The sequence below is a fragment of the Balaenoptera ricei genome, chromosome 17 (assembly GCF_028023285.1).
Source record: "Balaenoptera ricei isolate mBalRic1 chromosome 17, mBalRic1.hap2, whole genome shotgun sequence".
In the NCBI taxonomy this organism is placed as follows: domain Eukaryota; kingdom Metazoa; phylum Chordata; class Mammalia; order Artiodactyla; family Balaenopteridae; genus Balaenoptera; species Balaenoptera ricei.
The window spans coordinates 21,379,519-21,451,607 of NC_082655.1; the positions used below are offsets into that span (position 1 = coordinate 21,379,519).

The window sequence follows — 72,089 nt, forward strand, 5'->3', positions numbered from 1 at the left end:
TGTCCTCTGGTTTGGATTTATTTTCAAGCAGGTTCTCCCTTCATGGCAAGAAAATGGCCACCAGTAGCTCAATACTTATATTCCAGTTGAGCAACCCCAATGGAAGGGGAGTGCTTCTTTCTTCCTCAGTCCCAAGATTCATTTAACATTCCTCAAATAAGTGGTAGGAGACACAGCAGTGGGCAAGACGGGTGAAGCCTCTGACCTTGCTGGTTGGCACCTCACTGGAGGAACTTAGATGGAGTGTGTATCCCTGAGTCCGTTGCTTTGTTCAGGGCATTGGGATAGGCTATCTAGCCAGGTTAATCTTGAATGACTCCTGCTGCCATCCAGCAAAGCTGATATTTTGGAGGACAGCTCTCCCTTGTCCCCAGTGTCTCACTATCTAAATGATACTTTCTATCTTCATCATAAGGCTAGAACTGCATGGGGCAACCTCGTTATCTACTCCAGTTTAGGAAGTAATGATAATGATAGTAAATGTTTACTGAATGGCTTTGCATACATTAACACAGGTAATCCTCGCCACAAACCAGAATTTACATACTCTTTATGATGTCCATTTAAGGTGGAATAAATGGAGGTACAGAGAGGTAGAGAATGTAGCTGTGGTGCCCAGGCTATAGGGAACTGTGAGGCTGGTACTTACTGAGGATAACCTGGCAGTTATTACTCCTTTCCTCCCATCTGATTCCTTTCCCATAGCAAGAGGAGAAGGTGACCTAGAGAGAGTTCAAGGGAAAAAGAGGGTCATCCTTTCTAGGCAGCAACTGCATGAGGTGTATTTCACCTCATGTAATGGGTATGTTTCTAAAATGTCTTTGAAAATCTCCCTTCTACAAATCAATTCCTCTTTTCCCTTTATAGTTTTTGATAAAACACCCGATGAGTATCATAGACTCTTTCCCTTTAATGGAATTTTCTTGAATGGATGATGACTTGAAATAATTGGACACTGTTTGGAGCTTGGGAGTCTTTTTATGAGATGGTGGTTTCTGTTACAATGGGTGCTGGTTAAAAATGGGTTCTCACCTATAAGCCATCTAGCTCACCCTAACTGATAAGTTGACTCTGTCTTTTATGACTACTGTGCTTGTGTTCTTGTAGAATTGGCCACCCTCTAATTTACTCAAAAGGAATAGTATTGATTTGCACCAGTTTTGTGGATTTTTAGTATCTTTTTCCTCAGCTAGGAAACATACCAGTTTCTTCCTAGCCTATCTGTAAAGGTCACTTGTATTCCTGGGATGCTTTTACTAGAATGAACTTGAACTAAAGATCAATCAATGTGATGCTATTCCTGACTAGGTTTTGTGAACCCAGGTGACAGCATCATCTTGAAGTGGCCAATTACTGAGCCTCTCAACTAGTTAACGATAGAAAAATGGGGGCAGTGGATTGTTAGATGCCCACTGGCTTTGACTTACTCTTTGAAATATTGATTCTAACAACTTATTTTTGTATGTTATTGATACAGCAGACCATTTGGATGTGCAGTAAGCCAGCCATCAGATGTGAGGTACTAACCCAGATGAGTAATCATTTTGTGATAGATACATTAAAATAATTTTGTCCTTCCTAAGACTTTTAGAAAAGGCAGACAGAGGTTTTCAAGAAGAACTTATGTTTGTCAGTGGATTAGGAAAATGAAAGATATATCCACTCTTCCTTTAAAAGAGTTGATGTTTCTTGGAGCTTTGGAAACAGAAGACAAAATGCCTTTGACCATCAGGTCATCCATTTCAGAGGCTGCTGTTTTCTGGGTAGAGTTCAAGATTTGTTATGTTTGACAGTCATTTGTAGCTTCCTTCTGAGTAGAATAGATTTCCAAATTACAAACCATCAGGCAAGCATCAAACTGAACGTGAAAATCAATGACCCATCACAGTTACAAGCATGTAGATGGCCATGGCATGGTGAGTAGACCATTGCAGAGAGGGACATGCTTGAGGAAGAACAGACAAGGGCGGCTTTATTTACCCACTTCTTACCTTTGCCTTCTGCTTCTACCACCCTGACCTGCCATTGAAATGTGTCGGTGAATTTAAGTCAAGTAATAACCTGTGACTAATCTGTACGCAGCTTCTAAGCCATTTCCTCTATTTCAGTTAGCAGAGGCGTCTGCCTTCAACAACTGCCCTCCCTTCACAGAATCCCTCCTGCCATTCTCATTTACATATGGGCTCATCCTTCCATCAGCTTCTTGTAACCCTGAAGCTCTGTTGGCAAGAAAACTGAGTGCTATTTTTTAAGATCTTCAACTGGAAGCTTGTGGCTGCACAATAGGAAAATCCAACCTTCTTTTATTATTATTTGTAACAACGGCTACTGTTTCTGTTATGGAACCAAACTTGGGTCCGCTTGCCCATGAAGTACAGCCAATCTACTGACACAGGGACGTGGTGAAGGAAAGTGCAGGGCGCCAAGCAAGGAGTCCAGGATGGCTAGTGCTCAAAAAGCCCCCAATCTCTGATGGGTTTCAGCAAAGCATTTATAAAGGCCAAGTGAGGGAACGGGGTCACAGGGTACGTGATCAGCTCGTGCGCAATTCTCTGGCTGGTTGATGGTGAGGTAACAGGGCCGTGTCATGGGGTTAACATTATCTATCCTTAGGCGCCAGTAGGTCTGGGGGCTATTGCTCATGATCATCAAGTAGTTAATTTCTTCCACCGGTGGTGGTTTTAGCATCCGTAAACCAACCCAGGATATGTGCATCAGATGCTGTTACCTGGGTACTTCAGACAGGAGCTACAGCAGAGGATATAGGGGAGGGGTCTGTCCCGGGAAGGCCCCATAGGGTCCTGTGACATTTTTGTGAACACTTTCTATTTGCAGGCACTGTGGTAGCATTTTTAAACCTTGTCTCATAGATTCTCTGGAGGTGTCTGTGAGGTAGACATCGTTCCTCCCATTCTACAGATAAGGAGGAAGAGCTTCAGGGCAATTAACTTCTTCAAAGTGATTTAAGGCCAGGTGTGTACTCTCAACAACAGCACAAAAATTAAATTAGAGAGTTACAGTTTTCACCTAGAGATGAGTGTCTCTCTCAGAAGGAATTGGGAAATCCCTCTTTATGAGATCTCTTTAAAAATTTGTTTTTAAATAAGTGTTTATTTTAGAATACTTTTAAAGAAAAGTTGCAAGGATAAGACCGGAGAGTTCCTTTATACCCTGACCCCAGTTTCCCCTGCTGTTAACATCTTACATTGGTTTGATACATTTACATAGTATGATACACTTTTCATAGCTAATGAACCAATATGGCCGTATTATTATTCACTAAATCTCCATAATTTATTTGTATTTCTTGAGTTTTTGCCTGATACCCTTTTTCTTTCTCAGCATCCCATCCAGAATAACACATTTTATTTAGTTATCATGTCTCCTTAGGCTCTTCCAGACTTTGACAGCTTCTCAGACTTTGTTTTTGATGACCTTGACAGTTTTGAGGAGTAGTGAGCAGATATTTTGCAGAATTATCTATTTTTTAAAAAAATTTTATTTATTTATTTATTTATTTTTGGCTGTGTTGGGTCTTCCTTTCTGTGCGAGGGCTTTCTCCAGTTGCGGCAAGCGGGGGCCACTCTTCATCGCGGTGCGCGGGCCTCTCACTATCGTGGCCTCTCTTGTTGCGGAGCACAGGCTCTAGACGCGCAGGCTCAGTAGTTGTGGCTCACGGGCCTACTTGCTCCGTGGCATGTGGGATCTTCCCAGACCAGGGCTTGAACCCGTGTCCCCTGCATTAGCAGGCAGATTCTCAACCACTGCGCCACCAGGGAAGCCCCAGAATTATCTGTTAATATGGTTTATCTGATGATCTTCTCTGGTATCTCAAGACTGTTACACAAACACATGATAGCTTCACCAGGAGAACTTCTTGAATTAGCTTTAAATTGTCAGAGCCTAGGCACGCAGATGAGGACAGGAATTTAGGCAAAGTATACATACGTACAGCAAGGACAACTACATTCTTTTGGGTGAACGAATGGGACACATTTCATCAGAAATCCTTCCCCCCAGAAATCTCTCTCTCTCTCTCTGTCTCTCTCTCTCACTCACATACACACACTGTGTGCCAGATATTTATGAGAAAGTTAGAAATTTACAGAATAATAAGGTAGGTGAAGCCATGATTTCAGTTAATGATAAAATTGTCATTGTAAATGGCATGTTTGTGGCCAAGAAAAACAGATGTCCGTATAACAATTTGGAGCCATCCAGTGCATAAAGCAATTTGTAGATAATCTGCTAAGCAGATATAGTATCAAAATGTAGTCATTGTCAATCGGACGTACATCCAGGCTGTATGTCTAATTGACCAGTTAATTTCCAGTCTGTCTCAGGAGCTACTAAACATGGTTTGAAATGGAGCCCTTGGTGCTTCACCTAATGTCGATAAACAAAGGAGCAGGTTCCTCAGCATGTTCAAAGCACAGAGAGTTCAGGGTGCTGTGGTCTGTATGTAAACTCAGGTGCCTCATCAAGCTGTTGTTGACCCAGTCTGAATTGGTAATGCAGTGGTGAAATAATGTATCATCCCATTTAAATGGCTGGCAACTAAAACTATTGTAAAAAAAAAAAAAAAAAAAAAGACCTCTGTCACCAAGACTGGAGACAGAGAAAAACACCTCATCAGTAAAGCATTTTATGATGGTTTTCTATAAAACACACCTGATTTTGGCCATTTGAGCGGATGACAAGGTCCCTCCCTGTCTTTCTTCCCCAGCTCCTGGCTTCCAGGAGATTCTGTCTCAACTCTTGGTGTCCAGTTGAAAGTTCTTCTCAATTTCAACACTGGACCATGTCCATCCATTGTCTCCCACTTTGATAACTACAAATAAAAAGAATGATCCCAATTCCTTTCTGAAAGACGGAAGAATATGCATTAGAATAAATAGGCAAGATTCATTGCAAGAGGAATATGATCCTCTGAAGCAGCAGTCAAGGTGACTTTTCTGAGCACCCCACTGACAGCCATAGGCTCCTGTTTGCAGTTCTCTGCCACCGCTCCCCAGCTGCCCTTGGCTCCAGGTGTATCCATGGTCCTGGAATGCAGCCAGAGAAAGAGCTGGAAGGGGTGGGAGTGCTCTGATGGTAGAGCGGTGTGAGGGCTTTATCCTCCCCTAGGGGCTCTAAATATTCTTCGTGGCACTTGGTTTTTGAAGCGCCCCATCGTCTGGAAGCCTGCACCGCATCAGAAGTTGGAAGCAGCCTGTTATTGATTGCAGCTGCATCCTGATTTGGCCGAGGAAGAAGGGTGTAGAAAGCAAATGTGGTCCCATTTGGCAAGGACACCTTCCAGGTGAACAACAATCAGGAAAGATGTCTAGAGGCAAGGTTATGAGCCACAGAGACAGAACTGACAGGCCCAGGGTAGATAATAAGTGCCTTGCCTTTTTTTTTTCTTTTTTTAAATACATTATTTAATTTTTATTTATTTATTTGTTTATTTATGGCTGTGTTGGGTCTTCGTTTTTGTGCGAGGGCTTTCTCTAGTTGCGGCGAGCGGGGGCCACTCTTCATCGCGTTGCACGGGCCTCTCACTATCGCGGCCTCTCTTGTTGCGGAGCACAGGCTCCAGACGCGCAGGCTCAGTAGTTGTGGCTCACGGGCCTAGTTGCTCCGCGGCATGTGGGATCTTCTCAGGCCAGGGCTCGAACCCGTGTCCCCTGCATTGGCAGGCAGACTCGCAAGCACTGCGCCACCAGGGAAGCCCAAGTGCCTTGTCTTTTAAAGGGAACCTCCCTCTCAGAAGTTTTGGGAACCAAAACCAGATTTCTGTGTACCTTTTACTTATTAGGTCCTAGGACAAATGTGTTTGTTTGTGTGTGTGTGTGTATGTGTGTGTGTGTGTGTGTATGTATGTATTATAAGCCCTTAACAAGCTTGCCTCGCCTCCACACACACTGGTGTGTCAGAGGCTCAGTGTATTTCACACACGTCATCAAATGCTGTCTCGCTTGTTAGAGAAAACAAGTATTATAGTGTTTGTGCTCCTCCACATCTGAATTGGGCCTGTAGACTTGTATCTGGGGCTTCACCATGGAGGTGTTCACCACTCACAAAACCCCGAAAGATTCCTGAGATGATGATCTGCCCTTTTGCTGAAGCACACAATTAAATGTTTTCCTGCAAAGTTTGAATTACCTGCTGAGTGAACTTAACTGCCAGAGCAGCAAGCACATCACGGTAAAGTTTTGTTATAGAAGAACAGCAGCTCTTAAGATAGAATCATGACTTGATTTCTTTGTTGGAAACAAGAAGTCCTGAAATGTATCCATTTGCTGGATTGAAAATGGCAACGTAGAGAAAGTCAAGAGGACTTAAAGTTAAATGTGGAAGATTACATATAAGTGTGTATCTTCTTTCCTGTTTTAAATGTCACTGAAATCGAGGAGGGAATTTACAAAGTGGAAACTAATAAGAACCAAGTGACCAAAAGAAGAGACAATAGGAGGCAAAAGATGGTAACAGATTTTTGAAAAATGGGAGTGGCTTAAGGAGGAGTGACTGACTGAGCAAAGCAGAGGAAGTTATGTGGTGTGCGCCCGCAGATGTCTAACTGCATGAGTTAGACACCCAGTATCCTGGGAAGCAGGAGAGAGGCATAGGACTGAAAGCAGGTGGGTTGATAGAAAATGTTTTACTATGCATCTGGATTCCTAGGTTTCTTTCCCAGTCCTTAAAACCAGGTGTTTTCTCCTCCACCTGCCCCAGCATACGCGTGCACACACACACACACACACACACACACACACACCCACAAACAGAAGTTTATTCCTTGGAAAAACTTAACCATAGGAACAGAACGAAGCAAAACAGAACTGAACCACAAAGTGGAACCAAGCATAGCAGAAAAAGTGAATGTAGGTGAGGCTGAAATTGGGGCAGGGGAGCTAAGTGAAAGCCTGCAGAACTGAGAGACCCAGTCCTAGATCTCCACAGACAAGCATACAGCCAAGTAAGAGATGCAAGGATTTGCCAGTAAAGAAACTGAACAGCTACAGAGAAAAGACTTACAGATATTGGTACACAAAGACCCTGAAATGTTTTCACTCAATTCACTGCTCAATCACCCTGTGGTAAAGACTGCCAGTCAACAAGCCCCACCTACTTACACAAAATTGAAATTTTAGTGCCTCCTCCAAATATTGCCTAACATTTGAGGAAAATCTTCAACATGAAAGACTGAGGCCAAAATAACAAACAGAAGAAAGGAACTGGGATGAGAGTGATGCCACATCATGAGTGGAAAAAGAAATGCTGAAGAAAATACACACAAATACACACACACATTTACCTCAGGGAGATACAAGGATATATTGCCTCCCTGCCCTGGGAACAGGAACAATCAATTAAAAAAAAAATGATTTCTAAAATTAAAAATTCAATTCAAAGTTTTGAAAATAAAGTTGAGAAAATAGCCTAGAAGACAGAATAAAAGGACAATGAGAAGAAAATTCAAGAAAAAAATATAAGAAAATTAGAAATCCAATATTACATTTAAAAAATTCAACACATAGAAATTCCAGAAGAAAAGCGAGTAAATGAAGAAGTAATACAAAAAAATTGCCCAGAACTGAGTAACATCAGTTTCCAGATTGAAATGGCTCATGGGCAATGCCCAACGCAGTGAATAAAAGAAAACCCACACCAAATACAGTATGATAAAATTTCAGATACCAGATATACAGAGAAGATCCTAAAATCAGAATGAAGTGGGCTCAGAAGACAACAAAGGGACATTCCAAACATTCCAAGGAAGCTTGTCTTCACCTTCAAATTCCAAATCCTCCCAGGTCTTTTTTTTTAAAAGATGTCTTTTTTTTTTTTTTTTTTTTTTGATGTGGACCATTTTTAAAGTCTATTGAATTTGTTACAGTATTGCTTCTGTTTTATGTTTTGATTTTTTGGCCGCGAGGCATGTGGGATCTTAGCTCCCCAACCAGGGATTGAACCCACACCCCCTGCATTGGAAGGTGAAGTCTTAACCCCTGGACCGCCAGGGAAGTCCCATCCTCCCAGGTCTTGATCAAGTGAGAGAGTAGCATTAAAAATGTTTTCAGATATGCAAGGACTCAAAAATCTTACCTCCTAGGCCCTATTACTTAGAAAAGTACTGGAAGATGTGCTCTTGCTAAACAAGGTAGTAAACCAAGAAAGCTCAAGACATGAAACCAAGAAACAGGCCATTGAGTATAAAATGAGATGAAGAGAAGTCCCAGAACAGTGAGAGACCTGGCCTAGAAGGCAACTGCTCAGATTTGGGCAGGAAGATGAGGGCTCCAGGAAAGAGTTGGAGCTGATAGATTATCAGATGCATTTGACAACGTGGAGAATTGTGTGTGTGTGTGTATGTGTGTGTGTGTGTGTGTGTGTGTGTTGGGGAAGGGGTGGTAGAGTAATCTGTCAGAGCTGTAGGGAAGAGGTACTGATTGGCACATAAGAAAATTAATCAAGTAAAAAAAAAAAAAGACAACATAAACTCCAGGAAAAATAAAAAGAAAGGAAAATTTGCTGAGCAGAGAACAATATTCACATAGTCATAAAATATAAACACACAGTCTGACTTAACCAAAATATGTGGATAGAAATATTTTTAAAGGACAGGCGTATGAGTGAGACTTTGTGTGTTAGTGTCTGTGAGGAAGGGTGCTAACCTTTATCTGCTGGAATATAAGTAGTCAGTGCCTCAAATTGATAACATGAAAAAATAAAATCTGTGCGTTATGAAATTAAGGAGGTATATTCTAGAAAAAACAGCTAATCGAGTCAAAAGTAGTTGCTCTTGGGAAACAGAATAGATACTTTCTCTTATAAGCCCTTTTTTACTATTTGGCTTTTAACGGTGTTTATGTATTGCTTTGATAAAAATCAAAGTTCATTAAAAATAAAGAGCATGGATAAAAGTTTTTAAAAAGGTATTGAATAGATCTATGCAACTGATGACTGGTTCTTATCCACAGCAAAGAAGTCCAGGATAAATTAAAAAGTGGAATATGCTGTATTTTTAAAAAACAAGCATCTGAAGATGTCACTGTTCAGTCATACTTTGCTGAATTTTATTGGGGCAGGAAGCAAAGAATATGTTATAATGACCTTTTTGCATTTGGAAATTCTTGAAGATCTCTGATTATATCCCTATGAATGTCAAAGATTCATTGAACTAAATCCAAACTAACAAAGCAGATAAATTATGAAGAGATTTTTTGGCATTAGGGAGAATTCCTTTGTTTTTTTGAAGTGTTTGTGAGAATTCCTTTAAATAGCAGCCTCCTCTGGTACACTGAAGTTTAGTAGATATCATCCTCTAGCAAGAATCTAGGGAAGATCAAAAGAAGAGGTACTTAGATCTAAAGAGCTAGGAGTTGCTGCTGTTCCTTGATTTCTCAGGAGATATAAGATAAAGCAGCTCTGGCACCGCAGTGTGAGTTAGCAGGAAAAGACTTTCTTCGCCCAAGTTTGACATCTGTGCCACTTGTGAGGAGCAAGCCCACGGCTTTATTAAGCAGGGTGCATATTTACAATCGTTGAGTGCAGTGACCAAACATGTGAACTCTTCTCAGCTTGACTTGGAAACTGCTGAGATTAAGAAACTTCCAAACCACTGAAAACATTTGTTAAAGAAAGAAAAATCAATCCCCTTGAACAGAGCTAAAGGTGAAATTTACATCACTGTCGAAAAATTTCTGGCCCTTCTTTTTGCAAAAATAATGTAACTGTGAGAGTTGCCTTCACTGGCAGGAAAGTAGCAACCTGTACTGTCCTGAGGAAGTAAGCATAAAGGGTAGGTTGTCTTGAAGCCTCATTAGGCAAAGCTCGCTTAAGGCTAGGTCCCCAGGGCTCTGTGAATGGATGGCGACAGCCAGCCCCTTTTCTGTCACCTGAGCCTGAAAATTCATCCGCAAGTGATAAGCTGACAGAGCTGGTTAAAGAGCAAGGCTGAGAACAGCTCCCTCTCGGTGCATCTTCTCACCTTTGTTGACTTCTTGAAAGCTACCGCCTCTGCCATCAGTATCTCCAGCACGTCCTAATGTCTACTCGAGGCATCCCCGTCCCCACCCCCAGGTGGGCCGATGCATCCAGTTTCCCCAGAGTGTTTGGGGAAAAGGAGAACAAGAAAATCGAAGCAACAGCCTCTTTTGTTGCCATTCCAGAACAGAAGGACATTTCAGAGTCTTTAAGGCATCTCACCAGGGAGAGAAGATTCCAGTGTAGCAGAAAGGAGGCCGGCAGTGTTCTGCGGCAGATTTATATTTACACAGGGCCAGGGAGAAACAGCCGCTGGCTCTGTCAGTGCCGACAGGATGTATGAGCCCTGAGCAGCAGCTGGGCAGCCTCTTTTTGCAGGGAACCTAGGAAGAGGCCTTCCCGCATATTTTCCCTGTGAACCTGGGCAGCCCCTCCTCCCCCCACCCCTTCCCTTGCTCATTTCAAAGGCCCTCACAGATGCCGAGGCCAGCAGCCAAAGCTTGCTGAGAAACTTCAGCAAGAGAAGAGCTCGAATGATTCGGGATGACGATTCCTTCTCCTTCGTCTGCTGGGTATTAATAATAGTCACTGCTTCATGGGGTTGTTGTGAGGATTAAAGGAGTTATTAATTAAGTGGAAGATGATTAGAAGGATGTGTGACCCAAAGAGTGTTAGCCGTCTTTAGTCATAGTAGTTGTGGTAGTATTCAAAAGATCAGCAAGAACGTGAGAGATGAAATTACACTTTATCTAAGGAGGCAGTTGGGTGACCAGATGACTGGATATTATCTGATTGAAGTGAAGTGTCACAGCTTTGAATGAGGACTTCTGTGTTGGAGGAAATGGGTCAACAGAGCCCTGCAAACGAAGCCTAGAGAGGTTACAGAAACTGAACCCATGGCAAGTTGGCTGTTGATTACAGAACCATTGAATGTAGGAGAATAAGTGTTACTAATTTATTCATTTATGAATATTTTGGCGACTTTGGTCCAAAGCCTTCTTGAACAGTTGAGAACATTGAGGGGTCAGGTTAGATCAACTTTTCCTAAGGACATGCCCCCCAAGAAGGTAGGAGACCCTCAGAAAGCCTTTGTCCTTCATTCCACAGTGTCCTCCTATGAAAAAAAGGTTGCAGGATGGAAGGCCCACTCTTCCTCAGTTTGTAGCCAGTTTTGAGGCTTGACAATGATACAAGGGGGACATGGTCTGGCTCCTTTAAACAAAGGTAGAGCAGGTGATTTCGTTACACATGTAAAACTTGGTCAAGTATGCTACCTACCTCTTAGAATTGTGAGGAGTCAAAGGTGCTTGACCCAGAACCAGGTAACTGATCAATAAATGTTGATTTATCCCCTTCCTGGGAGGGGTTCATAGTAGTTTCTGTGGAATGCAAATAGTATTGTCAGAATTGAAATTTGCACACAGTACTGTCAGACTCCAAAGCCTGCTCCCAAACTCGACTATAACGTAGGCAACTGTGGTGCAAAGCAGAATTAAAGCAGAGAGAGAGATGTAAAAAAGTTGTAGCTCTGTGTCCCAAGTACTGCTCAAATGCTCACATTAGATTCCAAACTTAAGAGAGTAAATTAAATTCTTAAGTTGGCACTGTGGTTGCAATGAGACGCTAAATATATTGCTTTTGTATCCATTCTGGACTAGTCTGAATTGCCAGTATCCTGTTCAATGCACAGGGAGCCCAAGGGAGAAGCCCCAAGTGAGGGAGATTGGCCCAGGCATGTTGGGAGGTAGAAAGTGGGAACTGGTTCCTGATCTTCAGGGGCGATGCCCCAGGCAGTCACTTAGCTTGTGAGAACCACAGTGCATTCAGCAAAAGTCTTCTTTTGTCAAGGATAAATGGGAACAGTCCCTCTGGAAAAAGATGGCAGCTGAAGAATAGAAGGGGAAATCAGGACTCTTAATATCAGTAGCTGCAGAACTGGTGTGCTGAAGAGGTGAAAAAAACCTCTTATGTGCAATTAAACAGTTTGCATCCTTGGAAAAGGGCTGGATCCAGAAACTTCTAATATATATTTCTGGAGATTTGGTGTCTTTCCCACAAATGCATGTGCCCCTCCCCTACCATAGCTCAGCATTCATTCATGCAACAAATACTGCTACATGCCAAGTGGAGTTCTAGGTGCTAAGGAAATGATAGTGTTTCGTTGTTGTTTTCTTTTGTTTCAATGTGGACAAAGCTCATGGGTCTTATATTCTAGAGAAGACAGACAACAAACAAGTAAAGAAATACATAATAAAATACCAGGCTATGGTGTAGAGAAAAAGTAAGCAGGGTAAGACATAGGAAATGTTTGGAGATAGCTGTCATAAATTGGGCTGGCAGGGAAGGGCTTTCTGATGGATGATCTTTGATCAGAGAATGATGGGAATGAGCAAGCAGGTATCTGGGGAAAGAGAATTCCAGGAGATGGAAAGGCAAGTGCAAAAGCCCTGAGGCAGACACGTGAGGGATGTGGACAGGGGCTGGGGTAGTCAGAGCAGAGAGAGCAAGAAGGAAAATGCAGGAGATAAGATCAGACAGATGCAGGAAGCAGAGCAGGCAGGACTTTGATGGAGGGGAAGCTTGACTTGTTTTCTGAGAGAAAAAGTCTCACTTCTCATTTATGTTTTAATAGTATCATTTCATCCAAGGTGAAGGCCAGAATGTTTGGTTCCTAAACATTCCAAAAGGAACAGTTCATTAGTGCAGAAAAGGAGACAATAAAGAGGAGGGTACCTTGTAGGAGAGGTGTGTTTACATTCCTTCAAATTTTAAGTGAACATAATTCCTACACAATAGAGGTCTGCTTTCAAGCACGATAGGATAGCTGTCCATCAACCCCTCTCTGCTGTGGGGATAGAAAAGGAGGAGAAATTGTACATAAAAAATGCAAAATAAGCAGGGGTTTGTTTGACTAATGTCTGAAAAAGTCATATAAAAATTAACTAGTGTCGATGGCAGGGCAATAGATAAAGGAGGCAGGAGCCCAGTGGTTGGCCTGGGAAAGTCACACCAGTATTAAAAACTTCCCAGAAATGGCCCACAAAGTGGATAATCCACAGGCGAGTAACAAGTGACTGAAATACAACAGTTAAGACAGCAGTTTTGATGAAACAACCTCCAAAGCTTATTAAGTGATTTTCAAAAGAAAACAAATTGGCTTGAGCCTCCTCCTAAAATAGGCAGGTATGTAGCAAACTATTGATATAATGATCTTGGGAGGTTAACACAAGCTTTGCTCTGGCCTTTTCCTTCTTGTTGCTCTACTTGTAAAACCGTGGTCTCTGGATTGTTGATTAGGAATAGCTTTGCTTTTAACGGTTCAGAATCCTCCCAATACTGTGGCCTTGATGTGGAGAAACACTTCGTATTATGACACCTTTGGACCTTTGAATCTCCGAGCCACCAACGTGTACAGTCCTGATACCTGGACTCTTATACTATCATCATTCTCAGTCCTGAAACACAGGCACTGGGTCTACAGAGCCCAGACTCTGGAATCGAACTGCCCATATTTAGACCTTGGCACTGAACCCTGGCTCTGTATTTACTGGTTGGGCTTGCATGTACCTAGATTTCCCCATGCATAAAATAAGGGAAAATAATAGAGTACTTGTAAGAGCTCAGTGTAAATACACACACACACACACACACACACAGAGTAGTGTGTGATAAAAAGAGTTCCTTAATGCCAGTTATTCATATTATTAGTGATATCAGCTTATAGTTTGGTTATTTTTCTTTCTTTAATTCCTTCCTTCCCTTTTTTCTTTTCTTCTTCTTTTAAGATTTCTCTCTTGTTGTTTGTTTCTTCTTTTCCCTTATTACCATCATTAATCTTCATCCTGTCATTATTGTTATTGTATCCCAAGAATAGGCTGTAGACACACTTGATTTTGGCAAATAATATGGCGGCATGATGGTGAGTGGAATGTAGGCGGAGTCAATGCTAGTACTTTACAGATGATACAAAGGCTAATAAACACACCTTCTTACAACCCCTGGCCCAGAAGGAAAGTGGGTGGAGGAAGGGGTAAGGGGAGGGGAGGCGTGAAAGGGGAGGAAGGTGGGGGAGGATGGAAAGAGAATAGAGTGAAGAAGAGCCACAGAAAATCCTGAGGGGGACAATACCCACAATGTACAGAACATAAACATGAACTATGTCCTGAAGTGCTTTACCATCTTATCATGGGGATAACTTATCCTTGATCATAAGCACTACTGCAGTTAACACTTCAATATAAATACGTGCATCAGGAAAACCTGCTTTTGTACGAATGAGGCCCTTATGGGCCACCATAAAGGTTGGGAAGATGTAAAGATGGAGTGGGAGGTGGAGACCAAGAGAACAATGGAAGGTTTAGGGAAATGGATGAACAGGTTGATACAATATCAGCTAATGGGGTGCATCTGAGGCAGATAAAAAGAGCACTGACTCACAGGAGGAAAGTCAGAAAACGCTCCATCTTTGGGGAGCCGTCGTGTCGTCTTGGCCATGACAAGCTGCAGTATGTCTTGCTGGCAGTACGTTTTACAGTGCTGGATGGCATCGGTGAGAGTGAAGAATCCTTATTTTGGTTTTCAGGTGACACCAGGGACTGCAGAGAGAGACGTTTTCTTCTGGAACTGGGGAGATGGACCTGAAACCCAGAAAAAACTGAGCCATTACCTAGAGATAAAGGGATGAACTCCCTGGCTGGGAGAGGGGTAGGGAGATGGACAACCAGGCCGGGACTCAGCCTCACATCATCCCACTGAGCGCCAGTGTGCTTCACCCATCTCCTGACCGGAGTGTGCAGCTTCTCGCTTGCTTACGTCCTGGTCCTGGAACCTGACCTGCGGCCGAAGGAGAGGTAAGGTTCTGCCCCATCTCACCCTGTGAACTTGGGCAAATTGCTTACCCCTTCAACAACTCAGCCTCCTAATCTGCAAAACGGGCGATGGAAGAGTGCCTTCAGATCAGGTTAGTGTTATTAAACTGTGTCCTTTGGAAGCCCTTCAAGGACAAAGGTCTCAGGGGACAGGGAGAATGGGAAAAGGTTGTGTTTCAGTTGTCCTTACATCCACATTCATCTCCTGCCCCGCCGCCACCGTGGAGAACAGCTTTTTCTTGCATGAACTATGCGTTTGCACTGCAGGGCAATATTAGGTCTGCAAAGGGCTTTTCAAGGCTAAGATTGAAAACCCACTGGCGTCGGCCATCTCTAGGATTGCTTCTGCCTCTTATCTTCTGTTTCTGTTTTTCATGAGGTGACATGAGAGTACCTTGTGCTGAACACACGGTGGGAAAAAGGCCCAGAGAGAAGTAAATCGGAAAAATGGGTGTGTGGAGGGTACCAGGGCTTTGGCTGAGGGAACCCCCAGGGCTTGCTTAGGAGGAGGCAGAGGAAGGGTCTGCGTCTCGCTGGAAGGGGTTGTTCTCCCCTACCCCCCTCACAGTGGTCTCTCTCAAGTGCAGAATTAATTCCTTATACTTTAGATTACAGGAAGAATCCACTTTGGAGCACTGATTTCTTACTAAGAGTGTGCTATGTAGTCTGTAATTTGAGATATATTACCAAAGACAGTATGATGAAAATAGGTGCTGCTAATTGCCCTAATTGGGATACCCATTGCAGGGCTGGTTCCCTGCAGTGATGGTTGCTGTAAATGCTCAGCTTTTTTTATCTCCAATTGGCTGCAGAGCTTCAGATATTAGCATATTGTTATAATAGGTTAACGTTGAGATTACTGGTGTTCAAAATATGTGGATTCTAGAAATCTCATATTATAAAAACCCCTCTTGTATTTGCATAGAGCACTGCAATCCAGGGAACTCAGCAGTCTGTACTCTTCACAGTGGTGCCTGAAGCTTGATTCTGAAACTGCCCTTTATCTGGCAGTTGATTCTGCGATTGCCTGATTCATCCTCTAAAATTAACAGAAACTCTGCTTCCAGAACACTGTCACTTTGGTTTATGCAAGGGCATGGTCAGAACAATTAAGAGGGCAAAGTTTTGGGAGTTCATCCAGTTTATAGAGCAGGTTGTACGCCTCTTTTGTTCCTTTGCAGACTTTTGTTTGAGGCCTGTTTCTGATAGAACCTGGGAGCAAAGTTTTGGGGGCAGAAACTTACATGTTTGCCACTCAAAATAGTGAATGCAGCCAGCAGCATGGTTATCACCTAGGAGTTAGAAATACAGAATCGGGCCCACCCCAGACCTACTGAATCAAAATCACTATTTTAATGGGATCCCAGGCGATTCATGCACATTCTGTTACAGACTTCACCTACCTCTGACTTTAGTTGTTGATACCAAAAAGAATCCAATAATTGTGAAGCATGAGATTGGTTTAGGCCAGTTTGCAACAGAAAGAAGGAGAATTTCCAAGGATTTTATGCCGAGAGGAGCTGGGAAGGAAGAGGGAAAGAGAAGCAGGGACAGAAGTAAAGCTTAGTAGAGGTTGCAGACTCGCATGCTTCCATGGACAAGGCCAGTATGGGAAACAAGGAAAGCGGGCGTGATAGGAACTATACTGCGACCTGGAGAATTTGTGCCGCTTTCAAACACAGCCATCACTGCTCCGCTCTGGACGGTGGCCGCACAGAAATGTGGGCCCAGCATTGTCAGACCTTCTGACTTTTTCAAGAGCCTGGAATATACATTTTAATGGGAAATTCTCTGATTTTTATTCAGTGAGGCCCAGTAGACTAAACCTAATTCTATCAGCTAATAACAGCTGAGCTTACACAGTCACTAACTGCTTAAAAGGGCCGTGGCAAGTCACTTCTCTCTATATCTATTTGTGCATTCCTTTCATGGGTTATTATTAGAGAACATGTAATTTCCCAAATCCATTAGGATAATAATGACATGCTTGGGAGACCTGAGTCAAAGGCTCTGAGAATACATCGCTGGTTTCAGTTGGAGATGATATCCCTTGGAAAGCCGGAAACCTGCAGTTTTCTTACGGGGTCTCAATTTTCTGATGGTGAATCCAAGGGTTTGGAAAACACGCTACTTAACCATGCGTTGCTATGTGAACAGGTGGCTACTATAAGCTTTGCAATTTGGTGTTACGTAACTGAGTTCAGAGTTGAGGTGTTTGATTGATAGAGTTTTCTTTCTCTAGGGAGACACCAGGCATTGGGAGTGAGCAGTGGTAGAGGGTGGGAGAGCTCGGAACCCCCAGGTGAATGCAGTGAGCTGCTTCCCTGGGGATGTGCCTCAGAATTGATCATTTTCAAGGCTTTGTCTAAAGATCCCCTCCATTAAAATCGCTTGGAGTGTATTTTGAAATTCAGAATCCCAGGTGTGATTACAAATCTGCTAAATAAAAATCCAGGGAATGAAGCCATGAAAAAATTTTAACAGATACTCCAGATCATTTTTATAAAAATTAAAATTGTAGGGCAATAGCATTTCAATGAGAGAATGCTAGGTGGTAACTGATTATTCTCCATATCTACTGAAGATAGAGTAAAAAGAAATGCACTTAATCTGCTGCAAAAAGAATGAGACCGTATTGGAAAGGACAATAGGATTGAGACGCTTGAATGTGACAGTATCATGCCAGTGAGAGAGCATCCCTGATTTAGACCAGGTCCATATGTTGTCCTGTAAGCCAGTTCTCTGGGAGGAAAAAAACTATGACTTGTAGTGTCTCCCTATTTCTGTGGTGCAAATACTCCCATCATGGCCAATTTCTTGCTACCAACATGTCATCACTGAATGGGAAGTTGGGAAGGGACATGAAGAATTGGCTCTCATGAGCCTGTGCCAGCTGGCTCTAGCTGACCACAGGCAGCCCTTCACAAAGCAGTCCCAGAGGAAAATGTAAGTGCACGGAACAGTTAATGCTATCAATACATACAGGAATTAGATATAAATGTAACTATATATCTAAATATATAATTATATATATAAATGTAAAATATATATATATATATATATATATATAATTAATATAGTTTAACCACATAGAAATTTATATGAACTCCCACTGTAGTGTTCCAGATAGCTAGGTTGGACTAGGTGCAAGGTTTCTTTACCTTAATGAAGCCAGTTTACACACCTGGGGCTGTGCTTCCCAAAATGTCCATGTGAATCACCTTTGGATCTTGTTAAAATGCAGATTCTGGTTCCACAGGCTGTGGGGCGAGGCCGGAGAGTCTGTGTTTCTAACAAGCTTCCAGGTGAGGCAGTCATGCTGGTCTATGGACCACTTTGAGGATGTCAGCCGAGAGTCAAAGCAAGTTGACTCCTTTTGCCCCTTTCCCTTGAACACAAATCAAAGCCTCAAAACTTACATTCCAAGGGGTTGAAAAGTCATACCCTAGTTAGCACCAGCGCAAATGGAGATGGACAGTTCCAAACATGAGAAAAATTGTCCTGGTGTTTGGTTAACCAGTTCCACAGTGTTCTTCCTCAGGAAGGGAGTAATTGGAATGGGTAGAGAGAGTTCTTTTGCCTAGGGACCAAACCCAAAGGGCAGTTCCCTGCCAGTCTGTGTGCCTGAAAATAGGGATCATAAACAAAAGCTGACTCTGAAATCTGCTTTACTAAAGATGACTGCAGACATGATAAATCGATTGCCTATAGAGGCCACATTGGACTTGGGAGGACCAGGGACATCCACTGTAATGAGGGGTTCTGCCTGATGTCCCTCTTTTATATGTACCACTTCAGGGTTCCTAAACAGTCTTTTAAGGATTGGGACTGGCTCTTGGGGCCAAGAAAACCAAGCTTGATAGTGAGACAATAAATCTCTCTTCCGGTTGAACAAGAATAGAGCGCTTTGAGTGTTTATGGGTGTTAAGCACTGTGCTAGTGTTTCACCTGCTTTTTTTTTTTTTTTTTCCAAATCCCCCACCAATTATACACGGAAGGTATTACTGTCCTAATTCTCAAGTGAGAAATTGAGGCACAGTGAGATGATTCAATGTGCCTGATGTCAAAGGGCAAGTAAGTGGTAGAGCCAGAATTTAAACCCAAATCTGTTTCTGCATTTGCTGTGTATATTTGTCCTTTTTGCTTCTTATCTGTAAACTTTTGTGAATAAGGATTATGCCTTCTCTCTTTATTTCATCATTGAGTACCCAGGTAGGATTGTGTCTGTGTGTGTCTGTTGTTTATATACACAAAAAGTCTATACACAATGCTTTGTTTCTTGGAGCTCTTGGGGACTGATAACTGTGCAAATGAAAATGAAAATGTTAAATCCACATTATTTATATGCTTATATGTTCACACAGTCAGTGTGTTACAAATAACTCCAAACTATTCAATAATTATTGTATATAATTTTCAATATGCAACTGATAGAATTCGCTAATAATGTACAAGAAAATGTGTATGTGGTATGGTATGAGCACACATAAGGACCACTCAGGGAGAAGTCAACAAACCCAATAGCAGAACGGAGCTGGAGAAGCTCTGTACATCGCAATGGGCACACGAGAGAAAGACATTTAAAAGCCTGGCAAGGTCAGATCAAGATGATGGAGTAGGAAAATCCTGAGCTCACCTCCTCCTGCAGACACACCAAAACTACAACTACATATAGAACAACTGTCTCTGAGAACAACCTGAAGACTAGCAGAACAGATTTTCTATACCTAAGGATATAAAGAAAAGGCCCCATTGAGATGGGTAGGAGGGGCAGAGATGTGGTCTAATCAGAACCCACACCCCCGGTTTGGCAACCCACAAGCAGGAAGGGATATCACAACCACAGAGGTCCCCACTGAGGGGCAAGGGGTCTGAGCTCCATGCCAGGCTCCCCAGCTTGGGAAACCTGCACTGGGAAGATGAACACTCATAATATCTGGGTTTGAAAACCAGTGGGGCTTATGTCTGGGAGAGCTGGAGGGGTGTGGGAAACTGAGACTCTGTTTTTAAGGGGGTTGCACACAAACTTACTCTCCCTGAGTTCCAGTGCAGAGGCAGCAGCTTGAAAAGCACTTGGCTCATACAAGAAGGAGAGTCATTGACTAATTTTAGGACATGTGCTAGAGGGACCAGGATCTACTGGAACTTTCTCTGGGTATGGAGACACTGGCAGGTCACATTTCTTTTTGCTCTCCTTCTACCTAGCTGGCCCAGTGCTGGTGGATATCATTTCTGACTCTCCCCATCTACCTTGCTAGCACTGCTTGCCCTGTCCTGTCACTCACCTGGGGACTTGCCCCAGCTGGCATTCCTCCAAAGTGTCCCCCTGCCACATCACACCTGGTGGGCAGCCTTAGACAGCACTGGCACCCCTCCAAAGCAGCTCCCACTCTAGGGGGTTCAGCGCTGCTCACCAGTGCCGCCCACAGCAGCCATAGCCAGACCTCATAGACAGCTGGGCCAGGGACCAGCCCTGCCCACCAGAGTGTCTGCAGCAGTTGTGGCCCAACCACAATGAAAGCATTCATGCAGCCCACACAGGGGATACCCCTAGAGCCCCTGGCTCTGTTGACCAGGGGAGATTGCACTACTGGACCCCACAGGACACCTTCTACATGAGGCCATTCTTTCAAGACTGGGAGACTTAGCTGAAATAACTAATGCATAGAAACAAACACAGAGAGTTAGGCAAAATGAGGAGACAGGAATACCCTCTAAAGAAAAAGCAAGTCAAAACCTCAGAAAAAGAACTAAACTAAGTGGAGATAAGCAATACCAGATAAAGAATTCAAAGTAATAAACATGTTCACCAAATTTGGGAGAAGAATGAATGAACTTAGTGAAAACTTCAGCAAAGAGATAGAAAATATTAAAAAAAAAAATTGAAGAATACAGTAACAAATGAAAAATGCACTAGAGGGAATCAGCAGCAGATTAGGGGATGCAGAAGAATGGATTAGTGATCTGGAAGACAGAGTAGTAGAAATTACCCAATTGGGATAGCAAAAAAAAAAATTTAAAAAGAATAATTGAAGGGACCTCTAACGACAACATCAAGCATACTAACACTCACATTATAAGGGTTCCAGAATGAGGAGAAAGAGAGAAAAGGACAGAAAGCCTATTTGAAGAAATAATGGCTGAAAACTTCCCTAACCTGGCAAAGAAAACATATCCAAGTCCAGGAAGCATAGATTCCCAAACAAGATGAACCCAAAGAGACCCAAACCAAGGCATATTGTAATTAAAATGGAAAAAATTAAAGATAAAGAGAGAATCTTAAAAGCACCAAGAGGAAAACAAATAGGTACATGAAAGGAAACTCCCATAAGACTATCAGCTAATTTTTCTGCAAAGTTTGCAGGCTAGAAGGTAGTGGTATGATATATTGAAGGTAATGAATGGAAAAAAACTTACAGCCAAGAATATTCTACCCAGCAAGGATATCATTCAGAATTGAAGGAGATATAAAGTATTTCCCAGAGAAGCAAAAGCTAAATGAGTTCATCAACACTAAGTTGGCCTCACAGGAAATCTTAAAGGGCCTTTTTTAAACAGAAAAGGCCATTACTGGAAACAAGATAATTATGAATGAAAAAAATCTCACTGGTAGAGGCAAACATATAGTAAAGGTAGTGGATCAACCAGCTATAAAGCTAGTATGAAATTTAAAAGACAAAAGTAATGATCTATATCTAAAATAATTGATACAAAAAATAAAAATACATAAAATATGACACCAAAACCACAACACATTGGAGAGGGATTAAAATGTAATGCTTTTAGAATGTGCTTGAGTTGAAGTGACCATCAACTTAAAATAGACTGCTATATATAGGTTGTTATATACGAATCATGGTAACACAAACCAATACCTGTAACAGATGCACAAAAAATAAGAGAGAAAGGAATACAAACATAACACTTAAGAAAGTCATCAAATCACAAGGGAAGAGAACAAGAGAAGAAGAAAAGAACAGAGAAGAACCACAAAAACAACCAGAAAACAGTTAACATAATGGCAATAAGTACATACCTATCAATTACTTTAAATGTAAATGGATTAAATGTTTCAATGAAGAGATATAGGGTGACCGAGTGGATGCAAGACCCATCTATATACTGTCCACAGGTTACTTCAGATCTAAAGACGCACACAGACTGAAAGTGAAGGAATGGAGAAAGGTAGTCCATGCAAATGGAATCAGAAAGAAAGTTGAGGTGGCAATAACATATCAAATAAATAAATAAAATTTTAAAAATAATAGTAAAAATAAAAGCCTGGCAGGTGCCTTGACCTAGTGAAAAGTCTGAATCAAGCCAGCTATGAGATGCCCTTCTCAGATCCCCACCCATTCTCAGACCCCAGGAGTGTGGGTTCAACTCTGGCAAGGCCTTCTCAAGCGGAGGTCTGCTTGGCACCCTACAGACTTCAAACTCAAGTGACACTTGGGACAGGGAGTCGGATCACCCATGCTCTGGAGAAGGAATCTCAGTTCCACAGCACCATCAGTCTTCTTGGTAGCCTTTCATTTTTTCCTTTAAGAACAGAGCACTGGTATTAAAAGTTGTGGGCTGCTCCCATCTGAGGAAGGGTTTTCCTTCCTTATGCTTCTGCATACTGTGGGGTAAACGGTACATGCTTCTTGAAGTGAGAGTCAGCTCTATCAACCTCTAATCTTTGTAAGTGTGCAGACACTGTGTATGTTGGCCCAATTCTTCTTCTTCTCTGCTTCCTTCCTGGCAAAGCCAGCATCCAATGCCAATGACTAAAATGCTATATACCCACTTGCCCAGTATCCCTTATGGCTACAGGTGGTCATGCCATTCATTCCTGCCAAATTAGATTTAAGGAGAAGTGTGTTAGGGAGTTCAGGGTAAAATTTTCTTCCCTGATGAAAAAGGGTGCTGTAGCCAAAGAAGTCCCAGCTCCCCTCTATCTTGCTTGTGGTCTGGTGGTGTAAACATGTGGTGCCTGGAACTACAACAGCCATCACAGGCCTAAAGACTGTAAGCCAACAGGTCAAAGATGGAGGAGAGGAAGGATGGATAGAGCCAGGGTCCTTGATATCATTGTTAATTTAATGACCCGACCCTGGGACCCAGACTTCCAGACTCCTTGTTCTCGGGGATAACTTGAAGTGTTTTTGTTTAAGCCGTTGTTAGGTATTCTGTTGCTTGCGGTTCAAAGCATCCTAAGTGATACACAAGTTATGTGATCTCTCTGAACCTAAACTTTCTCATCTAAAAAGTGTGGTCAGCACCACCTAGGAGAATTGGGGGTAACTAAATAATTTGATCTACATAAGTCACCTGACAAAATGCCATCTCAGAATAGATACTCAGCACATTTTAGTTAAGTGTAAAGAAAAATTGGAAGTGTGGTGCACTGCTTTTGGCTGAATATGAATATTGCTACAGCTATTTTATGAACCTTCTAAGGTATAGAGTGAACAGTACAATGATTTTTTTTGCTTTACATTCCTTTATATTATTACTTTGTAAATATCATGTATGTGTAAATATGCATACCCACACTTACATGATTTTTTTTCTCCTAACATCTTTTTTACTGCTTAGTTGGGAAGCAGACTATTTCTCCTTTCTCTGGGAAGGAAGGGAGATTATCACAGTAGAGTTCAAAGGCTCAGAAAACAGTCTGGGTACTTAACGATAGCTCTCCATTTAAGAACTCTTTCTACAGCTGGCTAGACTGGTTTAAGCCTCATCATATCAGATTTTCCTGGTAACATTTTCCAAGTTTATATAAGCTTCAGCAGGCTACAGACTTTACCAGAACCTTGGACAGGATGCTCATTGATCTACTATGAAAACACTGTGAAACCCGTCTTCCTCCCAGATGGAGGAAATGCGTTCGCTGGTAAAGCTTCCTCTCTTTTGTTTCTCGTCTCTTTGTCATTTCAGAAGTGGCTGCTCTCACAGACTCTTTGGTGGTTGCTGAAATTGGCTTTATTTGTCTGCTTCTTAGAAAGCAATCAACTTGTCTATGAAAATCATCTTCCATTGTCAGGCCAACAATGGCTCTTGCAGCCTCCTCTGTATCTTCAAGTGGAATTCAAAAGGCATTGGTCTCTTCCAATTCCAAAGGGCCAGAAAGCGCCCAAGGCTCGGCTCTTGAACTGCCTGACTAAAGTACCCCTGTGTCTTCCTTCCTTCTCAAGGAAGTGTGCAAAATGGCCCTTCCTCCCTGGAAATTTTCAAGAGTGCTGGAGTGGACAACTTCTTTTATGCTCCTCTTACCTACTTTTTTGCAGTACACTGTACTGCAAGATGCAGAGACCCATGTCTTTGGTAAAAGTGTTTGCAGGCTGATCTGGCATAGGCTGGTGCTGAATTGGACCATCTGCCAAGGAAGGCAGCCCTGGTCCCCATACCCACATTTGCCTTGCAGACTGAGGTCATATGGTTGTGACATCTCACCAGATTCAGAACCAAAACATTGGTCAGGATGCAGCTTTCATGAGTAGTGTGAACTGGAGGCAGATGCTCAGTACAGACGGTCCCTGACTTACAACTTTTCGACTTTATGATGGAACGTGATAGGCATTCAGGAGAAACTGTACTTTGAATTTTGATCTCTTCCCCAGGCCAGGGATATGTGGTACGATACTCTCTTGTGATGCTGGGCAGTGGCGGTGAGCCCCAGCTCCTAGTCAACCGCGCAATCACGAGGTAAACAACCGATGCACTGACTACCATTCTGTCTGTCACTTTCGGTACAGTATTCAGTAAATCACATGAGATATTCAACACTTTGCTATAAAATAGGCTTTGTATTAGACGGTTTTGTCTAACTTTAGGCTAATGGAATGGTTCTGAGCAAGTTTAAGGTAGGCTGAGCTAAGCTATGATGTTTGGAAGGTTAGGTGTATTAAGTGCCTTTTTGACTTACAATATTTTCAACTTGTGATGGGCTTATCTGGGACATAACCCCAACAGAAGTTGAGAAAGTTCTGTATTTACATTCCAGAACATTCTGGAACATAGTCAAGCAAAGCTGCTCCTTCAAGAGTGGCAATGAAGCATGATTCTTAGGAGCATATGTTGTTTTTTAAAAAAATTAATTTATTTTATTTATTTTTGGCTGCACTGGGTCTTCATTGCGCACGCAGGCTTTCTCTAGTTGCGGCGAGCGGGGGCTACTCTTCGTTGCGGTGCACAGGCTTCTCATTGTGGTGGCTTCTCTTGTTGTGGAGCATGGGCTGTAGGCGCGTGGGCTTCAGTAGTTGTGGCACACAGGGTCAGTAGTCATGGCTCACGGGCTCTAGAGCGCAGGCTCAGTAGTTGTGGTGCACGGGCTTAGTTGCTCTGTGGCATGTGGGAATCTTCCCGGACCAGGGCTCGAACCCACGTCCCCTGCATTGGCAGGTGGATTCTTAATCATTGCGCCACCAGGGAAGTCCCAGGAGCATATGTTTCAATCTAAGATTATCTGAATGTCTCCCGGGCAAGCTATTTCACCTTAGTTTCCTCATTTGTAAAATGAGGGTTTTAATAAAACCTACCTCATAGTAGTGTCTATAAGGATTAGGTGAGGCAGTGGTTATAAACCACAGGGCACAGAAGTTAATAACTGTTGTGTATTATTTTCATAAATTCTTTATAACCTTATGAGTCATTTATTCAAGAAATACCTATTGGGTGCCTATTATGTGCCAGGAAGATTCCCTTCTTGTTGATGTTCAAAATGATGCATTCACCTTGAATGACGTGTGGCCGACAAGCCCCATCACAGGTCAGTTGTTCATGTCCTCTGAGATGCTGCTATTTCTTCAGGAGTTTCCTCCAGAAAGCACTGCCCTGGCTGAAGAAGGCAATCCACTCCGCCCCCCCAGGAAGTAAAACCCCCTCTCGCCCAGCTTTTGTGCTCTGTAACCAACTGTGGCTTGTAAGAGCATTTCGGACTCTGCCAAGAGCCCTTGGAGCACAGGTCTTACTGAATTTTAGCTAACAGGCCTCACAGAGTGGAGTGCTGTGCTCAGCCGAAGTATTGCTCCGATTTGCTGGATGCATTTGGATTCTCCTTATGGTGAAATGCCTGGTGGCTTCTGAACAAGTATGTAACTGGAGACAAGGAAAATAGATGAAAGAAAGTGCAAAAGATATCTAGGGGCAGGAAATAAAAAAGGAAGACGACGTTAGCTCTGTTTTTTCAAATATTACTTTCTTTTTCCTTTCCATGACCTGCCTGTTCAAATAGTCCTTTATAACACTGCAGAAGGAGAAAATAAGATAAAGGGTACTGCATCTCCTTCTGTGAAAGCAAGCAAGATTCCAGTCTCACGTTCTAGGGAGTCATAGTTCTGAAGTGGTGCTGGTCCTTCCACGGCACCTGAAGGGAAAACAGTGGTGGCCATGGCAGGAGTGCCTGACATTTACCAAGCGCTTGTATGGACCAGGCCCACGCTAAGGGCTGTACCAATATTATCACATTGTGTGTGTGTGTGTGTCTGTGAGGGGTCAACTGATTGCTAAGAGGAGCTCAAGGTCTAGATCTTCCAGGGGCATTCAGATTTTTATGCCATGCACATCTGTCTATGTTCTACCCATGTTTTTGAATCTTCTAGTCTGTGTACTGGTTAAGAATGAGGACATTGGAGCCAGACTGAGATTTGAATCCAGTTCAGCTACTTTCTAGCTGCGTGGCCTGGGGCAAGTGTTTTAACTTCCCTGGGCTTCCATTTCCTGATCTGTAAAGCGGGAGAATTAATAGTTCCTATTTCACGAAGTTGTGCAGGTTAAATGAGTTATTACATGTAGAACAGGGCCTGGCACACAAAATCTGTCATTTTTGTTCATCCTGTATGATTAATTCTCCAAGGAAAATATATTCTTTGCTTTCAGTCCTCACCCCCTTTCTAGCCCCTGTAAAAAGGGAATGATTCATATGATTGTTTTAATGACTTAGTGACTTAATGTATAGAAAGTATTACCCTCTGTACTGTCTGTTCATAGATGGCACTCCATAAATGAGTTTGAACTTCTCTTGATATTGTAGTATAGAAGCTTATCCTAAGATTTTTGGTTTATCTTTAATTTTATGGGTGCCAATCATTATTAATAATGCATTCATTAATGTATAAACTTAATCATTAATATGTAAATATTTTGACCACAAAAGTATTGTTTCTTGCATCAAGTATAGTGAAAAAAAAAAAGAGAAATAACTGCTTAAGGTAACGTACAAAGTAAAAAGATCCATTTCCTAATCAGTAGAAATTTACGAACTAAAATGAATTTTGATTCAAACAAGCTTGAACACTATTAATTGAATATCTGTGATGGTTATAGCATTGTGCTGGGTGGAGGAAGAGGGAAAATTAATCTGAATCCCAGGGAGCTTTCCATCTACCTGGGCAGACAAAGCACACACATGAAGCTGGAACATAAGAGCAGAAGGTAGGGTGTGATTGACCCAGGAGTCTGCAGAGTTCAGAGATGGTGGAAATCAGTGTGGAAAGATGTGAGGGCCAGCAGTGGGTTCACAGGAGCCTTGAAGGATTGTTAAGGATTTAACCAGACAGAAGGAAGGGAGGACAGGGCATCCAGGTTGAGGAAGAGGCTAAGCCAGTGCTGGATTCGCCAGCGTGTGACATGGAAAGGCTGGGAGCAGAGCCTTCTGAAGGGTGGCCATCAGCTACCCGGGTCTGTCTCAGGCAGGTTAGCGTTTAGAATAAAACATAGCCAGAAATTGGAGACTGACAGGACAGAAGTGATAGAAGCAAGAAGATGGGATCAAAAAAAGCTCGGGGTAGGGTGAGGAGTTAGGGCTTTGCAGACAGACAAATGGCAATGGCAGTGCATCTAGTTGAGTTTTGAGTTTCCGCTTTGAGTGTGAGGAAACTTGAGTGCCGCTTATTGGAGGCTGGAGTAAGCATTGGCTGTAGAGAGGGGGTAACAAGTGGTGATGAGTTTATTCTTCACGCTTGATTTTAGACTGAATTCCAAGTAGAGATAATGGCATCTGACATCTATGTATTTCTTTACCTTCTCCATCCTTGTAAACGACCAAGTTGATTGTTAGGTGAGGCAGTGGTAGATTTTAAGTATATAGCTTTTTTTTAAAATGGTATTTGTCTTTCTCTTTCTGACTTATTTCACTTAGTATGATAATTGCTAGTTGCATACATGTTGCTGCAAATCTCAGCACCAGATTTTTAAAAATTTTTATTTATTTTTATTTTTGGCTGCATTGGGTCTTTGTTGCTGCACGCAGGGTTTTCTCTAGTTGCGGTGAGCAGGGGCTACTCTTCTTTGTGGTACGAGGGCTTCTCATTGTGGTGGCTTCTCTTGTTGCGGAGCACAGGGTCTAGACGCGTGGGCTTCAGTAGTTGTGGCGCATGGGCTTCAGTAGTTGTGGCTCGTGGGCTCTAGAGCACAGGCTCAGTAGCTGTGGTGTACGGGCTTAGTTGCTTCGTGGCATGTGGGATCTTCCCAGACCAGGGCAGGCGGATTCTTAACCACTGTGCCACCAGGGAAGTCCAGTATATAGCTTTTGTAAATATAAACTTTCCAGTTTTCAGAGCTATCTAAAAATATGATCCACATAACATACTGTGTGTCCCTTTTACAGAGGGGAAAACCAAGTCATAAGCAAGCTGAAAAATTTGCCCAAGGGAACAGCTGGTAAGCAGCAGAGCTGGGACGTAGGGAGTTTGTCTTTAGGGTTCACACCCTCGCCCACTATTCACGACTCAGTCTCATAGAGTGAGAATTCTCTAAGAGCCGAGATATTTCTCTCACCATCGAGAAGCAGAAGACCCTTTTCTATCTATGCCCATCCTCCTCCCCCACAAATACAGAGTCTTGTAAACAAGTAAATAACCCAGTACTTATACAAAAATCCTTCAAAGGCTCAGGAGAAAATACATCCTCAAAACAGAAGCTAGCAGCTCCAGGAAATGCCCCAAACTCTCTGACCTCACTAGGCCAACAAACTGTATTGCTACAGCCTTGCATGGATTGGCAAGAACAAGCAACATGTAGGAATCCATCAAGACGAGCAAGGAAATAAACTCGCTACAACTCTGTTTCATGCTTTAGTTATTTCTCACCTGGACTGTTGCTGGCACCTTGGCAAGCCCTTTTCGTTCATCCGTCTTGCTTTTACTGTCTATTAAAAACACAGAAACACATTTATTTTTTTCCCCACCAGCTGTAATTCTCAAACCACCCTTTACTCAGGCAATTATACCAGTTTTCTGTTTCATCAGAGAATTCAATTTAAAATTTTAGTGTCAGTGGTTAAAATACTTCATACATAACTTCAAGTTTGTATGGTTTTAATTCACATTTATGTTTCCATTCACACTCTGCATTCTTTAATTGATTTATTTGTTAGTGATAACATCTGTAGATTTTAAGTACTGAGCTTTCACAAATGACTTTTCTTCCCCCTCCCAAAGCTATTTTGAAAACTATTTCCTTCACCTTATTGCAATTAAAGCTGTGCTACATTCTCATTTCCGGAGTTGAACATTTTTATAGCATTGCCTTTTTGTGTCTTTAGATTGTTACAGGTCTGGGCATACGTAGCAGTAACTTTCTAACCACAGAGATAATTTTTTTGTGTGGAACCCCTGGGAAGGAGACCTCTAGCTTGAGCTCTGTAATCTGCTCTACAGGCACCAAGATAATCTAAGTCCCCATGGAATAAAAGCAGGCCATTGGTTCTTTGGGTTGGTTGGTGAGCATCCAATTTGTAAATGTGAAGAAGTCCCCTGAGAAGCCTAGAGTTTGTGTATAGGGACAGCTGTCTTCTAGCTTATATTCCATAACCTTTGAGCAAAAGGTCCTTTCCAACTTGGTATATCCACCTCCTAGCCTGGTGCCCAGGGTCTGTAGGTGATCAACAGATGGCTGTTAGATGAGTAAATCATAAATCCAGCTTAGTTATTTTATCAGTCTAAAACAAGACATGGCTGGAACTTCCCTGGTGGCGCAGTGGTTAAGAATCCGCCTGCCAATGCAGGGGACATGGGTTCGAGCCCTGGTCCGGGAAGATCCCACGTGCTGTGGAGCAACTAAGCCCGTGCGCCACAACTGCTGAGCCTGTGCTCCAGAGCCTGTGAGCCACAACTACTGAAGCCCGTGTGCCTAGAGCCCGTGCTCCGCATCAAGAGAAGCTGCCACAACTAGAGAAAGCCCGTGTGCAGCAACGAAGACCCAACGCAGCCAAAAATAAAAAGATAAATAAATAAATAAATTTATTAAAAAAATAAATAAAACAAGATGTGGCCATGTACAGCATGAAACAGGGAACAAGGAGAAATGTGATCTTCCTTTTGTCTTCACTCAACCTCTCAAATGTCTTGAAATTATTACGATCTATAAGGATGGAAGATAATGCATCAATCCCCTTTGCCTCTAAAAGTTGTTGACTGGGTGGCATTCTCGCTTCAGTTTTCTCCTGAGCGGTATAATTGTGGTTGATGACACCCACACCCCTGACACCCAAGAGTGTAGAGTCAGCCAGCTATCCTTCAAAACTACATTAGTGTATAGGTGAGTTTTAGGACTTTTTCCTCTTGAAGTTCTTTGCTCCGAATATTTAACTATTACTGGAAAAATCAGTCCTTCAGGATTCTTTCCATGCTTTTAAATCTGCATACAGCAGTGGCTCTTACCTTGGCCAACCATTGGAATCACCTGGGGAGCTTTAAAACACATTGCTGCCTGGATCCCACCCCAGCCATTCTGATTGAATTGGCCTGGGGCATGGCTTCACAGGGGATTTTGACATTTTCCCAGTTGATTCTCATGTTCAGCCAAGGTTGAGAACTGCTCCTATAAAGTATTATTTTTAAATTCTTAAAAGGCTAGAACTTTAAATATGGCACAAAACTTTTCATTTTGTATCAATACTGCTACTTTTTATACAGTTTTTCATGTTAAAATACTCATAATGACTATCACTAAACTGCATAGAAAAATATTTTTCCAGTGTTGGTGACAGATCACCTGGAAAACTTGTTTTTAAATATGCAAACTCTTAGACCCTACTTTAGAGATTCTGATTCAGTAAACTTGTGCTAAGTCCAAAATCTGTATTTTTAAAAGTGCACCCAAGTTGATTCCCGTGCTCGCTAACCTTGAAGAGGTACTGCCTCAAAAAGACATCTGAATTAAGTTGAAACAGGTTAAGGTAGTTCTAACAAGGACATGCCACTTGGTGATCTTGTAATCCTGTGTCATAGAATAAGATCTCAAAGTACAGAGAAAATACAGGTTTACATTTTCTTTGTAAGTTTTGGGAATGCAAATTACATATTGACAACAGCTAGAATTTTCAAAAAAAATGCATGAATCATCAGTGCATTCATACATTTACTGATGTAAATGCATTAGTGTACAATTCAACCCTATGTAAAAATATAAACTTAAAGATATTAACGTAAATATATTAACTCTACTTCTTTAAGTTAAAAAAAAGATATGAGAGAATTCACGACTGCTACCATGTTAAAAATATATATACACCTGGAATATCTTTCAGTTTAGGCTTAAAAAAATCAGTCCTTGGTCCACAAATGTTTTAAAGGAATAGAAAAAATTTTAAGGCATCCAGTTATGTTGGACAAATTTGATAACAAAGTCTTTGAGCTTTAGGACAAAGCACACATTTTAGTTTAAGGCTGAAAGACTGCTCTCTCTAGCTTAAACTTCCTTGGGAATTTAAGGTAAGAAAATGAATTACTCAAACTGGAACTACATCAAAATGTCAAGTTAACACATTTTGTCTTGTAATGGTGCCAAGGGATCTAATGTCTGAATGATGAGGGCCTTCGGTTTCCAAATCATTTTAAAGATAATTTCATTACCAGGATGCTGAAGTTTTCATTTTATTTTTTTCTTAGCTCTTTCGTATCTCTGCTTTAACCCATGCGAGGCTAACCAAGACCTGATAAGATCACATTGCAATTAATTGAAAAAGCTTCAAAGAAAAAAAACAAAGGCTGCAAAGAAAAATGTCAACACAGAAGTCCACAAATTGAGAAAAAAATTAAAATTAACAATTTTCTCATGATAGTCAATGATGCATTTAGTTTTCTCTAAAACTTTTCTTGGGGTTTGAGAGTTGAATAACTGATGTTATCTGAGACAGTATTAGAACCAAGGAAGAACATCAGTGGACTGTGGTTGCCATTGTTGTACGTTTTTCTTGCAAATTTTTCTGATTGGTATTTTTTTCCCTAGTATTTGTTCCCTGCTCAGTAACTTTTCCATGACTCTCACACCCAATTCCTAGCCACAGAGATGGGCTTATAACCTGGCTGATCTAATTATAGAACCCACAATGTACACACAGTTGGTTCAAAGGTTGGTTACGTGACCCAAGCTGCGCTGATCAGGGTCCACTCCAGTTCTCAGCGCAGAGTGGGAGGAGAAGGGGCCCAGCCTCTGGAGTCAGGGCATGGAAAAGATGTAAAGGTAAGCTGGTGGGAGGCCATCTTTCCCACCATTTGGAGAAAGCCTGTCTACAGTAGGAGAGAATGGAGCAGAGAGAGAGCGGAAATTAGGGGTGGGCAAAGAGAATCCCGGGGCATTGAATCTTGGTTCTAATTCTTGAAGTCTTGGTTTCTGCAGCTTTTCTCTGCTTCTGTGAGCTCTTCTCAAGCATCCTTTCTTGGGACATGAATTAATAAATTCCCTTTTTGGCTTAAGCCATTTGGAATTGGGTTTCTAACATTTGCAACTACAATTCTAACAAAGAATATAAGATCAACTAATCCCACCTATCATTTTACAGACAAGAAAACTGAGATTTACTTGCCCAAGGCCACACATGGTGATTGAATTGCCTTTCTGGCTCTTCAGTCTCCCGGCATGCTCTCCCTCAAAAAGCTGAAACTTTGTTAGTGGAGTCTATGTTTTTATAACCCCAACACATTCATAACAAGCCTCAAGTAGACTAGTGAGTGACTGTATAAACCAGCATCAGTTTTGAGGACTTCAAGAACACACAGAATTTGAGGTTCCCAGAATTTGGGGCTACTGCTCTATGAGAGTAGCTGCATCGATTATTTCTCCACATTGAGATTCCCTATAGAACCAAGCCCCCAAAGATACAATTTCCACATTCCTTTCAAGAGTTGAGTTTGTGACACCTTGAATGATCTAAGGAGTTGAGTGTGATTAAAACAAAACAAAACCAAAAAACTCCATTTGGTTAAAACATTTTTTTATAACTGCTTTACAAGTTGTCAGTACCAAAACACTAAATTCCCAGTAGTCATCAGCAATCTACCATGCAAAGAACATACAGTGAAAACCTGTAAAAAAAAAAAAAAAAAAAAAAAAACAAACCCTCCATGTCCAACTGGTGATAGGCTAAATAAAATAGATACTGCAGACTTCTGGGGTAGATTGAATTATTGGTCCTAATTCTTCTTGTCATAGCTTCATATACCATTACCTTCTGCCTTATAACTGCTGTGCTTCCCACCACGGGGTCATTTCCCCATTTGACTAACACTGGGCTTGCTCAGGGGAACTTGCTCTGATGAATGTGCAGTTAGAGAGTCTAAAGATGTCCCCGTGGTTTGGCTTGTCTTGTCGTGCTTCTGCCACTTGTTAGAGGTGGGAATCTGTATAACTTAAAATGAATAGGCAGTGTTTGCACATGCTGGAAAATTCCACAGGTGCCAAAGGGTATACAATGAATAGTAAGCATCTTCTGTACCCTTATCCTCAACCACCCAGGTTCCCTCCCCAGAGGAAGCTGGTACCCTTCCGAGAATCCATATACTACAAAGTCAAATAGCAGTATTTACTGAGTTCGAACCAAGGCCAGTAGGTAGGGGCTTCTGGATCAGGCTGGGAGAAATCTTTCCTGAGAAGGATCCAACTCTCTTATTTGAGGATACATTATTTATAATCTGAGAAACCAGCTCCTGTAGGCAGACCTGTAAAGGACTTATTACTGTAGACCAACTACCAGTCTACAGAAGCACTGGTCATACAGAACTATCTCATTTAAACTCTTAAAAATTCACTGTTTCTAAAACATGCTTAAGATTACTTTAGGATATATCTGAAAAATCAGATAGGGGGTTGCTTCTTGGCCTAAAGCAGGTAGCAAATAAGCACATAGTTGGGATTTCAACACATTTTTCTCTCCTTTTAGGGACAGATCATTCCAATTAAGGCCAAACACTTGAAGAACCACAATAAAAACAATTTCAATTTTCATCTGCTTACAACAATAGAGAAGTTAACTGTTTTCTCATTCTAACTTCCTTGGGACTCAAACTAAATTTTAAAAATTGAGCTGAAATGGTAACTTATATGTTTAATTTGTACCACAGATGGACTGAACTTGATATTTTCATCTGCAAAAATGTTTAAACCTTTCATTTTCTCCTAAAAGGGTAATGAAATGAACAAAACAACCATTGATCAAATTTAGAAATTTATTTACAAAACTTAATTACTTTGCTTTTAAAAAACAATTATTTAATTCATGAAGATTAACCAAAAACAAACCCCATCAAAGTTTACTACCATAATCTTTCACAGAATCAAAAGCTTAAAGAAAAACCACCAATGAATGCTTTCATGTAAAACCACAGTGTAAAAAATAGAAACTTTCATTCTAGTGACTAGAATAAAAGCAGATAAATAATCTTCTTTAAAGGGAAAAAATGCTTGAGGGGAAAAAAATGGTATAACATGTGTAATGCTGGACATTTAAATATCAGTTTAGTTCCTCATTGCTAACATGGCATTTATATCCCAGATGAGATTTCGTAATTGATCCATAATTTGCTTCAGCTGTTGATTCTTCTGTTTGAGTTTCTGTACAAACAAAAGAATTTATCAAAAATGTTTCATGAAATACATACCATGAAGGTAGAAGACTAAAATGTCATAAGTTAGAACTCTAATGATCCAGACCGAAATTCAGCTAATTTCCTTAAAGGCAGAAGGTCTCAATCCTTTTCTGGCCGCAAACATTCACTGCAAGGCATGATGAATTCTAATTCAGCCCCCAGAGGCCTACAGCTCCATCCCCCACCTCCCTTTACTCCTCCCACTGCTACCACCAAAGAAAATAAGCTCAATATTTACTTGTTATAAAACCTAAGTACATAGATTTTCCAAGAGGCAGCGTAGCATAATGGTTAAGAGCACAATCTCTAGAGCCAGACTCTCTGGGTTTATACTCAGCTCCTTCACTAACTAAATATATGACGTTGGCCAAATTACTTAAGCTCTCCGTCCCCCAGTTTCCACAACAGAAAAATGGGGAAAATAACTTGAACCTACCTCATACGAGTTTTTATGAGGATCAAAAGATTTGATTCATGTCAAGTGTTAGGACTGTGCCTGGCATACGAGTAAGCATTCAACAAATGTTACTGGTCAGCACAGAACGCGAACCGTCAATGGAGAACATAAAGTATAATAAAAATGCAATGCCTGATGGAACTGGTCTTTCAAACATGCGGCAGAAGTCACTGTTTGCTCTCGGCATGAAGTGCAACCTAATGCTGAAAACTGAAGACAAGATGGTACAGCCCTGATATAATCGTCTTCCTAACTGAGATCTGCTGGATGCCCTGAGTGCCCATGGCAGGTGTCTCTGTATCTCTAGGTCTGGGTTTCTACTAGACCACGGTTTGTAAACTTCTTTTTAAGCATCCTCTTTTCAAATCCTAGGTAGTAAATGTCTGTGTGGATAAAACAAGATAAACATAGAGAATTTCAAAGCGTTTACTAGTTATTATAATAATCATTACTTTTAAGTAACCTCTTGGAAACATTACATTTGGAAGTAATATATTTAGTTAGATACTTTTAAAGATACTATGTTAAAATACCTCCAGATCAAGTAGTACCTGTTCATTATAAAGAGACCTAAAAATCTTAATTTTGATTTCATTAAAGAGCAAACTAAGACTAAATAAATCGCTCATATTCTATCTAGAGTTAGAGAGGTAACAGGAGGTAAGAAGCTAAAAGGGAGGAAGAAATTCTTATCGGAAAACAGAAAAGCAATTTAAAGAGACTTCAATATTAATTAAATTTAATTCGTATTTGAAAAGAGAATTAACACAACACAGTCAGATTAAAACATATGACCGTAGAGTACACAGGGTAAGCATACAGTATTCAGTACCATAAAGCTCACTTTAACATAGTTTTGGGGAAAAAGATACTATTAGTACTTCAGGTACTCAGTCTCCTTGTTCAGTTTTCACACGCCCGATCTTCTAAGTTCTGTTGTCGTAAGTATGTGGTAGCTGCCTATTAAGTCTCTGTCATCCTAGAGACCAAGAAACTTCTGCCAGCAATCAAGGGTGGCAGCAAAACAGGAATATACGACTAAAGGTGTATATTGGGAGGTCGAAAACCTTAGTTCCAGTTCTAACTTTGCCTCTAACTTGGTATTTGATCTTAGACAAATTCCTTATCCTCAGTTTTCTTTTGTAAGAAATTGGATTATATAATCTATTAGGCCCTTGCCAGTTCTGATTTCTTTATACCCATACATAAGATGAAAATCAGTTACACAGACACATGTAATGAAAACCAGTAAGCTTAGTTCAGGGAACTAATTCAAGGCTTCAAAATGATTCAGTCAGCTGCCCTTTTCCACCAAGCCATCATTCCTCTAAGCTGTGAGAGACTTCAGCTACCATGATTCCCTGCTCAATTCTCATTTTTCAGGTGGAAAGTAGAGAAGAGCAACTTAATAAGAATAAAAGGAAGAGAAAGAATATGAGTTGATTTTTAAAAAATTATTTGAATTGGTACCTTCTGACATATCTTGAATATGGTCACTTTAAAAAATTTCAGAACTTCTCTTTGGAATGGAATTCTTAGCCTGTAACACATTTTGTTCCATAAATATTTACTGAGGGTATATTATGTGCCCGGCTCTGGGTTAGGCATTGTAAGGGAAGAAAAATGAGTAAGAAATGGTCTGTTGCCTTGAAGAAACTCAGCATGAAGTAGGAAGAAGATATACTGCCCAAACGACCTAGACCATAACCTGGTTAAGGCAGATGGCAGGGGAAAAATATCAGGTGCTGTGGAACCCCAACTGGTAGGGTCAGCAAACAAGGAAAATATTTTTGTTTGGGGTCTAGAAAAGTTGGTGGTGAGCAAAAAGTGGAAGGAAGGATAAATTTGGTCTTGTTAGTAGACAATGGGGATCCATTAAAATTCTTGAAGAAGAAGAAGTATGATTTAAACTGCAGTGAAAAAGGTTAACTGGGCAAATGTGTGTGATGGGTTCTCCTAAATAACTTCAATAGTGACAAATCTGTATCCATGGAAAAGGAGAAAGAGGAGGTATTGTAAGTTTTTGAAACAGCTGAAGACCATTCAAAGGCCAAGTCTGGTGAAAGAAGCTTAGTGATCACATTTCAGTATAAATTAAGGAGTAACTAGAAGTAATGAAATTATATTGTTGTGTGGTTAAAAACAGACTTTCAAATCAATATCAAAACAGAGGTTACAGATGGCTCCCACAATGGTTACATCACTGGAATAAATGCTACTTTCAAGAATACTCATTTGGAAATATAAATTCTGATGTACTCATTTAAAAAATTTAGCGTCATTAACTCTTAAGAGAACTAAAAAATGTGGGATATTTTCAAGGTAATATTCAACTCTAGGGAATAGTAAAACTTTTTTAAAGCATGATATGTCATAAGGCATTTGGACAGTTTGTCTCAAAGAGGCCACAAAGTTTTAAATTAAAAGAATTAGCATACAAGTAAAATACCTAGAGCCAAAACACATCATGAAAATATCAACAGCAAAGCTGACAGTTATGCTTATTAGTGGTTAAACTGTAAATAAATTTTCATGACATGATACAGGATTTAATATATACAGTCTTGCCACTGATTGATTTTAACAGAGGTTGACAGCTGCTGTTATCAAAATCCATCATCTGTGCCTAATTTGTTACATTAACAGGTGAATGTGTAAGTAGAGTAGATACTTAAAAAAATATGTTTATGCTAAGTCATACCATGTAATTTACTATTCATACAAAGGCTGTGACAATTGGTCAAAAATGCTTTAACTTCTAACTGCTTGAACTCAATTATATGTCAACTCTGTAAAAACTACCCACATATCTCTTTCAGTTTCATTTTACCATTAACAGAATACTTTTAAGCAAAATAGAACTCATTCTGATATCCTTAAAATATAGTCTCAAACAAGTGTTCATCCTTTACTTGGGTATTAAGGCTTATGGATTCAAGGACATATGAAAAGAAAATGAAGTATTTTAAAAAGCTAAAAATTTGACTATTAGGCCATTCTGCATCTGATGATTTATATCAAATACTGATTACAAATTTCATGCCCCAAAGTTTCATGCCACTATGGTAGACATTAGTGATATATATGTTGTTAGAAACCAGACTGACCATCAATATGTTCTGTACAATTTCAAGTACACAGTGATATTCAGCTGACCCTTAAACAATGTGGGGGACTGGTTCCAGGACCTGCCGCGGTACCAAAATCTGAGGATGCTCAAGTCCCACAGTCTGCCCTCTGTATCCATGGTTCTGCTTCCGCAGATTCAGTCAACTGCATATTGTGTAGTACTGGAGTATTTTATTGAAAAAAATCTGCATATGAGTGGATCTGCACAGTTCAAACCTGTGTTGTTCAGGGGTCAACTGTAGTTGAAAAATTAACTCAATTAATTTAAACTACTTTTAATAGCATCTGTGTGATTATGTAATTAGGCCAACATTTTACCATCTGAAGGTAGCTATTTAAAATAAACATATTTTTCACAGAAACATTCAGGTATGTGTGCCATTAAGGCAGAAAAATATATATCAATTGATCATGAGTTTACTCAGTGTTTTAAAATTTTTCAATTATATTTTAATCTTATATTCTAGAAGGGAGGTACAAAGTTGGAAGAAGTGGGAGAAAAGAAAAAATAAAATACATTAGTACCACTAATTATACATAAGATAACTTGGTTAACAGTCAGAATATGTATTATAGTCAATTCACATTTATAATATTTTATTTAAGGAATGAGTCAAAAACCTCTTTGGGTCAAAAAATTCACTTTGGTTTTCAGCTGTTAACTTTATTCTCTTCTGCCTTTTTTAGGGGAATTTCAATTTGAGTTAACCAAATCTTAGTCCTCTCCTTTTTTTTTTTTTTTTTGGTTTCTGTTTACTGCTTAATTCTTGAGTACTGTCTCAAATTATAGTAACAATTCCCAGGAAGTAAGAGCCATGAGGCCAATCAAATGAATACTTCCTCTGCCATTCAAGAGAAGATATTTTCTCTCTAAATTCTCTTAAAAAAAAATTCCCATGGAAATATAGGGCTAAGCTTTAAATCTGTTTAATTTAAAACATGTAATGGATTCTTTCCTCTTTGTAATAATCTTCAGTTCAATACCATGTTAACTAAAACAAGTTTTATCCCAAAGTTAGAAGTATGTACAACAGCAAATTCAACAGATTCAAATGGTTTATTCAAAATCAAAACGAGCTCTCAAATGCCTGAAGTATAAATGGGAACACAGAATTTAAAATATGGGCTTTTATTCCATAAATAGATGAACGTTCAGAAATACTACTTTGTGCATTGAAATAAGCCTGTTGCAGATAAACACTGCGGACTAAACACATGTGTTTATCTTTTCTTTTTTCTCAAACCCTAATAAAATGGCAGGAGAGGAATGAAAAAGCTATAAATCCATGTGGAGAAAAATGATCAGAAAGGAGACAACAGTAGATGTCAGGTGGCACATTTTAAGAATGAAAAGTAGAAGGGGAGCAATAAATGACATGGGAGGAAACTACTGTACAGCCCAGATGGATGCAGGAAGGATGCCAATGAGAACGGGCTGATCCTCCACGGAGAACTGGAGACAGGTGCCGTAGCAAAGTCAGCACGTGAGGCCCAGGGGACAGAAACGGGAGGGAAACAGCTACAGGGACTAGCGAGAGCCCCAGGTGCTCACTCCCCCTCCTCACCAACAGGGGACTGAGTACCCTCTCCGTGTCCTGTCCCACGTTTCAGGGAACGAGAGGTTTGTTTCCTATGAAATTGAACCAGAACAGCTGGGGATTCAGTGCCACCAGCACAGCAGACGGCAAGAAGACATGAGACTATACTCTATGTAGGGCACTGGAAGATTCTTCTCTGAAGAAACGGAATAGCCCTAAAGAAAAACCTCAGTAAATGATAGTTGGGGGTCCCCCCAAAGAGAAGAGCCAACTTGCTTCCAAATCTCGCTATGATGAAGCCAACTCACAAAGCCTGTGATAGGCTTTCTAGTGCTTCCCTCCCAAATATAAATGGCTCATGTTTAAGCATCAGATGCTCAGCAGATCTTTTAGAGCCTCCATCTGCAAAGTCAACAAAGCATAACGGGTTGGCAATCTATGGCACGTGACCTGTTTTTGTAAGGCCCATGAGCTAAGGATCGTTTTTACATCAGAACAAGGACCATGGGCTTCCCTGGTGGTGCAGTGGTTAAGAATCCGCCTGCCAACGCAGGGGACACGGGTTCGAGCCCTGGTCCGGGAAGATCCCATGTGCCACGGAGCAACTAAGCCTGTGCACCACAACTACTGAGCCTGCGCTCTAGAGTCCATGAGCCACAACTACTGAGCCCACGCGCCTAGAGCCCGTGCTCCGCAACAAGAGAAGCCACCGCAATGAGAAGCCCGTGCACCGCAAGGAAGAGTAGCCCCCGCTCGTAATGAAGACCCAACGCAGCCAAAAATAAATAAATGAAATAATTAAAAAAAAAAAAAAAAAGAACAAGGACCACATGTCTCACAAAGCCTAAAATAATATTTACTATCTGGTCCTTTAAAGTTTGCCAAACCCTGTATGAGAAGATGATGGAAGAATACCTTCCAATTTCTGAGGGAACTTAATTTACAACATAGAATTTTATATCTAGCCAAACGATCAACTGGACAGATACGTGAAGGCTAAAAACTTAAGTCCCTGCATTCCTCCTAAAGAAGCCACTGACATCTGGACCTTACTGAGGGAGAAATAAACCAAGAAAGAGAAAGATGGGAGATTGAGGAAATAGTGAAACCAACAGAAGAGGTGAAGGAAAGCCCCAGGGCAATGGATGAAGAGCAGGCCTAGGGAGCATTCAACCCAGACCTGACGAGATGGGAGGACTCTGGTGTGTGTGGGGGGGGTGGGGAATAAACCTGTAAGTCGTCTGATAATTTGATTCTGGAAAGTTGGAAAACAGTACTGAGGTGCGGCCACAGATGTATAAAGAACTAACTAAAATTTTTCAAAATTACAGAATTATTAACTTTAGGAAAACAAAATAATTATTCAAGGAAATGTAATTCTAGTTTACTATGTGGCTTAGCAATAAGCAGTATTTATGTGCCATAATAATATGAACACAGAATATTTACTGAACCCCAATTATGACAACGGCATTGAAAGGACTGGGGGAAGGAAAGTATGTAGGTGGGTCCAGGACAGAGAGAGACTGTACAGAGAGCTACATCCTCATGTGGAGAAAGAAATGCTTTTATACATCATAGTCTTGGTATCAATTACATCCTTTACTTAAAATTCACAAAATTCTACGTCAATAGCTAGTAAGAGTTTTTTGATTACACACTGTCAAAGTATTACTATACTCTGATTATATGATAGGTCTTTAAAAAAAATCAAGAATAGCTTATGACTAAATCATCATATTAGGAAAAAAAAGAGGAACTTAGAGAAATGGAAAGTGAAATGAAACTTACCTTTAGAAAAATTACATCTTTCTGAAGTTACACAAGTTTCCCCCCACCCTCCCCCTGATCCCCCCACAAATATCATGATATCTTATATGGTAGAGAACAAACTATATGTATGTCACATGTGGTACTCTGAAATCAAAGTTACCATCACAATTGTGTTTTATTTATATATACATTTCATTGTATTTTATAAATAATATCCTTACTACAGAGAAAAATAATAGAACACATCCATTGTGAATTAATACATAGATTATCAACAGAAACATGTAACGCTTAATAAATGAATGTCTCATATCTCTGTACTACCAAACACCACTTATTCTTCAAGATCTAAATTAAAAGTTCCCAATCCCCTCCTAATCCCCTCCTAATTTCCTACTGTAAATTGTTTATACTTATTACTGTCAAATTTGCTGGAACTATTCTTCTTAATTTATATTTCACCTCTTAAAAATTGTTTTAAATGTCATTTTAGAAAAAGCTATCCTTTTTTCCTGAGTTTTGATATAATTTTTCTTTTAATTTTCCAATATTTTGTTTTGCAAGTCTTATTTTCAACTCTGAAATTCATTTTGACACATGGTGTAATGTAAAAGCTAGCTTAATTTTCCCTAGAAGTGTCTCTTTTTAAAGACTAATTTTCCACACAATCCCTCTTATGTCATATTAAATTCTCATATACAATAGGAAGACTTTTTCTGGCTATTATTTTACTAATCTATTTTTGTGCTGGTATTTCACACTTAATTATTGTTTTTACAGTATGCTTCATATCACGTTTTAGTTTTTGAAGCAAAGAGTTCTTTATTTTATTACTCTTGTAGGAATTGTTTTATATATGTATTTTAGTATGCTCTCAAGAAAAAAATTCCCATTTGGATTTTATTTGGATTTGTTTTTTGATTGGTATTGCACTAAAATCTTACTATTTTTGTGCAGTTTCAAGAGAATTCATATTTGGATTTGGACTGTTACTGTATTAAAACTATGAAATAATCACGACTGGCATTTTTAGAATAGTTATTGCCCATATAAGAACTTAATGTGTTCTTTCAACTATTCAAAACTTCTTTTATGTATCTTAATAAGTTTAGTTACATATATCATGGAAATAATTCCTAACTAAATATTAGTTGTTGCAATTGTGAATAGTATCTTATATTCTAATTTCTTTATGGCATTATAGAAAAATGGTATCAATCTTGTATTAAGCTCTTTTTTCAAACACTTATTGACTCATTAATCAATGAGCTGCTTTGCGCTTAAGCTTGAGTTAAAATGTTATGTACAAGCTTAAGGAACTTAACAGATTTGTACATAATATTATAACCCCTGTTTCCTAAAGTTTATTTCTGTTTCACTGGCTATAACTTCTAAAATAGTATTAAACACAGTGGTGTAAGGCACCCTATTTTATGCCTATATTTCATCTCTATGAAAAATGTTGGCTATTTATCTGAAATAAGTTTTTTTTTAAAAAAGACTATCTTGTTAATAGTTTTAAGCATTCATTGAATCAGCAGCATTTGAAGTCTATCAAATGTCTTTTAGATCTGAGAAAAATAAATTTTTTTTTCAATTTAATCTACTGATATTACATATTATATATGTAAACTGAGTCATCCTCCTCTACCTCAGAAAACCCTCTGTGGCTGTGGTGGATTAATTAATACCCTGATGAATTCTATTAACTAGCATTAAGAATTTCAGGAGTGGGGCAGGAGGTGGGAGCGTGTATTTGGAAGTGAAGGAGCGAGATTGGTAGTTTTATTTACTGTGCTATTTGTTAGGTTTTGGTAAGCCATGTTTCCACCACAGAATGAACTGACAACATTCCTTTTTCCCTATGTTTCTAGAGAACTATCTGAACATTATCTTCTGAACTTCTAAAAGTACTCAGCAATAAATTCAAGTTAGGAACTTTTGGGGGGTGGAGGGTGGTGGGATGGGGTAGTGCTTTGATAACTCAATTTCTTATTCAGCTGTTGAGACATTCACCTCTCCTACTTGTAAATTTTTATCATTTGCTGCTCCAAATATGCTCTAAGCTAGAGAGCTACAGTTCTGCCTAGAAAAGAAAAAAGTAAATGGGTTGTGACTGAGTGCCTATGAGGCTTTTCTAAGAGCTTTATTGCCTGAATTCTGTGATCTCTCTTCTGACTATTCAGATGGCATTTCTGCTTACCTTTTAGTTCTGGGTTGTACTCTAAGTAGGTTAAATTTGTCACAGAAAACAACTTCAGGTAATTCTATAATTCAAATTATGTTTTTGAGTTACACAGACTCCCTTGTAATTTGTATCAGTAATTCGGAAATATAAAACATACAGACTAGCAACTCACTTTATTGACTTCAGCAATTTCTCGCCTCTCTTCACTAGCAAAACGAGGTGGGCCGGCCCGGTCATCATTCTTTGAGCCATCTTCTTCCACGTATGGAATAAGTTGCTGGGAGTGACAGACAAAAGTTAAAAAAGTCAAACATATGACACACAATTTCCAATTATACTGGTATAGATAATGCATCCGATTAAGATCAATTTTTATACTTTTCTCTTAATAGTACAAAAATACATTTTAATTCAAATGACGGCCTAAAATAAAAGCCTTAGAAGTCTGTCATTTCAGTGCACTCTAACATTAGCTTTTCAGGTTTCTTTTGTAAAATAGTCCTTTTAGCAAAATTAGTCGTCACATATAATTAAGTAATATCCTAATTAAGTAATATCCTACTCAGTCAATCAGCAAGTATTTAATTGGCAGATAGTGGGTGAGGAGACACTGCAAAAATAATGACAAATAAGATACAAGTCCTACCCTTAAGAAATTTATAGTTCATTGAGATGGAACAGGCTTTCCTTCATCTATACTAAAAAGAAAGGAACTTCATGGTTGTGTATTATATAAATGTGATTTACTTGCTATCTAGTATCTGTGCAGATTTCTAGATGTCTTTTAGTTAGGAGAAAGTTTTTTTTGTAAGAGAAGAAAATTTATATAGCAGTGAAACTTCTAGCAGGATTATAATTAAATACGTATGATTTGTGATGAAGTTTATTTGATGAAGCCTCTTGTGACAGAGACTTCAGGAATTATCTAGTCCTTCCATCTTTTATTACCAATGCAGGAACAGGACAGAGGTAAATAACTGGTACAATCAGGAGTCAATCTGGCCAAACTTCTATGAATTCTTGGGACAAATATAAACTTGCCCACATTCACAGCTACTTTCTTCCTTTCCTCTCTCCTAACGCAAGCAGAGTGGTCCTTCCTCCTGAAGACACTTAGTCTCCATTCCTGTGCCCTGATTCCTCTGCCCTCCTGTCTTCATTATTTATTTCCCCCAACCTCACCCTACCATTCTCTTCCTTTTTTATCTAAACATGTTCTCCCATTTGGAGGAAAAAATCCCAAACCCTCAACTCTATCCCTCCTTCCATCTACTGCTTTCTTCCCTTGCTTTTAATAATCTAAGCTTCTTGAAAGATGGATATCCACTTTCTGGCTTCAGTTCCTTATTTCCTGTTTAATCTTCAGCTCACTGTGATATGACTTCTTGTTGCTACCTTTCACAGACGCTCTGCTCAAATATACCAACAATTAATCTGGTGGACAGTTTTCATTCTTTATTTTCCTTGACTTCTCTGCAGCATCTGTCAATATCAACCACATTTCCCATCTTCCACATCTCTGACCACTTCTTTTCAGGCTGTATTGCAGTTTACTCTTTCACTGTTCACTCTTTACATGCTGATCACTCAAACAAGAAAGCACTGATCACAGGAAACTGTTCCTTATATGTAATGAGAGAACATCCAAACCTTCCCAGCTACCTTTGGTGGCAGAGATATAACTTGTCAACAGGAAAAGGGCACCTATAAAAATATCATATACCTAATTAACTAAAATATATCTATGATCTGAGATTAAATTAAAAAAAATATTTAAAAACTAGAGTGATTCCACTAAGATAATTTAATAATGATAAAAATAGTTATAACCTTTTATCTGTAAAGAACTTACATGAAAACCACTTTAAAAGGATTTTACAATACTATTAATATGCCTACTAAAACATCATGCACTGATTTAATTAAAATGAGACACTGGAAGCAATAATAAAAATTGCCACAGACAACCCTCTCTTCCCAACAACAAAAATTTACTATCAGCCTGGATGTTAAAGTCTACTAGAAATTATTAACATGAAAAGACAGTAATAATTCTATGCATATATATATATATATCACAATTTCATCTTCTCTAGTCAAAAGCAAAACCAGTGTGTTTCATAATCTGGAAATATGGTGAAAATAGAAGAGAGAAAGGAAAAAATTACAAATGTCCTGAGACTATCTTAGACTCATCCTCCCTCTACCACTAAAACTTGCCTCTACTGGAATGGGATCCATCCCGCCGCAGTTTTCATTGCATTTATCATAGACCAATCTCAGCTTCCTGAAGAGAATAGAGAGTTGGCGAAGATGATCCTGTAGCTTTGCTAAGCGGTCTTGATATGTTCCAGTATGGTAAGTGACACCGTTTGGCAGCTTCTCAACAAAAAAACAAAAATATAAGGTAATGAAAATCGAGATTTTCTTTCAGTAAAGCTAGCAAAAAGAAACAATCTTTAAGCAATGCATAAAAGCAAGCTGTTCCTCACAGTTAATCAAGTGCAATTTTAAGAATTTAAGAGTAATACATGTTCATTTATTAATTAGCTCCTTGGCAGCTCTAGAAAAGACTTTGTGATAAGCCTCTCTGATCAGTTGAAATGCTTTCCACCTCTAACTTTTGATTATATCACAGCTTTGTATTATAACTTTAAAAAGAATACACAATTTTAATATCACTTACTATCATATAAAGGCAGCAAGCTTCTGAACTCAACCAGGAAGTTAAAAACAAAATACAATTTAAAGGAAAAGAAGAAGAAAAGAAAAAAATTAAGATCAGGACCTTTCAGCAGAAGAAGAAGAGTATGCTGCCACTGTTGTAAAAATAATCTCAAAATACCTTAAATATAAGATAATTAATATACTCAAGGCATGCATTAAAACATAAAGCTGTCACCAGAAGTTTTACTTTAAAAGGAAATCAATAGCAGGAGATAGGTGCAAATCAATCTGTACTTGAACATCATTAATAAATTATTACAAGTAACTGCTATGATCATAACTCTGTGTTGGATGCTTATATATTTTTAATTCAGGAATTTTATCAAAAGAAGCCAAAAATATATACTGAAATGACAAAAATCACAGATAAATGGAAAAACTACTACTTATTTAGAACTAAATGCACCTTTTGTGCAGTGCTGAAACTCACAAACAAAATCTTCCTTTCTCTGTACACCTTTACAGTATTTTATTCCCACAATTTGAGCTGTGAAATCATCCTGAAATTAGAATTAACAAAATTTGTACCATGTTTTCTAGTATACGAGGTAATTTCATTATAAGCACTCATACATACACTTACCCTGGGGAATAAAGTGACTTAAAACCAAGACCCAAACTACTGTCTAATATCTAGAAAATCAGTCCAGTCTTTCTAAACCCCAGTTCATCCTTTTTTTCTTTTCTAAACAGATGAGGTAGGAATGCAAAAAAAAAAAAAGCCTGATAGAGTGTTCAGAGAAGAAAGAAAACAAGACACAGTATCATTACAAGTAGGTAAAACCATAAACACTAAAAAAAGAAAAAAAAGACTGTAAAGGCCTATATGTAGTTGTTAAAAGGTGTAATAGTTGATAAAAGATGTAACAGGAAGACAGGCTTAATAATTCATTTTCTTCTTTTCTCTCATTTCCAAATTTCCTGTAATGTTATGTTTATAAGTTAAGGAGATGGATCTTCTGAAATTCTTTGAAATGAGTTTTATTAGGATTTTTGGAAATTCTCAAGAATTAAAACATCCTGAGGATTATATCTCAAAGAAATGTGATAAAAGTACTAAGGACTGAATTAGTGAAAACAGTTTAAAGGAGAAAAGCATTAAGAGTTCACCCCACAATACAACGTAGGATTTCTCATGACCTTTCAATTTATGAACTTTCACAAACATTAACAAATAAGAGAAAAGTTTCAAAGGGTCACTGCTTTCTTGTTTGGGTGGTAATAAGAAGTATAATGATTACATCTTGCATACAGAAGCAGGCTCTACCTTTATTATGGTACTGACTACGTTGAGTACTTTGCCCATATTTTGTACTTAATAAAGACTAGAAGCAACTGGCATTTATATCCCTGTATTTAGTATAGTGCACACACACACAAAGTTTTAAAGTACAGTCTGGATTATTTTACTTTCATGAATTATTTTTTCCATAAATCGACACTTAAAATTCGCTAAGAATTCTGTGTTATGCAAAAGAACTCTTGATAAATCCTTTCATAAAGGAAAACAAAATCCTTCGAAATACAAAGAACCACCCTCCTCAAATTCACCCTCTTAGCAAGTCTGGGTATTAGTTTTCACATAGAGCATCAGCTTCTCAAAGAAGGAAGCAATTAATTCTTCAAAAAATTTACTGTACACTTTTCATGTGTCAGACACTGTTCTAGAATCTGAGGTAGAGCAGTGAACATGAGAGAGACAAGTTTCCTATACTATAGAGTATAGAGTATAAGTTATAATAGTGCCTAGGAGCTCTTGGGATATACTATATAATGCAGATGTTTAGCTAACAAGCTCATCAATAACCATCTCACTAATGAATACTGAATATTTGTAAATAAATATGTGATCATACCGCTAGACACTAAAAAGGCATTCAACTAAATTCAACATCCATTCTTAAAACAAATACAAAACTCTTAATAAAAATTCTCCAACACGATAAAATACATTTATCTCAGTTAAAAAGTCAGCACCGGGCTTCCCTGGTGGCGCAGTGGTTGAGAATCTGCCTGCCAACGCAGGGGAAACGGGTCCGAGCCCTGGTCCGGGAGGATCCCACATGCCGCAGAACGGCTAGGCCCATGAGCCACAATTACTGAGCCTGCGCGTCTGGAGCCTGTGCTCCGCCACAAGAGAGGCCGCGATAGTGAGAGGCCCGCGCACCGCGATGAAGAGTGGCCCCCGCTTGCCACAGCTAGAGAGAGCCCTAGCACAGAAACGAAGACCCAACACAGCCATAAATAAAAAAAATTAAAAAAAAAAGAATACAAGCAACCTAAACTTCAATTTGAAAAAAAAAGAAAAAGCACCATGATTAATGTGGAAATATTACAAGCATCTGCACTAAAGTCAGGAACAAAACAGGATGTCTACTAAGACCACTAATACTACCAGTGAACACTGTTCTGGAGGTACTGGCCAATGCAGTCAGAGAAGAAAAAAATGTTGAAATATTAAAAAGCTGTGGTATAATCGTCACTATTTACAAATGATATAAAGTGCTGCTATCAATAAAGGAAGTCAAGAGAGAGATGGGTACAAAATTAATACACAGAAAACCATAGCTCTGCTTTCATATATAAAAACAAAAGAAAATGAGAAAGGAAAAAGACCCCATTTACAACAGCAACAATAAGGATAAAATATCCAGATAAAATATTTGACTTAAAAAATGTCAAGATAAATATGAAAACTTAAAATACTTCATAGAGACACAAAAAAGGATATTTTGTGTTCTTGGTTAATAAGACTCAACATCATACCAATATAAAGTCTCTCTAGGTTAAATCAACCGAATAAAAGCACTAACAGGATTTTCTCAGAACTATTAAGGTGATTCTAAAGTACATGTGGAAAGATAAGCAAGAATAGCCAGGGCAATTTTGAAAAATAAGTGTAAATACTTTATAGAGCCTCAATAAATATAAGAAAGTTTGCCATTACTACATAAAAGAAGGCAGCTAAGTGGAATAGAGCATCCATAAATTGATTCGTTTATATGAAGTAGCATCTGAAATCAGTGGGGGAGGAAAACAAATTATTCAATCAACCTTTTGGAAAAAGTAAAGTTGGGGCCATGCCTTATACTTCATACTAGGATAAATTCCATACGGATCAAAGTTGAGGTATAAAAATTGAAACAAAACTGAATTTTTCCTGATTTTGGAGTGGGGAAGGACTTCCTAACTTAGACATTGAACCTAAGAAGACTGATAAATTCAGCTACCTTAAAAAAAATATATGTATGGCAAAAGGTAAACAACAGACTGGGGAAAGAAATACTTGCAAGTTATATCATACAGAGCAGGTTTTTCTAATACGTAAATAGCCAAATCTTATAAGTTGGGGGAGAGGGTAAAAAAGACCAGAAAAAAAAAAAAAAAAAAAGATAGAAAAATCGGCAAATAATATGAACAGGCAGCGGAAAAGGAAACAGAAATGATTCATAAAAATATGAAGAGATGCTGGGACTCATTAAGACTAGGAGAAATGTAAAGTAGATTTTCACCTATCAAATGATCAAAGATCCAGAAATATAATTTGCTGTGTTAGTCACAGCCTGATTGTTGGTCAGGAAATGGTAGCATAAGCTGGTACAACTTCCATGGAGCGCAATTCATCATAATTTATCTAATTACAGAAGCACAAAGCCACGTCTAAGAATTATCCTGCAGGTATACTTGAGCATTTATGTAGGAAGGTATTCACTACAGTATAACAGAGATTAGAAGCAATCTAAATGCCCTTCACTAGAGGACTGGCTAAATAAAGCACCGTATGTCCATGCAGTGGATTACTATATTATACACCTTAAAAGGAAAAGGAAGTATTTTCTGTATAGATATGAATAAACTCCAAAAGGTACCAAATGAAAAAAGCAAGGTGCAAAATGTGTATAATATACTAGTATTATCTGTGCAAAAAGGGAGGAAATGAAATAATATACATATACATTTGCTTAAATATGCACAGACTATCTGGAAGGATATACTAGGATAGTAATAAAAATCAATAATAATCATCACCTGTGGAGAGAAGTTAGCTAGCAGATAGTGATGGGAGGGGGAATGTTCACTGTAATGTCCTTTTTTATTTCTGAATTCTGAATGTATTATATATTCAAAACAATTTTTTTTTAAGATTTAAAGCATAACAAATAGAATCAAAGCAATACGTTCTTATGCAGGGAATCTTAATCTGGGATCTAGCGATCTTTGGGGAGACATCTGTTAACCCCCTGAAATTTTATTCAAAATGTTTACATGTGCATTTTTCTCAGAAGAGAGTCCATAGTTATCATTAGATTTTCAAGAGGCTAAAGGACAACTAATAACCATTTCTCTAAAACAAATGCTCAGAAATAACCTCAGCAGTTGATATTTATGGCACTTCATCCTTCTAGATTAATAATATAGAAGATAATTTTAAAAATTTGAATACTTAAAGAAATGCATTAATAAATAGCTTATATGTAGTCTTGTTTGTACCACTTCTCTCAGCTTTTTATAAATGAAGGAGCACATTGTTGCTTCATTTCCAGCCAATTATGATATGGCCCACAGGGTCTTAGAGGAGTTAAATCACAGAATTCACAATATAAGAAGCACAAAGAAATAACTATTGTAGTCCCTTACAAATTGGTTTTGAATATATGTCCACATGTAATCTAGTTGTTAATAATACTTTTTTGAAAGAGTTCAGTTCTTTCATTGTTGGTTATGGATGTGTATTATATCTCTGTTAATAGTACAAATTGTTTGACAGCAAGTTAGTATCATAAAGAGGTTAGTAGGACGAGCTACCAGTCATGTGTGATGTTGGGTAAAATCTTCTCATTTTAAGCCTCAGTTTCCTTAATTGTAAAATCGGGATAAAAATACTTCTTAGAACTGTTCTTATAACAGTATACCTGACCAAGGAAAGTATTTGATAAATGTAAGCTATTAGCTCTACTAGTCCAATACAGCAGGTTGAAAATAAAGAAATATTTGCTAAATTCTGAGATCATTTAACCCATACTTTAATCATCTTATATATTAATCTATTAATTTTTAAAACAATAGCCAAAGATTTCATATCTTCTCTTGGATTCCCTTTGTATTTTATTTCACACTGGCTTTACTGACATGGTCTTAAAAGATTTCCATACAACTGTATTACTTCTAGAATCAAGAGAAAAAAAAAACTCAACCATTAAAAAAAAAAAAGGCAATAAAACATTCTTTAGTGCACCAATTGAAATAAGAGTTCTAAAGTTCTAAGAGTCTGAGGGCCTGGTTTCAAATTTACCCTACACTGACTAGATTTGGACAAGTCACTTCACCTCTCAGAATCATGGAATCCTCATCCATAAAACAAGAATGATACCCACATCACATAGTAGTAAAGATAAGCATTAAAAATGGGTTAGCAAAATGGTGCTGGAATAATTGGATATCCAAATGCAAAAAAAAAAACCACTCAGATCCATATCTATCATCATATAAAAAAATTAACTCCATGCGGATCATAGACCTCAATGTAAAACCTAGAACTATAAAACTTCCAGAAGAAAACATAGGAAATCTTTGCCACCTTGGGTTAGACAAAGATTTCTTAGATATGGCACCAAAAGCAAAATCTGTAAAAGAACAAATAAATTGGATTCCATCAAAATTTAAAATACCCGTTCTTCAAAAGGCAACGTGAAGAGAATGAAAAGACAAGCCACAGACTGCGAGACAAAACAAAAAGACATACAATGCAGAAAAAAAAGAAAAGACATACATTAACAAGTGCTGGCAAGAATGAGGAGTAACTAGAAGGCTCAAGCACTGCTGATGAAAATGTGAAATGGTGAGGCCACTTTGGAAAAGTTTCTTAAAATGTTAAACAGACATTTCCCTTATAACCCAGCAATTCCACTCCCAGGCATCTATCTACTCAAGAGAAATGAAACACATGTTCACACAAACATTTGTAGCTGAACACTCATAGCAGTATTATTTATAATAGCTCCAAAGTGGATACAACACAAATGTCCATCAACAGATGAACAGATACGCTAATTGTGTTATATTCATACGGTAGAACACTGTTCAGCAATGAAGAGGAAGGAACTACTGATATATGCTGAGTGAAAGGAGCCACACCACCCGCCCGCACCAAAAATCATAGTGTATGTTATATGAAACTCTATAAAATGCAAACTAATTTACGGTGCCAGAAAGCAAAGCAGAGATTGGCTGTGGATGGAAGGCCAGAAGTAAAGATTTAAAAGGGGCACGAGGAAACTTTGTGGGGTGATGGATGGTTTCACAAGTACACATGTGTCAAAACTTTAAATGCATTGTACTGTACGTCAATTATACCAAAATAAAGCAGTTTAACAAAATGCTTAGCAGAATCTGAATTCAACACCTTGGACCCTCAAAAAGTATTCTGTGGGAAAATATGAGATTAAAATAATCCCAAGAGCATGGCGGAGTGAGACTCACCTCTACCTTGAAAGATAAAAGAGTTCGCCTAGAAACCTGAGAACCCGGTCGAATCTAGAAAATGTGGCTTCAATCTTCCAGAAATCCGCCATGGAAAACATCACCTCCACATCTTGGAGACAGACACATTACTGGGGAACGCTTCTGAATGTAAATGGGGGCGACCACATACTCGAGGTTTGGCCAGGGCAGCCGCGTCGACGCCCAGGGGCCCCACGTAACAAACCAGCAGCCCCTTCCCTCGCAGAAACATCCCGCTTTCTCCACGCACGGCCATGAGCGGAGCCCTCCTTCCTTCCCACCTGCATGTTCCTCAGGAGCTGGAAGATCTCCATGGTGCGGTACACGATGTCCTGGACCGTCTCCTGCCCGATCCGGCAGAGCGATGCGGTGTTGACCTCCCGGGCCGCCTGCTGGGCCTGGGGCCCGGCGAAGGGCCCGGGCGCCATCCCCGACGCCGCCAACGGAGGGGTGGACATGGCGTGGCAGCGGCGTCAGGTCAGCAGGGCTGCAGAGTAGGCGTCAGGACGTCCGCCCGACGCTCGGCGGTCGCTGGCCTCGGCGCGAGCAGAAGCTTCCAAGACTCGGGCGGTCTGATTTAAACACAGCTGCCGCGACTTCCGCCACCGTGACGTAACACGTCGTCAAACGTCACGGGGACTGCGCACTCGGCGGGGTCCCTGGGAACCTGTGTCAGCGCAAAGTCGGCCGGGATTGGGCTGGACGCGCGGGCGGGGCGGGACGGACGGGTTGAGTAGCCAATCACCGGCTGTACTCTAGCCAGAGGGGGCGGAGCGCGTGGAGGAAGGCCGGTGGGTTTTCCCACCAATTCGTTTCCCAGTCTCAGCCAGTGGTTAGAATTCTTGATAGTACGCTTACTTCGTCTTAATTTCCTTGCTGATCATTTTTTTTTTTTATAACAAGCGTACGAAGTTTGTAGTAGTATTGTCCTTTCACAACTAGAAGGCAGGCCCAGAGGGGCTAGTTTGACATGTTTAATCGCATACAGCTTGCAACTGATAACCTGCGATTTGAGTTTTTGATCTTCATGCTTCAGTGTGACCTGACACCAACTCCCCATTTGTTGTTGGTCCCTGCTGAAAAGTTGGTTTATTCGGGAAGCTCTCCTGATCACCGGAAGTATAAAATTAACACTTCTGTCTCACATACACTATCCCCCCACCCCCTTCCCCTTTCTGACTTCGGCACTATGTTGTATACAATTTTCAGTTTGTTTACATTCTGACTTCTCCTCGCCTTATTCACACACACTAGAATGCAAACTTTGTAAAAACAGAAACTATGTTTTATTTGCTTACTCTATTCTCAATGCTTAGTGATTGGCACATAGAAGGTGCTCCATAAATACATGTTATGACATTATAAATGTAAGAAAAATTAGAATAAAGCCATTCTCTCTCCTACCTCTTCCTGTCCATTTCCAAAGGAGGGGGAAAGTCCAGAATGTGAAAACTGGTGATAGGCACTAAATTACTGTGTTTTAAATAGTATCTGAACACTCCATTGGTGAGGACTTAACAGGAAAATGTTATTAAAAATGACATAGGAGCCATTGTGGAGATTTTAAGCATAGTGATTTACAGCTGTTTAGTGAGCAATTGCCATTTGACAAATATTTACTGAGCACCTACTATGTGATGGGTGCTAGGAGTGGAGATAGAGTAGTGGACAAGTCAGACAAAAACTCTGCTCTCCTGGGACAGACCACTAAATATTGTGATGAGTGTCTAGAAGCAAAAGTTCAAGGTCCTAATATCTAGGTGCTAACAATTTAGGGGATCAGGGACAATCTGAAGGGAATAAGTTGGGCCCTGATGGTGAATGGCAGAGGGTGCAGAACACTGGAGCCTCTTCTGTGAGGGGATAATGGGGCAAGGGTACCTCCAGATGCTTCCAGGGTCAGAAGTTTAGCATCAGGGTGTGTCAGGAAATAAGGCTGAAGAGAGGCAAACCTTGGAGGACCTTCTAAGACATGTCAAGCAGTTTGGGCTTTATTCTGAGTGAAAGAGCAAGGCATTGAAGAGTTTCAGGAGACAGGAATAATTGCCAGAAATATTCAGCTTAGAAGGTTTATTGTGGCTGCTAAATGGAGAATGGTGAGTATGTACTGTCTCCTTGTTCCCTCCCAAAGGAAGATGATAATGATGGTGATGGTCTGTATTAGAGAAATAGTACAGTGGGTAACTTTTGAATAAGTATTTGGTAAGTAGTATCTGGAGAACTTGATGTTGACTGGATTGGGAGTGTGAGGAGAAGAAGAAGAAGATGGCACATGTTTCTGCCTTGAACAAACAGCTGATGTGTATGCCATTTACCAAGGTAGAGTACACTGAAGAAAAACATGATTCAGTGAAATTATGACTGGTATCAGTTTCCTATTGCTGCTCTAACAAATCACCACAAACGTAGTGACTTAAAACAACACGAGTCAATGCAATCCCTATCAAATTACCAATGACATCTTTTTTACATAACTAGAACAAAAAATCTTAAAATTTGTATGGAGACACAAAAGACTCCGAATAGCCAAAGCAATCTTGAGGGAAAAAAAACGGAGCTGGAGGAATCAGGCTCCCAGACTTCAGACTGTACTACAGAGCTACAGTAATCAAGACAATATGGTACTGGCACAAAAACAGAAATATAGATCAATGGAACAGGATACAAAGCCCAGAGATAAACCCATGCACCTATGATCAACTAATCTATGACAAAGGAGGCAAGGATATACAATGGAGAAAAGACAGTCTCTTCAATAAGTGGTGCTGGGAAAACTGGACAGCTACATGTAGAAGAAAGAAATTAGAACACTCCCTAACACCATACACAAAAATAAACTCAAAATGGATTAAAGACCTAAATGTAAGATGGGACACTGTAAAACTCTTAGAGGAAAACATAGCAAGAACACTGTTTGACATAAATCACAGCAAGATCTTTTTTGACCCATCTGCTAGAGTAATGGAAAAAAAAAATGGGACCTAATGAAATTTAAAGCTTTTGCACAGCAAAGGAAACTATAAACAAGATGAAAAGAGAACCCTCAGAATGGGAGAAAATATTTGCAAATGAATCAGCAGACAAAGGATTAAGCTCCAAAATATATAAACAGCTCATGCAGCTCAATATTAAAAAAAGAAACAACCCAATCCAAAAATGTGCCGAAGACCTAAATAGACATTTCTCCAAAGAAGACATACAGATGGCCAAGAGGCACATGAAAAACTGTTCAACATCACTAATAATTAGAGAAATGCAAATCAAAACTACAATGAGGTATCACCTCACACCAGTTAGAATGGGCATCATCAGAAAATCTACAAACAACAAATGCTGGAGAGGGTGTGGAGAAAAGGGACCCCTCTTGCACTGTTGGTGGGAATGTAAATTGATGCAGATGCTATGGAGAACAGTATGGAGGTTCCTTAAAAAACTAAAAATAGACTTACCATATGACCCAGCAATCCCACTACTGGGCATGTACCCAGAGAAAACCATAATTCAAAAAGACACATGCACCCCAATTGTTCATTGTAGCACTATGTACAATAGCCAGGTCATGGAAGCAACCTAAATGCCCATTGACAGACGAATGGATAAAGAAGATGTGGTACATATATACAATGGAATATTAGCCATAAAAAAAAATGAAATTGAGTTATTTGTAGTGAGGTGGATGGACCTAGAGTCTGTCATACAGAGTAAGTCAGAGAGAGAAAAACAAATACTGTATGCTAACGCATATATATGGAATCTAAAAACAAAAAAAAAATGGTACTGATGAACCTAGTGGCAAGACAGGAATAAAGATGCAGACATAGAGAATGGACTTAAGGACATGGGTGTGGGGAGAAGCTGGGACGAAGTGAGAGAGTAGCATTGACATACATACACTCCCAAATGTAAAACAGATAGCTAGGGGGAAGCAGCTGCATAGCACAGGGAGATCAGCTCGGTGCTTTGTGACCACCTAGAGGGGTGGGATAGGGAGGGTGGGAGGGAGGCTCAAGAGGGAGGGGGTATGGGGAAAAAAAAAAGAAATGCATGAATTAAATCACTACTTCACACCAAAGAATGGTTTCTCCCCCAGGTTTAGAGAATTTGTATGTCCTGGTCAACTGTTTTGGGTATTTAAGCGCTTACTGTCTTTTTTCCTTAAGTGTCACAGTTATCGCCAACCAAAGTCTGCTATTCAGGTACACTTAGCCAGGATCAGGAGATATTTGTAAACACCGTCAATGAGAGCACGAGGCTTTAAAGAGACAAACATGTTTTGGGATGAAAAGGCTCAAACTCTATATGAATTTGCCTATTGTTTGTGGTTGATTGTCTCACAACCACATGTCCTGATGCTGGTTGTTCCTTTTTTGGGCTAGAAGTAAATATTCTACTCCTCCTTTTCAAGTTTTATGGTCATCAAACAAACTAGTAAAAACTAGCTCTAAGGGCTTTGTGATCATTGATACTTCAAGGTGAGTAGTAAATGAGGCAGAATAAAGTGAATAATTCACCTGCCAGAATTTTCTGTACCCTTGTCTACTACGACTTCTCTTGAAGATTTTTTGTTTTAAACTTTTTCATAGAGTACTGGATGGAAAGCCTTCTGCATTGCTGTTAATGGTCTAAAGCATGGTCTTCAGATTTCTTAATACATTAGAAGATTGGATACTTGTTTAAAAATACCAGTATTGACTACATTCACCCTGCCCCAAACGCATAACATCTAGTGCTTCAGTATCTAAGGAGATGCCTGGAAAACTATTTAAAATTACACCTTTTTTTCCCTCTCTCTTACTCTTTCTTCCCTTGGCCTCTCACTTCCATTTGTATTTTGATATAATTTCTTTCCCCCACCTCCCACCTTACTCTATTGAGAACTTCTGATCTAAACAACAGAGCCCTTTGTCAGTTGCTTTAGCGAGAATCATCTTACAACCAATTTTGTTTAGTTAGGATGATGATGTAAAGTGAAAAATACCTACATTTAAAAATATTTACACACATTCTGAGGGGCAAAAAAATAAAGGTATGGTAAGTCAAGGCATTTCTCTTAGGGGGACATCATGTACAGCCTGAATTTTGAGCAGATTTTTGAGAGAGAGGTAACAGGTAATGGTGCAGCAGCAGAGGAGGGAGGCATCTCGTGTATTGGCAGAGGATGAAACAGACAAAGCAGGGGTGAGAAATCACAAATCTTCAGGATAGAAATAATGTTGGAAGAAAGTACTTGCTTATCACTGGCCAAATTTTCGGAAAGGACCAATTACGAGAAACAGCTCCTACTTTCATTCACTCTTTCCCAAGGTCAGAGAGGTGATTGTGTGATGAGACTGGGTCTAGGATCAGTCAATCAGTCTCCCCCCTGCCCCCCACCTTCTTTCTCTCCCTTAGGCTAACCCTCCCACAGTGCAGTGTCCTCACTTCCTCTCCCTCAGGCGCTGCCCCTACCCTGCCTGGGACTGGCAGATGATACAAGAGAAAGGCAAAGCTAAAGCATATTCTATGATCTAGCTTTACCAAGGATAAGGCTGATATTTTACCTTCATCCCTTTGATTTTTCTGTATGTATTTCTCATCACATCTGATCTGCTAGGTTAAAAGAAAGGCAATATTATGGCCTTTAAATCTCAACGTATGGTCTAATTGCAAAAGAAGTAGAGAATTAACATAAACCCCCTGTCTTCCTGAAACTCCTCTTTCATCGTGTTAGTCTCTGTTTATGTCCTTCCTATGATTCCAATCATCTCCATAAAAAGTCTCAGTTTCTCTGACTTCTCAAGGCCTCCCATTGTTTTACTTCTATTCTACTTGAGCAACCTTATTTCTCACTGTCTTGAGCAGATCAATCATGGACCTTGCCATCCTCAGGGTCCTTTCTAAAGGAAACTGCTCTTCCTACTTAGGTGGCAGTCTTAGGTAGCCATTTCTGTACCATATGACTCCTCGTCTATCCTAATACTAGGGATGGACATGTGACCCAAGGGCAACCAACTTATAAACTGGCCAGCAATGTATCGCTGGCTTTGTATGCAAAGCTCTGCCCAAACAAGGATGAAGGTAATCAAGTGGGATGATCAGAAAGTGTTTCTCAGGACTTTGAAGGGGAAAGAAAGAGTGAATCAGGCAGTAGTCAAAGGGAGCAGGATGGTTGGGAGCTTGAGGAGAAGTGAACCCAAAGACAGGTAGAGACTGAGAGGCTGCTGGTGTTGGGAGGGGTGATTGGAGGAAGCTTATGCTTCAGGACCATACAACCTCAGGTACCATCTTTCTACTGTAATTTATTTGACCTCAGAGGGCATGCTTTTTTTTACACAAGTTCCTCACAAATTTGCACATGAAATCTGGACTCCTGGACATGTCTGGTGGGGTCCTGCATATTCTGTCCATGTTCTACCTTTTCTCAGCTCTTGCCTCTCTTGCACCCATGCACTGTGCATTGTCACATTGTCCTTGAAGCTTTTCAAAGGTACCAAGTACTTTCTGTCCTCTGAGTTTTCATACAAGTTCTTCTCTCTCTGTGGATTGCTTTAACCCATCCCACTCACTCCCAACCCTTTTATTTCTCTGCTGGCTTCCCTTCATTTAAATCCCAGGTGAAATGTGGCTTCCTTGGACCCTCCCAACTGAAATATGATCCCTCTTTTATTCATAGTACTTCCTGTTCCATCCTTTCATAGCACTAACCATATTTTGCAATTATATATATATTTTTTAACATCTTTATTGGAGTATAATTGCTTTACAATGGTGTGTTAGTTTCTGCTTTATAACAAAGTGAATCAGCGATACATATACATATATCCCCATATCCCCTCCCTCTTGCGTCTCCCTCCCACCGCCCCTATCTCACCCCTCTAGGTGGTCACAAGGCACTGAGCTGATATCCCTTTGCTATGCAGCTGTTTCCCACTAGCTATCTATTTTACATTTGGTAGTATATATAAGTCCATGCCACTCTCTCACTTCGTCCCAGCTTACCCGTCCCCCTCCCCCTCCCCATGTCTTCAAGTCCATTGTCTTCATCTGCGTCTTTATGCAATTATATTTTTATTTGCACATTTATTTATTTGATGACTGCTCCTTCCAGTAGTCTGTAAACAACATATGGGGTAAGGAGTATATGCATATTTGTTCACCACTGTGTTCTTAGCATTTAGCTCAGTGCCTAGGACATTGTAGATTTTTAATAGCCAATGCATGAAGGAAGGAAGGAAGGAAGTATATTAAATGGTTCCCTTACTTCTCATTCCCATCTACTTTTCTCAAGTCCAGACATAAGATCCTTCACTCCTTTCTCTATCTCAGTGCTTCTTTTTTCTCCTATCTTTTAATTACATTTATAGTTTAACCACTACAAGCACATTTGACATTTATTATTATATCATCTGTTATTCCTTAATTGTTTAATGCATGCTTGGTTAATTTATCCACTGATGAAAGCAGGGAGTGTCTCATGCCATGTATCCCCTCCTTCCACAAAGTGCCTAGCACAGTACCAGACACGTTATGAAATTTAATAAATAGTTGACAGCCTAAAACAAGTCCCTTTCAGTGAATGCACCAAAAGATGGAGATGTGGGGTGCTATGAAGTTCTAGAGACTTACTTTTAAGTCTCACACATTAGGAAAAAAAGCTCTTCAGGAGAAGGAACTGTAGTTTCCATCATCATTGTCCTCATGACTGAGAATTAAAGGCCCACAAATGCAGAGCTCTAGAGTAAGCACAGGGGAAGTTTTAAAGTCCATTTACAAACATAGTCCTAATATGTTTTTCAGTTAAAACTTAAACAGACAACTGAGACCTGCTTAATGCTTTGAATATTAATAATCAGATTCTTTGGTTACCTTTGCGTGAACAAAGTCATAAATGGTGAGAAAGCCCTGCTGATTCATCTAAAAATTAGACTTTAACATTTACTAGCATAAAATTATTTTTTTTATGTATACTGCAATTTTATTTCAATTGCACAAAGCATGTAGGAAATTTAAATGAAACAGTATGGTAAAAATAGCAGAGAACCAAAAAAATCTAAAAAAGGAAGTACACCTAAAGCATGAGAATTCAACATTCATTAAGTATTTCTTTTAGTTCTACTTTTTGGACCTAGCTACCTTAATTAGTAAAAATTTTACTGTTTCATCTTTATCTCATCTCCATATCTAGCTTACAAAAGTCTTAGAGAGTAGGCACCATATCCTCTTTTTTCAAGCAAGTAGTGTTTATTAATTTAGTTCCACTTATTATTAAAATAAAGCTTATATACAATAAAGTGCACATATTTCAAGTGTACAATTTGATGAGTTTCGACATATGTTTACACCCCAGAACTACCACAATCAAGGTACTGAACATTTCTGACACCTCCAAAATTTCTCTGTGCCCTTTTACCTCATGCCTCACTTTATTCCTTGTGTTATGCAATCACTGATCTATTTCTATCATTATAGGTAAAATTTCATTTTATAGGCTTTTATAAAAATGTAAACATACAGTACATGCACTTTTTGTTGCCTGGATTCTTTTATTCAATATAATAATTTTGAAAGTCATTCCATGTAGATGCAAATTTTAGTAGGTGGTGCCTTTTGGCTGTTGAATACTATTCCATTGTATGGTCATACCATATTTTGTTTATCTGTTCACGGCTGATGGATATTTGCATTATTTCCACTTTTAGAATATTACAAATGAAGCTGCTACGATCATTTGTAAACATGTTTTCATATGGAATTGGGTAATAGTGTAATCACTGGGTTATACATGGTGTATGTTTAAATTTTTAAAAATCTGCTAAAATGTTTTCCAAAGCGTTTGTACAATTTTACATTCCTACCAGCAGTTTATGAGGACATATCACCCCCAACACTTGGTATTACCTGTGTTTTAAATCCTGGCTCTTTTGAAAAGTGCTTAATTTAGGTATATCATTGTTTAATTTTTTTCTCTTTATGACAAATGATGATGAACATTTTTTTCCATGTGCTTATTATGCATCTGTGTATCTTCTTTTGTGAAATGTCTGTCATATCTTTTGCCGATTTGTAAACTGGCAAGTTGGTAGAGTTCTTTATGTATTCTGGATTCAAGTCCTTTGCTCGAAGTAATTTTCAAATTTTAGCTTCTTGTGGTGGAATTTTAGGTCATTGAGAATGTGTTGTATTTTTCTGGTTCTTTGTATTTTGAGACATTTTGGATTCTATCATGGGCATTCTGAAAGTTTTGTTGTATAGACTCTGGGTTCTATTATATTCCTCTGAGAAATTTTGTTGATGTTTCCTTTTTCGCCATCAATTAACCTGGTACGACATAAGCTATAACTCTTTTATTACTTTCTGTGGACAGTCATCTAAATTTTAGTTCAATTCTTTAAGCCATTGCTGTATTGCTTTAAATCTGTCCCATATATGCATGGTAACAGGGTCAACCTTAACCTTCTAAAAAAGTTCTCATGCATAGAATTAGGGGATTTACTCCTCTGGCTTTCTCCCTCTGGGATTCTCTTCCCAGTCTCCAGTGGTGGCTGTTGTCCAGGCTCTTTCCTTGGTTCTTCCAGCAAGATGGTGGGGCTTCTCTTACAGTTTTAGCTTCCTGAGTTGCAATAAACTCTGTTACTGCAGCCCAACTTTGGGGCAAAGCCATAGGAAAACACAAAACTCACCCCCATGCTAGTTGCTGCTCCAGATTTCTAGTTCCCTCCATAATCTGCCTGCTTTTGTTTACTCTTCAAAATCTTCAGGTTTAAGTGTTTTTTCCAGAGTCTATAATTGTTATAAGTGGGAGGACTGGTCTGTAAGGGAGTTACACCACCATACCGGAAGGGGAACTCCACCATATATTCTGTTATCTCTTTTATTCCTTGCTGCAGTCTCTTTAGAGCCAGAGCAGGAGCTTAGAGATCAGGTCACCATTTTTCTTTCTGCTTCTACGTGAATATACATAGCCAAGACAATTGAAAGAGCATACAGGAGACAAACAGAAGTTGGGAGGTTGGGGACGTGGCTGAGGGAGAGATCAGAAGTGTCAAAGTTTTCCTAAGCATCGCAAAATAGATATTTTGGATCATAGTTTAGAAGTAGTGGAGCACAAATCCTTTTCTTTCTGTTACCAAAGCCCTGTCCCTTTCCTCTCATCACCCTACTTCTCAAGCTTGAATTCTGTGCTAGTGTCTCTGCCTCTCCATGTTATTCTGACATGGCATCATTTTCTTTTGTTGACTTAGGGAGCTGTTGATCCCTCCCAGAGGGTCTACCATCTATGCACCGTATGTCCAGATCTAAACAAAAATTGGGAGCTGAAAGGAAATTCTGTATTTGCATTACAAAGGGAAGGCCAGTCTCATTTCCCTTTTTTTATCAAAAAGTGCACTCCAGGTATTTGCTCACACAAGCCTTCAATAAATGCTTGTTGAAATGAATTGAGTCCTTGGAAAAGCGTTTAGGGAGATTAAGTGAATCACGGAAATAACCATGACAGTACAAAATCATATACAACTTAAGATCTATTAGCACCTTCAACTGTGCCTTAACACATACATTGTAACAACTTGAAACTCATTAACAGCTTGTTCTCTGTCTTGTATGATCAATGGTTTGCTTTTCACTTACAAGATTTTTTTTCTTGCTCTGCTTCACAAAAGAAGAGATGAGGACTAATGGATAAACATACCAAAATCAGGGAAGTTTTATGCATTCTTAAGAAGTTTCTTAACATTTCTTAACATCTTTCAGAGTTGAAAACATAGGGGTTTATTTCCAGGAGTTCTTTTCTTTCCCTAACATTATCATTCTGTTTGTGTCTGTGAACCCGGTTATTTCTGAAGAGGCTAGGGATTTTTCTTTCTATGACTCATTCATTGTTCATTTAACAACATTTATTGAGTGCCCAATATGTGCCAGACGCTGTTCCGAGCCCTGGAGCTAAAGCAGTGAAGAAAATAGAGAAACATCCTTGCCCACATGAGCTTACCTTCTAGTGGGGGAGACAGACAATAAACTAACAAATGAATCAAATAACAAACAACAGAGGGAAATATATACTATGTCAATGGTGATAAGGGCTATGGAGAAAAACAAATCAGAGAAAGGAGATAGACAATGCTGTTTAATTAAACTAGTCAGAGAAGACATCACATAGTAGATAATCTTTGAGTCAATACCTGAAGGAGATGAGGAATCAGGCTCTGATGTACTGAGTAAAAACATTCCAGATGGCTTGAGAGTGACAGCTTGTCATCTCTCTTACGTGACCAATGGTTTGAGGACCCTGAGCAGGGAGGCACTGGGAAGGGAGCTGCCTGGTACATTCAAGACCCAGCAAGCAGGCCTATGGGGCCCGCACATTGCAGCCGCGGGGGTGGGGGAGGTGGAGAGAGGTGGCTGGTGGAGGGGGGCGGAGCTGGTGGACAGAGGTTGCTGTATCATGTAAGGCACTTATGCTAGAAAGACACGGGGGTGGAGGGCTGGTTTGAGCAGTGGAGGGAGATGGTGTGACTTTTATTTTAGCAGGATTTCTCTGAATAGAATAGACTGTAGAAGACCCAGATCAGAAGGGGAAAAACAAACAGACAAACAGTGGAGGTGATTCAAATAATTCAGAGGCAGGATCCTGAAAGGATGGACGAGGGTTGCAACAGGGGAAGAGGTGAGGAGCGCTCATACACTGGATTTGTTTTGAAGGGAGAGCTGGAAGGAACTGCTGAGTGGAATGAGAGCAAAAGAGAAGTCAGGGATGCATCCAAAATTTTGGCCAGAGCACCAGGACCAATGTAATCATCAGTAACCGAGAGAGAGAGGGCCTTGAGAAGAGTATATTATGAAAAAATAATAATGTAGTTGTTACATGTAAAGTGTGAATGAAATGTCCATCAGACACCCAAATACTGGGCAGTTGAACACAGGAATGCAGGGTTTAGGGGAGAGATTGGACTAGAGACATAATGGTGAGAGTTCTCAGAATATAGGTGATGTTTAATACCCTGAGGATGGTTAAGATTGCTGCTGATTTCTGGAGTGCAGTAGAATTAAGAGATCCAGGAGATGGGGAACGATAAGGACAGTAGGCTGAGAAGGTAAGGCTAGTGAGGGAGGAGGCCAGCGAGGAGAGGAGGGTGTCCTAAAACCCGAACTAAGAGGGTATTTCAGGGAAGTGAGCAATCAGCGTGTCACATGCTGCTCACGGGTCAAGTAAGGTGAGGAACAGCAACGTGGAGGTCACTGGAGATCATGATCACATTAAAACAGTTTAATTAGAGTGAAGACTGGTTGCAACGTATTTTAGAGATGATTGGAAGAGAGGAACTGTCGCTGGTGAGTATAGAGAATGTTTTCCAGGAATTTTCCTCTAAAAGAGGGGCAGAGAAATAGTGGGTAGCTGGATGCAGCTGTAGGGTCAAGAGATTTTTTTTTTTTTAAATTTAAAAAGATGGGAGAATTTACAACATGGTTGTATGCTTCTAGAAATGATCCAATAAAGAGAGAGAAATGGTGGTGCAGGAGTGAGTGGGGAAAATTACTGCCAAAAGGAGGGAGAAGGGATGGAGTCTAGTGCACAAGTGGAGGAGTTGGCCTTGGATAAGAGGATGGGCAGTTCATCCAGAGTAAAGAGGAGGGAAGACTGAGTGCCTTGGCAGAGATCCAGGTGCATTTGGATTTTTCCTTCTAATTGCCAAAATTTTAGTTGGTAAGAGGAAGATTAAAAAATTTAAAACCATGTTGGCACATAACATAAAGGCATAGTAAATATTGTTGTTTTTACTGGGAAAAATCAAAACTGGAAGGGGTCAGCTTCTCAGGTCTTTAATATTTCAAGATGAGGAGACAAAGGCCAAGACGTTAACAAGCTAGTTGTTGCTAGAATTGATTTCATCTCATAATCCTGTGCTTAGCTCATTACATTGGTTACTTAAAAAGGTACCATCCCCATTGTTATACATAGTATATTAAATGGAGTATCTATGAAAAAAATTTATATCAATAAGCAGTATATACACCAAGTAAGCATATAGTAATAGGAAATCATGAACTACAGTCTTTTATATTCTTTCACCCAAGCATCACAACAACCATGAGTTATGAATTATTGTTACCAATTTTGCAGATAAGAAAATTGGGATCTCAAAGTATTCAATAGTTAAGTAACTTGGCTAAGGTTACACAGCCATAGGTGGCAGAACCAGATCTGAAATCCAGGTTTTCTGACTCACATCCAATATATTCTGTAATATATTTTGTTATTTCTAATAATGAAATCTCAAATCATATTCCTGAGTTATCCAAAAGTTTCTGTTATTTTCAATGTCTTCTATTAAGGTAGGAAAATAAATAAGTCAAATGCAATTACAATAAATGTTTTAACACTTTAGGGAGTAGTTTCAGTTGACTGAAGATATCACTCATCCAAAACTCCCTTTTTCCCAATGATAAATGAGATGTGGAAACACAAAAGAGAACTGATGATTAGAAGGCAACAGATGAAAATAAAACGTTGGGGATGAATTCAACTTAAAACAAGCTAGTTTAAATGTCATTGATCCTTTGAGGTATGGGAATATTTTTAATATTTCTTAGGCCTTGAGATCATTGGTGGGAAGAAAAGCTGGTATTTGAGAGATGTGATTTAAAAGATGGTCCTGACTCATGTAACTTGCAAACCAATGAGCTGAAAAATCCAAATATTTCAGAATCAAAGTTTTTACATTAGTATTGTGCCCGATACCCATGAACCAACTAATAACGTGAGCAAAAGTGATTTTGAAGCTAGTTTTCTCAGGACTGCAGAAGTAGGAAGTTGACTGGATAACATTGCCCTACTTCCTCTCAGTTAACCTTGGGACACATGGTATTACCCCTGGGCCAATTTATCCCAATCTGGGTGCTAGACTGTTCCTCTGGATCTCTTCGTAGACTTTTTGTTGTCCTCTGGGTCAGTCAGTTCTCTCTCTGAAACTGAGGTTTTGCCATCTCATTGGTAGGAATGCGTCTCTTATCTACTTTCTCATCTTGGACTTCTAGCAGCTTTTCACTGTGGTGAAATGTTTTCATCAAGAAGTAATAACAATCATGACAATTTATGGAGTATTTACCAGATGGTAGTCATTTTACAGAACACTTTAAAAAATGTGTTTGTACTCATTTTGTTCTACCAATGACTTTATATAAGTACTATTTTCATCCTACTTATTATACACATGAGTAATCTCAGGTTTAGAGAAGTTAAGTAAATTGCCCAGGGCCCTATAGCTAGTAAACATTTCTTATGTAACTCTGGGCATTCTTTCACAGGTAGGAGGACTTAGGGAAAGGCTTGGAACTGTCTTGTTTTTGTGACGGAGGCCTTGGAGGGAAAGGTGGAAAGTGAAAGGTAACAAGTTGACAATACAGTGTTTCTAGTAGTTGAGAGTCTCCTTCTAGCTCAAAATCTCCATTGTCCTCAGAAAGAGAATTGTTATGGGGCCACCCACGGGGAGATGCACCAAGAAAGTTTCGTATGGCCTCATCTATAAGCTGAGGATCATGTTCTAATTGAGTGGATACTTCAAACTCATGTTGGTATTGTAGTCAATGCTTTAATAGAAATGAAGACTAGACAGAAGTCCAAAACCAAGTGGTTTGGGTTCTATTAACATGTTACATTGTTTGCTTTCCTATCTCCTGAAAGTATCTAGTTAATTCACAGTGACATGAACAGAAATATACTGTTTTTATCCCTTTTCTGTTTCAAACTGAAAACACTGGGTTGGTTTCCCTGAGTCTGCTCACTCAGAGTGGGGCCCACTGAGCCTTGCCCTTGGTTCCCATTCATATGTACTGTTACTGGCCTCCTTTGTCCTTCCTTGTTCCTTAGCACTGCAAACCCATCTTACATTTGGTATCACATCTTGGAGTTTCTTCCAAGGGATCTTGATCTTTCTGGGATTTTCAGGTTGGTTTCCCTATACTGGTACATTTCAACACTTCATCACTTCATTTTGGCCTTGCCACCCAGCTGTCCCGGGCCATAGTGGGTAGCTCTAATTTCAGTATCTATCTACTCTCCCTTCCTTGACTCTCTTGTTTTGGACACAGGATCATGTTTCATTTATGCAGCCTGATCATTCATTCATTCACTCTTCATTTATTTAAATCAACAAATCTTTTTTTGAGGGCTTTCAAGATGCAAGGCCTTTTGCTGTGTTCTAGGTGTAGATTAGTGAATAAAATAGACAAGTTTATTTCCAGTGTTGAGAAATTCCTTTATTGGTATTTCTTACTGAAAATCTCTGTCTACTATAGTGTTTCAATCAGGTTGAATCCAGATGAAAATATATCCTGGTGCATTTCAAGCATTAATAGAAAATCTTAAGGAATCAAAATTTGTTTGCAAGCACATTTCTATGAAAAGTCAACTAAATGGAAAAGTCAACTAAATAAGAATAAAAGGGAAAGGGAAAGCTAGTTAAATAAATGCACTTTTAAAGTCTATTATATCATTTTCAGGTCTAAATATAAGGAAATGTGCAAATTTTCATAATTGCTTTGGATAGAGTGTGAAACCGAGGGAATTGCTTGAATTCAACTTCCACCACCATCCAGTGGTTATCTCGCATTACATCATTTAAAGTATTTTCTTGTTTTAGGGGCACTTATTTTTCAAATGGTTGAAAACATACCCATGTTTGCCTTTTTTTCGTTTGCTGGGAAGAGAAATTATGTATAGGCTGAAGACAATTTTTTAAAATTCACAGTTCCCCTTTCCTTCAGTTACTCTCATTGTTGGAACCATTGTAGGTTTGTGACATTGTCTAACTGGGCAAGCAATCAGGAGAGAGCATTGATGTGTTAGGCACGTTTTAGGAATTAAACATCTTTGGTTCAAACTATGAAGTTAAAGTGGATAGACTACATTGAAACTGATAGCATATGCATAATTTTTTGTAAAACGTGTGATGTTTAGGATCTGGAGAAGGTAAGCAAGAGCCTTGTAGTGGTGCTTCTGAAGAGTGAGAAAAAGCTAATAGGAAAGCGTTTGGGGACAGAATACACAAACCTGCCACTGAAACTAAGTAGCTGTGGCTCATATTTTTTTTTCAAGAACAGATTAATGAGGAAAAAAGTCTTAAATATTGTGCTGTTAAAACATGCACACACATGCACACACACACACAAGCACACACACTAAAATCTCAGAGCCACTTTGGTTAACAATAATTTGATTTTTAAAAGACCCCCAGTCATGGCACTGTGCAATTATAATTTTAATAAGTAACTACAAACTTTAATTAACTAGCTGTGAAATGCAAACTCTCCTAAGCTGCGTAAGCATTATGTGTTAAACACGACTTCAGAATGAAACTATCCAACTTAATTCTAGTAATCAAGTTAATACATAAGAGATTCAATGAGTATTATCTTTTCCTACATTGTATTAATGGTTTGTGTAAAACTCAGCCACATAAAATACAGAATTGCCTCAAAATTACAGGCTACACGCCTAATTGAATCAAGAGAAAGTAAATATTAATAAAAGACAAACTCTTGGAAACAATATACACGATTCAAATATGGTTGCTTGGTGTGTGTTTTGGTCATACATTTTCTTCTTCGTGTTCACTTTGATTTCTGTGTTTATTTTGGAAGTCCAGAATTTATACTTTGGGGATAGTATACGTATAATGGTGAATCTGAAGTTAATGACTTACTACTCCAGAAAATCTTTTTTTTCTTTAGAATATAATATATAGGACAAAGTGAGAGAGTGGCATGGACATATATACACTACCAAATGTAAAACCGATAGCTAGTGGGAAGCAGCCGCATAGCACAGGGAGATCAGCTTGGTGCTTTGGTGACCATCTAGAGGGGTGGGATAGGGAGGGTGGGAGGGAGGGAGACGCAAGAGGGAGGGGATATGGGGATATGTGTATATGTATAGCTCATTCACTTTGTTATAAAGCAGAAACTAACACACCATTGTAAAGCAATTATACTCCAATAAAGATGTTAAAAAAAGAATATAATATATATATTAATACTTTGGCATAACTCATTATGATACCACATTTAGTATGGTGGCAAGAATGTAGTAGGTATTCAATAAATATTTGTGAAACTGAACTTGATCTTGCTTATCTCTATCCAAATGATGATTGTTCTATATTTACTCCCCCTTTCGCTGTCTATGCAGTAAAGCCTATCCATATTTTATCTATGATGTCCTATAGGATACTCAAAACTCAACATATCCAAAGAGAAATTTATCCTCTTTGATCCATCCACCTGTGGTTCATGTCATCAACATCTGCCTAATCATGCAAGCCAGGAACCTTGAAGTCATCCTTTCTTTGCTCTCTTTCAACAACCCCTGTCCATCCATAACTGTCAAGTTTGTCACTACTTCTCTACATCCATGGCTACTACCTTAGTTTAATGCACTGTATCTTTATCTAGGCTGCCACAATGTGCTCCCAAATGGTCTCCTTGATTTCTTTTTGCCCCTATTCCCAGTCATTCTATACATTGTTATTAGAGTTATTTTTCTAAGATATGATTTTCATCTCTTTCCTGTTGGGAATTCTGTCAAGTATAGGATGGGGTCTAAACTCTTCAGCATAACAGTTGGGAAACTCCGTGATCTTCAGAAGTCTGTGTCTTTCACTCCCATCTATAGCCACTTTCTCCAACACTTCCTTCAAGCTCGCTGAAATTCTTGAAGTCCCAGGAAGATGCTATAAACATCTCTGCATCTATTCTTTGCTCATACTGTTTTCTCTGGCTAGCGAATTTCTATACTTTATCCCAGCCTTGGTTTAAATGTTACCTGCTCTGAGGATTTTCTTCTCTGCTCCAGAAAGGGATAAATATTCTAGGTTATCTGCTTTGTAAATTATTAGTTGACATTCTATACTGTTATTTGTTTAGATATCTGAATCATCTGCTAGATAGTAAATGTGGCTCTAAGAAGGCTTCCAATGATCCCCACTTCCATGTACTCATGCCCTGGTGTAACTCCTCTCCTTGAGTGTGGGCTCCACTTAGTGACTCACTTCTTTTTTTATGTTATTTTATAATGCTACTATTTCCCTTATATCGCATTTACAAAATGAGATAAATTTTAAAAATTCAAAACCTGTTCTTTGCAGTTTTATATGACTCTTTGGTGATCATGGTTTGAAGAGTAGAAATCAAAATTGGGAGATGATGGGGATGGTGGCTCGGGTGGAAGGGATGCAGGTTATATTAAGGTAATTAATTTAAATAGTCTTTAATCATTTCCACAGCAATCATTTGCCAATATTTGCTGGATACTCTCATCATTTCACATCCAAAGCAGAGGTACCTTCCCTATCCATTGTCTTCCACCCAGTTCTGTCTCATCTCCTCCAGGTTCTAAATTGCTGGCCCATCACTGTTCTCCCTCCCTGTGCCCAAGCCTGGAGGGCATCCCTGGTAGACAGGGGAAGAACTTCTGTCTGTTCTTGGTGTTCTCACAAGGTACCTGACATAATGTTGTCCTTTTTTCTTAGACTCACAAGGAAAAAAAATCACATAATTCTAATTTGTGACCAAGTGTTTGATTTGGGAAAGGATGACTGGACAGTACAGAGGGAGAAAACCAAAGCTCAGTATTTCAAAAATTATTCTGTCCTGCTTTCTTTCATATTTTGTATTGCTTTCTTTCTTCCTCAAAAATGTCTACTACTTAAGTAGTTTTCTATAATGACACAGGATCTGTGTTCACATGGGTAATTAATTTAGTCTTAGTTGGGGAGTTCAAGAAAGATTTGTGTGGAAATGTGTTATCTGCTGAAGAGCAATAAGAAACCAGCTAAAATGAAAAAGGGCTATTTGGGCCATGTGGTCTGTCTGTTTGTGAAAGTATTTCCTTTCTACAATGGATGTGATGTTGAATGTGGCTCAGCCAACACTCACCTCATTATTTCCGATGACCCAAGGAGTGTGTCATGTGGATGTATCAAATGGATTCAGAAATGCGTTCTGAGAGACTCAGCTTTGTATTATGTGTCCTGGGCTTCCACTGGTTCACCTTTGGACATCATCCCTGGGATATAGACGTGAGACCCAGCCACCAATGGGCTGTTGGACCAA

General features: G+C 39.5%; 1 protein-coding gene across 6 annotated transcripts; it reads right to left on the reverse strand.

Moving 5' to 3' along the window:
* Positions 1–436: 436 nt before the first annotated feature.
* On the reverse strand, positions 437–53,617 carry MED30 (mediator complex subunit 30). 6 transcript variants are annotated; one of them, XM_059902005.1, is made up of 5 exons: positions 53,288–53,617; positions 45,999–46,157; positions 43,951–44,055; positions 14,410–14,609; positions 437–722 (listed from the first exon to the last, which is right to left on the reverse strand). In XM_059902005.1, the coding sequence occupies exons 1-5, from the start codon at positions 53,462–53,464 to the stop codon at positions 551–553; spliced, it is 813 nt and encodes a 270-aa protein (XP_059757988.1). In that variant the 5' UTR covers positions 53,465–53,617; the 3' UTR covers positions 437–550. The 6 variants fall into 6 exon arrangements, with proteins under 6 accessions (XP_059757988.1, XP_059757990.1, XP_059757991.1 ...); XM_059902007.1 differs by lacking the exon at positions 437–722 and adding an exon at positions 28,916–28,974 and having other exon boundaries at positions 14,420–14,609; XM_059902008.1 differs by lacking the exons at positions 437–722; positions 14,410–14,609 and adding exons at positions 18,171–18,228; positions 28,916–28,974.
* Between the last annotated feature and the right edge of the window lie 18,472 nt (positions 53,618–72,089).

Excerpts from the sequence above, each read along its gene's own strand:
- MED30 (XM_059902005.1), bottom strand. The coding sequence starts at position 53,464 with ATGTCCACCCCTCCGTTGGCGGCGTCGGGGATGGCGCCCGGGCCCTTC. Across the intron at positions 46,158-53,287 it reads AGCTCCTGAGGAACATGCAG|CTGCCAAACGGTGTCACTTA; the intron begins GTGGGAAGGAAG and ends TTTGTTGAGAAG. Across the intron at positions 14,610-43,950 it reads AAATTGCTGAAGTCAATAAA|GTCCATCTCCCCAGTTCCAG; the intron begins GTGAGTTGCTAG and ends TCTGGGTTTCAG.